This window comes from Lucilia sericata, unplaced genomic scaffold, assembly GCF_015586225.1.
Source record: "Lucilia sericata isolate MDLA Ls3-8-SP2 unplaced genomic scaffold, ASM1558622v1 Contig000727F_arrow, whole genome shotgun sequence".
NCBI lineage: Eukaryota > Metazoa > Arthropoda > Insecta > Diptera > Calliphoridae > Lucilia > Lucilia sericata.
The window spans coordinates 50139-122227 of NW_023994726.1; the positions used below are offsets into that span (position 1 = coordinate 50139).

The 72089-nt window shown below is 31.1% G+C and overlaps 1 protein-coding gene across 1 annotated transcript; it reads left to right on the forward strand.

The window, feature by feature from the left end:
• Window positions 1-25148: 25148 nt before the first annotated feature.
• LOC119607681 (J domain-containing protein DDB_G0295729) lies at window positions 25149-28646 on the forward strand. The gene is made up of 4 exons (XM_037961741.1): window positions 25149-25200; window positions 27572-27700; window positions 27811-28229; window positions 28290-28646. Exons 1-4 carry the CDS (start codon window positions 25149-25151, stop codon window positions 28644-28646), a joined length of 957 nt encoding a protein of 318 aa, XP_037817669.1.
• The last annotated feature ends 43443 nt before the right edge of the window (window positions 28647-72089 follow it).

The following is a 72089-nucleotide window of genomic DNA, read 5'->3' on the forward strand; positions in this document are numbered from 1 at the left end:
ATTTCCCCTAAATTGTTATAACGGTCTTAGAAAAAGGAATTTTATAGCACAACAGCCAGTAAAGTAGAGGGCATTATAATATTCTTTGTGTTTTTTCTTTCATATTTTAACTTTATTTTTGTATTAAGCCAAATATTAACACTTGAACATGTGTGCTCCATTTCCTGAGTGCAATTAGAGAAGGAGGTTGGTGGTTGCCTGTGTTTTGTTTTTGTTGTTGTCATTGTAATATTAAAAGATAAAGTAGTAAAAGACAAGGGGGACCTACTAAAATGCAGCTATATGTATTATGGGATATACATATATACATATGTACATATAGCTAGAAGTAAATGTTTGAGTGGGAGAGCTGCTGCTACCGTCTTAAACATGCTGTGTGCAATGCCAAAAGTTTAAGCCAAGCTAATGATATTCAGCTATCGGTATTATTATCATCCTTATTATAAGTATTTTGACTATTATTATTATTTTGATATTTTTTTTTTTTTTGTTGCTTGTTTAAGAAAGTGCTGCTTGCATCATGATGCAGTAGAAACTTGAAATGTTAGTTGCACATTAAGAAAATAGTATTCAAACAGAAAGAAAGTTCCCATCTTATTGGAAACAGAAGTGCAGGAAAAAGGTAGTTATTTTACTTCTTAAGATCTTTTACGAAAATTAAATGATATAGGGACAAACTCCAAAAATAGCAGTTGAAGAAGGAAAAAGTACTAGAGAGTTCCTTTTTATAGATATTCATTAAAAGGATGATGCAGTTTATTTTCAATCAGACATTTCACTAATACAGATTTTATACAATCTTAGTGACCAATATTATCGAAAACTGGAAAAGTACCAGTTAAAGAAGAAAAATTGCAAAAAGGTCCAACTTTTATAGGTTCTCAATTACTTCAGGAATTCTTAGCGCAAATATTATGAAATTCAAAAAGGTTTTTATAGGTAATTAGTTAGTTAATTAGTTAGTTAGTTAGTTAGTTTAGTCAGTTAGTTAGTAGTTAGTTAGTTAGTTAGTTAGTTAGTTAGTTAGTTAGTTAGTTAGTTAGTTAGTTAGTTAGTTAGTTAGTTAGTAGTAGTTAGTTCGTTAGTTAGTTAGTTAGTTTAGTTAGTTAGTTAGTTAGTTAGTTAGTTAGTAGTAGTTAGTTTAGTTAGTTGTTTAGTTAGTTAGTTAGTTAGGTCGTTAGTCGTTAGTTAGTTAGTTTAGTTAGTTAGTTAGTTCGTTTAGTTAGTTAGTAGTTTTAGTTCGTTTCGTTCGTTAGTTCGTTTCGTTCGTTCGTTTTCGTTCGTTAGTTCGTTCGTTCGTTCGTTCGTTTTCGTTCGTTCGTCGTTCGTATTCGTTCGTTCGTTGTTCGTTCCGTTCGTTAGTTAGTTCGTTTGTTCGTTTCGTTCTTCGTTCTTCGTTCTTTCGTTCGTTCGTTCGTTCGTTCGTTCGTTTAGTTCGTTCGTTCGTTCTTTCGTTCGTTCGTTTCGTTCGTTCGTTCGTTCGTTCGTTCGTTCTTCGTTCGTTCGTTCGTTCGTTCTTCGTTCGTTGTTCGTTCGTTCGTTCGTTCTCTTGTGTTCGTTCGTTCGTTTGTTCGTTGTTGTTGTTTTCGTTCGTTCGTCGTTCGTTTCGTTCGTTCGTTCGTTCGTTCGTTCGTTCGTTTTGTTCGTTCGTTAGTTCGTTCGTTCGTTCTTTCGTTCGTTCGTTCGTTCGTTAGTCGTTCGTTCGTTCGTTTCGTTCGTTCGTTCGTTGTTCGTTCGTTCGTTCGTTCGTTCGTTCGTTCGTTCGTTTCGTTCGTTCGTTCGTTCGTTCGTTCGTTCGTTCGTTCGTTCGTTTCGTTCGTTCGTTCGTTCGTTTCGTTCGTTTCGTTCGTTCGTTCGTTTTCGTTCGTTCGTTCGTTCGTTCGTTCGTTCGTTCTTTCGTTCGTTCGTTCGTTCGTTCGTTCGTTTTCGTTCGTTCGTTCGTTCGTTCGTTCGTTCGTTGTTCGTTCGTTCGTTCGTTCGTTCGTTTCGTTCGTTCGTTCGTTCGTTCGTTGTTCGTTCGTTCGTTCTGTTTTCGTTCGTTCGTTCGTTCGTTCGTTCGTTCGTTCGTTCGTTTTTTCGTTCGTTCGTTCGTTCGTTTCGTTCTTCGTTCGTTCGTTCGTTCGTTCGTTGTTCGTTCGTTTCGTTCGTTTCGTTCGTTCGTTCGTTCGTTCGTTCGTTCGTTCGTTCGTTCGTTCGTTCGTTCGTTCGTTCGTTCGTTTCGTTCGTTCGTTCGTTTCGTTTTCGTTCGTTCGTTCGTTCGTTCGTTTCGTTCGTTCGTTCGTTCGTTCGTTCGTTCGTTCGTTCGTTCGTTTCGTTCGTTCGTTCGTTCGTTCGTTCGTTCGTTCGTTCGTTCGTTCGTTCGTTCGTTTCGTTCGTTCGTTCGTTCGTTCGTTCGTTCGTTCGTTTTTCGTTCGTTCGTTCGTTCGTTCGTTCGTTCGTTTTCGTTCGTTCGTTCGTTTGTTCGTTCGTTCGTTCGTTCGTTCGTTCGTTCGTTCGTTCGTTCGTTCGTTCGTTTCGTTCGTTCGTTCGTTCGTTCGTTCGTTAGTTCGTTCGTTCGTTCGTTCGTTCGTTCGTTCGTTCGTTCGTTCGTTCGTTGTTCGTTCGTTCGTTCGTTCGTTCGTTCGTTCGTTCGTTCGTTCGTTCGTTCGTTCGTTCGTTCGTTCGTTCGTTCGTTCGTTCGTTCGTTCGTTCTTGTTGTTCGTTCGTTCGTTCGTTCGTTCGTTCGTTCGTTCGTTCGTTGAAGGAGAATTCCTGCTATTTTCTCAACACCATAAAATATTTGTTTTAAAATTGTTTGGCAACGACGGTATACATATTTATATTGGTTTAGTTGAATGTGTAAAATGTGTTCACACTAACCTACTCATTAAAATTGTTTAAACATATCATAGTTGTTGCTGTTGCTTGCTTTTGCCATCGTTGCTGATATCATTCATTGTTGTTGTTTTTATTGTATGTTGCATGATAATGCGTGTTAATGACAACATGTTGTATGAGTGTGTTGTGAGATGCCAAGAAAAACACTAAACACACGCATACACACACACACACATACAAATAAACACAAATGACGCAAAAACACACATAGTAGAGAAATAAAGCAAAAACAAAGCCAAACGTATTTGAGATCAAGTGGTGTTGCCACTCAACTTAACTATAAAGCGTCTGTGTTACACCACTTTGCAACATGAGTTTATTTCTGTGTGTGTGTGCAAGTGTATGTATGCATTTATAAATGTTGCATGTGCATATTTAGTTTTTTTTCCTTATCTGAACTCATATCTTAAGTGTTTTGAGGTTGTTGCAACAAAACTGCTAAAGTTAAGCAAAATGAAATGCATGTATGTATGTGGTTGGGTGTCTTTAAGAAACACAACGACAACATAAAATAGAGAAGAAAAAACACAAAACCCAAATCAAAAGTATCAGATTTTAAACACAGGCTTATGAGGACTTTACGGCACAAACCAAGAAAAAAATTACACAAAATGAGTGCAATTGTTGGTGACAAATATATAATAACAGCAGCAAAAATAGCAGTAGTAGCAACCATAATAACCAACAGTAAGTAAAATTATAACAAATGTTAGTTAAGGTTTTGTTGCTGCGAATTACAGTGATGTTGTTTTTGTAGCTGCTACTGTTGGTTTGCTTTTCCTTGCAAAGGGGCGCAAGAGTCATTCAAAAGTCAAGAAACTTTCTTATGATTCTATTTCGCTTTGTTGTTGTTTTTAAACACTTTTCACTCGCTCGATTCAAGTAAGAGGTAAGCATCACTTTTAGTATCCCAGCTGGTATTTTTTTAAATCTTTAATCACATTTGTGTCATTTATGACTCTTCTGTACGATTGAAATAACTTTTTGATTACAACTAATACTTCCGTCGGTAGAAAAAGGTAACCTAAAAGAGTTACAAACAAAATCAATTACATAAGAATCAAATTCTCGACCTTCTAACTGCTTGAAATATGATCACAAAATAAGTTTAAAAAGCAAGATGATCAATTAATGCTTGTTATAGATTTTGTTTTTGTTAGTTAAATAATCAGTTTTTAATCATATTTCGGAAACATTTTCGCAACTTTGTGGTAATAACAAGTAGTCAAAAGAGTCTCACTTTTCTGATTTATCAACCAACAATCTTCCAAATGGTAGCTGGGAAGAGTATTTTATGAGCTCCTTTTTTATCAGTTTCGACTAATTTTTGATTACTAGTTACGAATCATTTTAAGCCTTTTTAAGCATAATCGTTATTGCTCCGTTATAAACAAAAGCCATTACATAAGAATCGGTTTAAGATCTTCTTGAAATATAATGACAAAATAAGTTTATAAACTATCATATTTTTAACACCAGGATGATCAATTTATGATTGCCATAGATTTTTTTTATTGTTTTTCGAATAATAAGTTTTAATTATATTTCGGTTAAGCACGCAACTTATAATTCACTTTGATGTCATCAAAAAGAGTCAATAAATACTCCGTTTACTGATTAATCATCTAACCATCTACCAATTGTTAGCTGGGATGTTTCAGTAAATATGTGAAATTGTGCGTTACACCCTACACATCTATCGAGGGGCTAAGTCTGTCCATCCCGATTATTGAGATATAAATTTGAACCAAGGAAATTATTGACATTTTGCTAATGATCGAAGAACAAAACGTAGTTTTCGAAATATCGTTTTAACGATCATAATTATCTCTATAATAAAGCATCGTGTAACAACTTGGAACAATTTAAAGTTTTATAGCTATAAATTATGTAACAATTTTAAAGGTTCATTAGTTCTCCGCCAGCGATCGATAATTATGATCTCATTACGAATGTCTAAAAATAGTTTCTAACAAAATAGTTGTAAGGACATTTTCCGAAAATTATTTTTAGTTTACTCATATGTAGTTAGTGTTGGGTGTCCTGCAGTCGAACTTGTTTGAAAATTCTTATTTGTTTTTCTTTACTTCGATGGTTGGGGGGTTTTCTTTAATGCATTTGTTTTGTTGCATGCACGCGAATGACTTTTGTACAAAAACAAAAGGGAGTTTCTAAAGCGCCAGAGCGTATGAGTGTTATAAATACTTATAACTAAGAAATATTAAGGTACCAGCTGCAATATAGGCAAAGAAATTATGATTAAAGTGTTTGAAAAGTATAACTTAGGGAGATAATCACATTTGTGCTCTATGGCAATTAGAAATCTAATTTTAGAAAACTCTTTGCTAAATTTTTTATAATGTTTTCAAATTAAAAATGTTTTCGTGAGCGTTTTAAAAATTTTTCAAAACTTTGATTGTTTGCTCCCTAATGCCCCTTTAAAATGCAATATTTTTGTTTCACTATGTTGTCAGTATGTGGTGCATTAAATTTGTATGCCTGTTCCTGAGATACAAACAAACTTATATGTTTGACATTATCTGGGGACTCATAGAAATAAATTTTACCATGAAATTGTTTTCCAAAAAAAGAAAATTTGTAAGAATAGAACCAGCAAAATACACATTATAAAATATTATAAAACTCTATAACTTCGAAAATAGTCACTAAATGGCAGAGCCGTTAAAGAAATTTTTTTAATTGGGCTTTAAAATTATAGGGATTTAAATCCTCACTGCAAAGTGCTATTATAAAGAAGTCCTAATATTGGACTTTGTTACAAATGGGGTTCAAGTAATAGACTTTCAATGCTAATCCAGAGATCTTGACCTAGTATGCAATCTTCCATCCTTACCTCTAACACTAACATTCTCACACTCCCAAACATCTACAACTCTGCTCGAAAAACATTGCATTAACCATAAAGTAGGCACAAGAGTGGAATTATTTGTTTTAAAGTAACAACAACAACAAGGACAATAACAAAATAAATTCTGCATTCTCCAAAAGACTATAAAAAACAGAAAAACTTTTACATACAAAAAAATCATAGAAAAAAAGAGAGAGTGAAAGAAAAAAATTATTGTAAATTTTCCATAAAAAAGTTTCTTTGGCAAATAAACGAGACAAACAGGCAGCAATAACTCGAACCAAACGATTATCAGCCAGTGAACAAAGTGAAGAAGTGGAAGCAATGTATGAAAGATGAATGGTATGAAGGAAAGGAAATGGAAGGATATGTAAATAAATGTTACAAAGCAATTTTCCATTTGGCCAGACATAGAAAATATACAATATGCATACCATTTAAAAAAAAATCCAACAAATAAAAGAACAAGCAAACATACATAGATAAATATGCAGAAATGTAGTGGTAAATACCCAGCAAACACTAGAATAAAATTGTGTTATAACAAATATTGAACTGAAAACTTTTTTTTCGAAACTTTAAAACTATTTAAGAAAAAATATAAAAATATATTTGTTTTCTCAACATTTTGCCTGTTTGATAGGTATGTGTATGCCTAACACTCTCTCATTCCTATACACCAAAAACTAAATAAAAGACAAATAAACAACCAACTAGTCAGCCAGTGTTGCAGTCATGTGAAACGTTACAATGAACGAAATGAAGCAAAAGTGTCTGTAAAACTTAAAAGTGACAACTTTGACAGTTTACCGAAGTTTACAATTCGATTTTGAATCCTTTATGCACATACCCTCTCTATCTCTTTAGTATCTATTGAGATTTAGTTCTTCTTTTTTTGTGGCCTGACAATAACTGTTTGAAAACTTTGTATAGAGAAGCAACAGTTTGTTTCAAAATCAAATCATTCTTATTGGATTTAAAGTTTAGAAAAAAATAAATTCCAAAACAAAAGTAACAAAATTTACCTGTGACTTCATTTAGAAGAATTTATTTTTATTTCATCTTTTGCATATGGTATTTGTTTAAATTGTACTAAGTATTTGTTAGGTGTTTAATACAATAGGGGGGACCAGCAGGAAGGAAATATTTGGCAATACCCATCTAACATTTGGAAGATTGTTTTTAGATTAATCTTTAAACTAAGTCTTTTTTGACATCTTTGATGATCTAATAGAGAGTGTTTAAAAAATTATTCGAAAATGATCGCGATATATGATTAAAAACCTGATTATATGAAAAACAATATCAAATAGTGCAGCAATCATAAATGCATCATCTTGGTGTTTAAAACATGATAGACTTCAAACTTATTTTGTAGTAATATTTCAAGCAGTTGGAAGATCAATTCTTCTAAAACAGAACAATTACACTTAAAAAATAGCTCAAAAATAATTCGTAAATATTAATAAAAAATGTGACTAAACTGATTAGAAAGGGGCTCATAAAAGACTCTTTTAGAAGAGTAGCTAAACAATTTTGTATGGCCTAAATGAGTTTATATAATTCTCATTTTGTTTATAATATCTAACATTTGGAAGATTGTTAGATGATTAATCAGTAAAAGACTCAAAAATTTCTAAAATTTGATTCGAAAATGACTCTGAAACGACCAGTAATTCGACTCATTAATGACTTAAAAAAAATTTAAAAATGAGTCAGAACTGATCAATGGGGGAGCTCATAAAATACTCTTTGAAGAGAGTTGCGGACAGGATACCATTTTCTCCCGATGTTATTATCATTTATGATTTCAATCGCTCAAATGATTCATAAATGACGCGAATGTGGTGTGTGAAATATGATGATTTTCAAACTTATTTTGTGATCATATTTCAGGCAGTTCAAGAAGATCAAAATTGTTCAAAAGTTTCAAAAAATTCTAACTGGACATAAGACATATAATTATTTAACAATATAAAACTAGTTATACCCAGTGTGCTTCGCTATCCTCATCGTAATGTAATAGAATAAAAAACTAGAAAACTTTTTTTAAACATATTGTACTTTCTTAAATTCTAAAGTAATTTTATATTTGATTTTTGTTTATATATTGAATTCAAGGAAGTTTTAAAGAGTTGGATTATTTTTCTCCAATTTTCTTTCATATGTATGTTGGTGAAATTAATATGAACAGTAGGTGAGTATGCATTGTAAAACAGCAGATAAATCATTAGTTAATTAACTAGGAAAAAAATTTAAAAAATCTAACACACACACAAACAAACAAGATAGCAACGGCATAAACATACAAGTCTTTAGAAGAAAACACAAAAATTTTAGCTGTTTTTTTTTCTTTTGTACAACTTAAAGTAGTAAACTGTGTTAAAAAAATTAACATCCTTTAGAGAAAAAGGCGTTTTAAAAATGTTTTCCTTACTTTTTATAATTTTACCTTTAAAAAGATTTTGTTAAAAAAATAACATAAAAAATTAATCTATTTTAACTAAGAAAACTGGAGTAGGTAAAAGGAGGAGGACAACAAGACAAGTTGATTCGGTTTTGAGACTGACGTGTGCCATGTGAAGTCTCGTTTTTTATTTGTTTCTTCTTTAGTCTGCTATATATAGTAATATGTATATATGTATAGTTATATATTCACACAGTAAATAGAGAAAAAAAAAACTGTAACTAGTTTTTCTTCTTTTATTTAGTTTAGAAAAAGTTTTCCCTGGATATGTTGGAAAAAATCACTTTTACCTCTCATTGCATTTTTAACAAATTTCCCAAGGGTCGGTGTTTTTATACTTACGTGTATGTGAGTGTGTAAATTTGTATTGTGTCTAAAGTGCAAGAGCGTCGGCCATTTGAGTTCAACTTTGCAGGATATAGAAAATAAATGAGTTGAGCATGTTGCTATGTTTACAGTACTGGCGTAGATTGGGCACGCTATGCTTAGTAAAAAGAACAACTAGACTAGACTTTAGACTAGACTATGGACTAGACTATAGACTAGACTATAGTCTAGACTATAGACTAGACTATAGACTAGACTATAGACTAGACTATAGACTAGACTATAGACTAGACTATAGACTAGACTATAGACTAGACTATAGACTAGACTATAGACTAGACTATAGACTAGACTATAGACTAGACTATAGACTAGACTATAGACTAGACTATAGACTAGACTATAGACTAGACTATAGACTAGACTATAGACTAGACTATAGACTAGACTATAGACTAGACTATAGACTAGACTATAGACTAGACTATAGACTAGACTATAGACTAGACTATAGACTAGACTATAGACTAGACTATAGACTAGACTATAGACTAGACTATAGACTAGACTATAGACAAGACTATAGACTAGACTATAGACTAGACTATAGACTAGACTATAGACTCGACTATAGACCAGACTATAGACTCGACTATAGACTATACTATAGACTAGACTATAAACCAGACTATAGACTAGACTATAGACTAGACTATAGACTAGACTCTAGACTAGACTACAGACTAGACTATAGACTAGACTATAGACTAGACTATAGACTAGATTATAGACTAGACTATAGACTAGACTATAGACTCGACTATAGACCAGACTATAGACTCGACTATAGACTAGACTATAGACTAGACTATAAACCAGACTATAGTCTAGACTACAGACTAGACTATAGACTAGACTATAGACTAGACTATAGACCAGACTATAGACTCGACTATAAACCAGACTATAGACTGGACTATAGACTAGACTATAGACTAGACTATAGACTAGACTATAGACTAGACTAGACTATAGACTAGACTATAGACTAGACTACTAGACTAGACTATAGACTAGACTATAGACTAGACTATAGACTAGACTATAGACTAGACTATAGACTAGACTATAGACTAGACTATAGACTAGACTATAGACTAGACTATAGACTAGACTATAGACTAGACTATAGACTAGACTATAGACTAGACTATAGACTAGACTATAGACTAGACTATAGACTAGACTATAGACTAGACTATAGACTAGACTATAGACTAGACTATAGACTAGACTATAGACTAGACTATAGACTAGACTATAGACTAGACTATAGACTAGACTATAGACTAGACTATAGACTAGACTATAGACTAGACTATAGACTAGACTATAGACTAGACTATAGACTAGACTAGACTAGACTATGGACTAGACTATAGACTAGACTATAGACTAGACTATAGACTAGACTATAGACCAGACTATAGACTAGACTATAGACTAGACTATAGACTAGACTACAGACTAGACTATAGACTAGACTATAGACTAGACTATAGACTAGACTATAGACCAGACTATAGACTAGACTATAGACTAGACTATAGACTAGACTATAGACTAGTCTATAGTCTAGTCTATAGTCTGGTCTAGACTAGACTATAGACTAGACTATAGACCAGACTATAGACTAGACTAAAGACTAGACTACAGACTAGACTATAGACTAGACTATAGACTAGGACTATAGCTAGACTATAGACCAGACTATAGACTAGACTATAGACTAGACTATAGACTAGACTATAGACTAGACTATAGACTAGACTATAGACTAGACTATAGACTAGACTATAGACTAGACTATAGACCTAGACTATAGACTAGACTATAGACTAGACTATAGACTAGACTATAGACTAGACTATAGACTAGACTATAGACTAGACTATAGACTAGACTATAGACTAGACTATAGACTAGACTATAGACTAGACTATAGACTAGACTATAGACTAGACTATAGACTAGACTATAGACTAGACTATAGACTAGACTATAGACTAGGACTATAGACTAGACTATAGACTAGGACTATAGACTAGACTATAGACTAGACTATAGACTAGACTATAGACTAGACTATAGACTAGACTATAGACTAGACTATAGACTAGACTATAGACTAGACTATAGACTAGACTATAGACTAGACTATAGACTAGACTATAGACTAGACTATAGACTAGACTATAGACTAGACTATAGACTAGACTATAGACTAGACTATAGACTAGACTATAGACTAGACTATAGACTAGACTATAGACTAGACTATAGACTAGACTATAGACTAGACTATAGACGACTATAGACTAGACTATAGACTAGACTATAGACTAGACTATAGACTAGACTATAGACTAGACTATAGACTAGACTATAGACTAGACTATAGACTAGACTATAGACTAGACTAGACTAGACTATAGACTAGACTATAGACTAGACTATAGACTAGACTATAGACTAGACTATAGACTAGACTATAGACTAGACTATAGACTAGACTATAGACTAGACTATAGACTAGACTATAGACTAGACTATAGACTAGACTATAGACTAGACTATAGACTAGACTATAGACTAGGACTATAGACTAGACTATAGACTAGACTATAGACTAGACTATAGACTAGATATAGACTAGACTATAGACTAGACTATAGACTAGACTATAGACTAGACTATAGACTAGACTATAGACTAGACTATAGACTAGACTATAGACTAGACTATAGACTAGATTATAGACTAGACTATAGACTAGACTATAGACTAGACTATAGACTAGACTATAGACTAGACTATAGACTAGACTATAGACTAGACTACACTTTAAAACCGTCAGATTTGACAGGAAAACCGTTAAATAGGCAACAATGCATCTTTGTTTAATGTGTTAACTTAAGGTTTTTCCAATTTTAAACTACCAATGGCACAGCTCTTCCAATAGCAGACATTTGTTATTAAGAGAACTGCCCAAAAGCTTTTTCCCTTATGTTTTACTGAAAACAGGAAAAACTTTACAAAAAATTAAACATCAACATGTACAAGTATTTTCCTATTTATACTAGAAATGTTTACTATTAATGCCATGGCAAATTTTCAATTGTCGCTAAGAGTTTTTTTTCTCACATTTTCCTACAGTTTTTAATCTGTAGTTTTTCACCAACTAAACTGTACCAACAGCTTAATGGAATGCATTTATCTTGGCCACAAGAATGCAAACAGAACAGCTAACCATTGGATAGTTTAAATGCAGGCAATGCTCGCTCCTATGGTGTAAAACTTAAATCGCAATTTACTTACAGGCAATTCTGCCAGAATTGCAATTGAGTGATATCCTGCTGAGTTTCCAGTAAAAATGTTTTTTGCCCTTACTACTTACTTACAACTACATTTAAGTTTTGCGTGTAAAATTGGCAATTCTCAAACACACCCACAAAATGCAGTGCAGTGATTTTAGAAAAGAAATGAATTTTAACTAAATATTTTAAGAAAACAAAAAATGGAGCAGAGTTTAAACGGAACAAAATAACAACGAACTTAAACTCCCTCAAATAAATAAAACATTTAGAATTTGCACAATATGTTCTATGATATTATTACATTTAATTAATGTGTTTGTAAATAGAAATATACTAACACATTCTCATACATCAATAAAAACATATCGGAAACCAGACTCTAGATTACATAGTCTACAGTTTAAATGCATTTGCTACTTATAACAGAGATGTAAATCAAAAATGGTACCAAACAATAAAAAAAAGTACCAAAATATATAAAATAAGGACACTAAATAACCAAAGGAAAACAAAATTAGTATCTTCAGCAATAATAAATCTATATTTATACCTCCAACACCGATTGGAGTAGTTTTCTAGAATTACGAAAGGAGATCTTAACACTTTTTCTCTTGCTTACATGGCACATATGCACACGTTTTTAAAACCGCATCAGCAGCATCGACTGGCCACAGAAAATAATTCCCAATACTCACATTCAATCCAATTTTTTTGTTCAAAAACACAAACAGAACAACAAACGAACTTAGAAAAACTCAAAACTTTTAGTTGGATGATACTCGTGCAACGAAATCAGACAAGAAAAAAAAGGAAAACAAAAAAAAAAAAACTAAATAGAATATTGAAGGTACACCGAGTATGTGTTTGAATATGCCACTATCCATTTGTTTTTCGTCTATATATCCATATTTGACTGAATAACCCAACTGGAACATGAAACTCACTTAAAGGATAATTTTGAATTATTTACAATCCTACCAAATTACTAATTCTTGTTATTTTGGTAAAGAATTCTTGAATATTTTTTTCCAAAATTATTAATTAAATGAAAATTAATAGACATTTTTCACTACAGGCCCATTTAATGGTATTTTCCTTTTCCTTTCAATTTGTTTGTGTTTGTAATGTATTTTATAGACGAACAAAAAGATTCTTTCGATTCCCGTTAGTTCAGGGTAGCTAACCTTGAACGAGAAATAAGCCAATGCTGAAGATCATAATGGGTAATTGATTCTATAGATATCTTTCGAAAGAGAGAACTTTTATGATAAAATAATTAATTTCTTCCATGTTTTCAAGAAATAAAAAATTAAATAAAATAAATTAAATGGATACATGAAGACCTTGGAAGACTACAGATCACTGCTCAACACATACACAAAAACATATGTGGTGTTAGTATTCTTTTGCTGTCCAGTGTATACATATATGTAGGTATGTATGCACAAGTGTTCAGTGTTTGTTTTCTACTGTTGTTCTTATATTATGGTGTTGAAACTCTATGGTCCAAATAAAACTAACTTCACACGGTCACACATTAAATGCATGTTTGCTTTTGTTCATACAATAGTTTTCGTTTCATTTGTAAACGAAACTTGCAACTCACATAACGGTATATAAAATTAGATCAATATCTTGCTACATTAAAACTATAATGTAATATATAGTCTAGTCTAGTGTATAGTCTAATCTATAGTGAAGTCTATAGATTAGTTTAGTCTATAGTCAAGTTTATAGTCCAGTGTACAGCCTAGTCTATAGTCTAGTCTATAGTCTAGTCTATAGTCTAGTCTATAGTCTAGTCTATAGTCTAGTCTATAGTCTAGTCTATAGTCTAGTCTATAGTCTAGTCTATAGTCTAGTCTATAGTCTATAGTCTAGTCTATAGTCTAGTCTATAGTCTAGTCTATAGTCTAGTCTATAGTCTAGTCTATAGTCTAGTCTAGTCTAGTCTATAGTCTAGTCTATAGTCTAGTCTATAGTCTAGTCTATAGTCTAGTCTATAGTCTAGTCTATAGTCTAGTCTATAGTCTAGTCTATAGTCTAGTCTATAGTCTAGTCTATAGTCTAGTCTATAGTCTAGTCTATAGTCTAGTCTATAGTCTAGTCTATAGTCTAGTCTATAGTCTAGTCTAGTCTAGTCTATAGTCTAGTCTATAGTCTAGTCTATAGTCTAGTCTATAGTCTAGTCTATAGTCTAGTCTATAGTCTAGTCTAGTCTAGTCTATAGTCTAGTCTATAGTCTAGTCTATAGTCTAGTCTATAGTCTAGTCTATAGTCTAGTCTATAGTCTAGTCTATAGTCTAGTCTATAGTCTAGTCTATAGTCTAGTCTATAGTAGTCTATAGTCTAGTCTATAGTCTAGTCTATAGTCTAGTCTATAGTCTAGTCTATAGTCTAGTCTATAGTCTAGTCTATAGTCTAGTCTATAGTCTAGTCTATAGTCTAGTCTATAGTCTAGTCTATAGTCTAGTCTATAGTCTAGTCTATAGTCTAGTCTATAGTCTAGTCTATAGTCTAGTCTATAGTCTAGTCTATAGTCTAGTCTATAGTCTAGTCTATAGTCTAGTCTATAGTCTAGTCTATAGTCTAGTCTATAGTCTAGTCTATAGTCTAGTCTATAGTCTAGTCTATAGTCTAGTCTATAGTCTAGTCTATAGTCTAGTCTATAGTCTAGTCTATAGTCTAGTCTATAGTCTAGTCTATAGTCTAGTCTATAGTCTAGTCTATAGTCTAGTCTATAGTTAGTCTATAGTCTAGTCTATAGTCTAGTCTATAGTCTAGTCTATAGTCTAGTCTATAGTCTAGTCTATAGTCTAGTCTATAGTCTAGTCTATAGTCTAGTCTATAGTCTAGTCTATAGTCTAGTCTATAGTCTAGTCTATAGTCTAGTCTATAGTCTAGTCTATAGTCTAGTCTATAGTCTAGTCTATAGTCTAGTCTATAGTCTAGTCTATAGTCTAGTCTATAGTCTAGTCTATAGTCTAGTCTATAGTCTAGTCTATAGTCTAGTCTATAGTCTAGTCTATAGTCTAGTCTATAGTCTAGTCTATAGTCTAGTCTATAGTCTAGTCTATAGTCTAGTCTATAGTCTAGTCTATAGTCTAGTCTATAGTCTAGTCTATAGTCTAGTCTATAGTCTAGTCTATAGTCTAGTCTATAGTCTAGTCTATAGTCTAGTCTATAGTCTAGTCTATAGTCTAGTCTATAGTCTAGTCTATAGTCTAGTCTATAGTCTAGTCTATAGTCTAGTCTATAGTCTAGTCTATAGTCTAGTCTATAGTCTAGTCTATAGTCTAGTCTATAGTCTAGTCTATAGTCTAGTCTATAGTCTAGTCTATAGTCTAGTCTATAGTCTAGTCTATAGTCTAGTCTATAAGTCTAGTCTATAGTCTAGTCTATAGTCTAGTCTATAATCTAGTCTATAGTCTAGTCTATAGTCTAGTCTATAATCTAGTCTATAGTCTAGTCTATAGTCTAGTCTATAGTCTAGTCTATAGTCTAGTCTATAGTCTAGTCTATAGTCTAGTCTATAGTCTAGTCTATAGTCTAGTCTATAGTCTAGTCTATAGTCTAGTCTATAGTCTAGTCTATAGTCTAGTCTATAGTCTAGTCTATAGTCTAGTCTATAGTCTAGTCTATAGTCTAGTCTATAGTCTAGTCTATAGTCTAGTCTATAGACTAGTCAATAGTCTAGTCTATAGTCTAGTCTATAGTCTAGTCTATAGTCTAGTCTATAGTCTAGTCTATAGTCTAGTCTATAGTCTAGTCTATAGTCTAGTCTATAGTCTAGTCTATAGTCTAGTCTATAGTCTAGTCTATAGTCTAGTCTATAGTCTAGTCTATAGTCTAGTCTATAGTCTAGTCTATAGTCTACTCTATAGTCTAGTCTATAGTCTACTCTATAGTCTTGACTATAGTCTTGACAATAGTCTTGCGTATAATCTGTTCTATTGTCCTGTCTTTAATCTATTATATAGTCTAGTCTGTAGTCTAGTCTATAGTCTAGTCTTTGTAAGTAAACCATTTAGCATTGTTACGTATTCGTCCTGTTATGCTTCATTAATTTTCTGTTGTAGATTGCTTTGTATTCATGTCTATAGTCTAGTCTATAGTCTAGTCTATAGTCTAGTCTATAGTCTAGTCTATAGTCTAGTCTATAGTCTAGTCTATAGTCTAGTCTATAGTCTAGTCTATAGTCTAGTCTATAGTCTAGTCTATAGTCTAGTCTATAGTCTAGTCTATAGTCTAGTCTATAGTCTAGTCTATAGTCTAGTCTATAGTCTAGTCTATAGTCCTAGTCTATAGTCTAGTCTATAGTCTAGTCTATAGTCTAGTCTATAGTCTAGTCTATAGTCTAGTCTATAGTCTAGTCTATAGTCTAGTCTATAGTCTAGTCTAATAGTCTAGTCTATAGTCTAGTCTTAGTCAGTCTATAGTCTAGTCTATAGTCTAGTCTATAGTCTAGTTCTATAGGTCTAGTCTATAGTCTAGTCTATAGTCTACCTCTATAGTCTTGACTATAGTCCTTGACATTAGTCTTTGCGTATAAATCTGTTCGAATTTGTCCTGTCTGTAATCTATTATATAGTCCTAGTCCGTAGTCCGAGTCTATAGTCTAGTCCTTTGTAAGTAAAACCATTTAGCATTGTTACGTATTCGTACCGTGTTATGCTTCATTAATCTTCTGTTTGTGGGGTAGATTGCTTGTTCTGTTGTTTGGCACACATTCACGTTGAGGATTTTTTCGATTGCGTTTTATTTTAGCATATATTTTTGGGTTTTATTTAATTTTTTTCTTCCTCTACTTGTTTATGGGTCGTGACGATATCCTGCAATTGATTGGATCTGTATTCATTTATGTGTCTGCAGGAGTTTTATATCGCTGGTAAAACAAAACAGGAAAATTGTACCAAAAAAAAAAAAAAAAAAATATTGAACCAAAAGTACAGAATGAATAATAAAAAACAAATTAAAATATAAAATAAATGGTTTAAATTAAAAATTTAATTTAGAAATGAAAATTGTAAATTAAAGTCACAAAAATTCTAAAATGTTGTCTTTCTTTTCGATTATATTTCTTATAACTTAGAATGATGTAAATGCTATAGGTGTCTTTTCTCAGTATGTAATTATTTTTACCTCCCTTGTGTAAGAGGCGATATTTATATAAGATTTTTTACTGAATTTAAATATGTTTAACAAAATATTTATACACAAAATTTCTCCATTTGTGCAAAAAAAAAAGCAGTACAAACAAAAAAAAATCATTCATAATTTCCAGCTGTGCAAATGAATTACACCAGGCCAGAGACACAGAAAAAAACACAAACAGAAAAAAAGAACAGTGTAATTTTTATTAAATGTTGGCATTAACCACATACCAACATATCAAGTACGACTATTACTGGCGGTGGTTACAATCCAACAAATTGACCAATTAAAGGACTTGTTTGGGCAAAAACCAAAAAATTACAGCAAAAACACATATTTATTCATTCATTCATTCATTCACACAGACAAATAAATTATAATATGAAAACTGTGAGTGTAAATTAGTATTTAAATGGTAAATTAAACCGAAAAATATATATAATTAATTATGACTTTATAAATTGGCAAAAATATTTATATTAAAGTGCGACATTAAAAAATTATGATAAATTAGTTTAGATTAAATGAACAAAATAAAGAAATGTATTAAAACAGATGTTTATTTATTAAGTTTTATTGAAAATTTTGTTTGATAAAATAGTAATTTTTATAGCCTACACCACTATAGTGAGCGGGTAGGTATTATGCATTTGTCCTTATGTTTTGTAACACCCAAAAATATTGCCTACACTCACCTTAAAGTATATCAATCGGCTCAGAATCACTGAGCCGATTTAGCTGTGTGTCTGTCTGTCCGTCCATCCGTTCGAACTTCCGTGTGCCCATGTAATCCTTGTGCGCACGCTACAGGTCACAATTTTCAAGATAATTTTATGAAACTTGGCACATACTCTTCTTTTGATCCAAGGACAAAGCCTATGGAAAACGGCTAAAATTAATAAAGGAGCTCAACACTACTACTGGTCCCAGTAAGTACTTCCGAATGATGTTTTAATAGTCAAATATTTTGAGGCATTACTCTTGGTATTAAAATTGTGCAATTCACAATCATTGTCGTATCTTTGTAAAGTTGTATGTTAGACATATTTTTCAAAGTTAATCTTTAGAGAGAAAATCTAAATAGTTAAAAAAGTTTTCGTCGTACTTCGATACAACAACACAACACAAATTTTGAATTATAAATACATATATAATTCGTTAAAATGTTAACTATTGAATGAATGTGAAAATATTTTTTATACCCTACACCACTATAGTGGTGAGGGTATTATATGTACGTTTGTACTGATGTTTGTAACACACAAAAATATTGGTCCTACACCCACCTTAAAGTATACCGATCGATTCAGAATCATTTTTTGAGTCGATTAAGACATGTCCGTCCGTCTGTCCGGCTGGCTGTTTGTCTATGTAAAACTTGTGCGCAAGGTACAGGTCGCAATTTTCAATATAATTTGATGAAATTTGGACCAAGCAGGTTTTTTGGCACAAAGACGAAGCCTATTGAAAATGGTTGAAATCGGTTCATTATTTCACCTAGCCACCATACAACCGTACCTCCCGATTTGGGCTTTTTATGCCATAATTACATCAAATATACTATTATCTCTCAAAAAATTGGCACAAATAAGTTTTATATTAGTATAAATGACACTGCAGATTTTCGTAATGATCGGCCCTTATTTGACCCTAGCCCCCATACAAACCCCCCCTTCAAAAAATGTCTTAAACGTCAAAAATTGACTTGTAACCATTTGTATCGCAATGAAACTCAACAAAACTAACTGTTTAAAAATATATCCTTTTCCCAAATTTAATGAGGATCGGCCCATGACCTATACTCCTATATAAAGCCTCATTTAGAAAATTTTGTCTTTTTATCAATAAATTGCTTAAATACTTTGGAATGAAGGTAAAATTCAGCATAAAAGTTTCTTTATGAAAAATAAAAATTTTAAAAATATACTCATGGTGTAGGGTATTACATGGTCGGCCATGCCCGACTATACTTTCCTACTTGTTTTTTCTAATTCAAATTTTGCCTAAATTAAGAAACACCCTTTAGATTTGTTTAAGTAAAGTTAAACATGAAAATATCTCTAATCTAAACAATTTAACCCACATTTTCAAATCATTAATAAAATCTAGAAATTAAACCGAAGTCCCCAAAAATTTCACTATAATAGATTTAAAAACTGTAACAAACAGGTCAAAGAGCAGCAATCTTAAAGATCAAATTCAATTGATAAAAAATAAAACAAAGATTAATTGGAAACATAACAATTTAACACATTTAAGCTAAAAAAACAAATTCTTGTTATATTTTAAAAGATTTTTTTATAGAAATTCCATTTGATTATAAAAAGCTTGAACATTTTAAAGAAAGTAAACAGTTTAAATTTGTAAAATGAATAAGAAACTTATAATTTGTTACTTTCTTGTAATAGGGTCTTTGGGGGTAATGGCCAAAAAGAGAAAAAGTAAGTAAACTTGTTAAAACCGGTAATAAGTTATATACATTTTTAAACTTTTTCTGTTTTGAAGTTATAAAATTACACAAAACGCCTTTGTATCGTTCATTGGAGCCTGATCTGGCTACCACGGAGTCGGAGATGGAAGTACCCAAGACAAGTACTCAAAACAAATTAAACAAACTATTTGTTATAAAACCTCGCAATTATGAAGAGGCCGATGAGGGACGTTTTCTCAAGCATATACTTTTATACAAGAGTTTTATGCAGCCTCAAACTAATCGTCCAGGTTATATGATGCCCTATTTGATTATCAACAATCCCACGAATTTGACAAATATCAATAATAATACCTTGAACAATGTGCCACAAACGGGTACTACTACGGCAACTGCAACTGGAACGGGAACCGGCACCGGTGGTGGCGGAGGTGGTGGTACTGGCACTGGAGGTGCTGGTACTGGAGGTGCTGGTACTGGTGGTGCCGGAGGAGGAGGTGGTGTGCGTATTGCATATATACGTGATTCTCAAGCTTTGCCATATCCTATACCCATGCCTACACAAGTCTATCAACAACGTCAACAAGTTGTGCCTCAAGTGGTCTATGGTGTTCCGCTCAAAGCTGGTAATCAAAATAAACGTAGAAGAACTCGTTATGGAAATGGTAATGCGAATAAATATGCCAATAAGAATCCTAATAAGAGAAATACAAATCCCTTTTCGAACTTTGCCAATAGTTTGAGGAGAGTTCAATTTTTCTAAATGAACTTGAAATTTGCTAAATCAAAAAAAAGAATTTTATAAAAATAAAATAAAAATTCTGAATTAAACTGTCGGATTCTTTCTATTCTTAACGTTTTTTACATAGATTTTTTAATCGTAAGTTAAATTTTTAGAATAAGTGGTATGATAAAATCCGTACGGATATGGAAAGATAGAATATTACTTTTAACGAATTTTGTTTAAAATCGCGATCATTATGTTTTAAATATAAGTTTATCATTCCGTTTTTAGTATAAATTCTGAATCCTTGTGGATAGAGAAGTCGATATAGCGATGTCCGTCTGTATATCTATTAAAATGAACTTTTTGAAACACAATGAATACAATAACAACAATATACAGCATCATATGTTGTTGTATGAAGCTGTATGTTATTATTGTTTTGTTAGTGCCAAATTTAACGGCAAAATCAGGGATGGAAGATTGTGTAAAGTAAAATTTAATATTTTTTTGTTATTAACTTTTGGTGAAAGATAAATATTTTAATCACATTCCGGTTATCTTAACGAACACACTTTATTCAAAAATAATTCTAAAATTAAAAATGATTTTTAGTTAAAAGTTTAAACAAAAACAAAATCATCATTCATATAACAGCAATACAAAAAAATTTAAAAATTAATATCTAAATGTTTTACGATTTGTTACTCTTATACCATTTCGTTATTGTCCACAAAAAATCAAAATACATTTCTAATTGCCATTATTGGCCAGAGGCAAATCAAGCAAGAAATAAACTAAACTCCATCACAACCAACCCCTAGTGACATACACAAAAAAATGATGAATTCTAATTGAAATTTATTTTTTGCTTTACTCTTCTTGTCATAATGTTTTATATCCTGTCTCCAAAGCATGGACAACTACCAGTAGCATTATTTAGTAAACAGAACAAAAATATATTCCAAATATCTTAATCACATGTGAAAGATAATAATGGCTTTATCTGAAATCTCATTGAAACAACGTTCATTCAAAATTGAAGCATTTTCATTCAATATAAACTAACAAAAAACAAATGTAAATAAGAGATTAAAGTACAGTGAGTATTAAGCAGTAAGAGAGTCTTTAAGGACACATCTTAATGAATTTATTACAACCATATTTTTTATCGATTTTATCAAATAAAATCATTTCTTACTGCAATTTAGAAATTATTAAAAATTTTCCAATTGTACGTTTATATTTTCATCCACTGTATGAGAAGATCCTGTTTTCTATTTATAAGAATTTCTATGTAAATGTATAGATAATTTGCATGTACCAAATGTACGTGTGTGTATATGCATTAAATACATAAAATTAATGAAGATTGGCATATGATTTATAAAAAAAAACATTCCCTTGATAAAAACTAACAAATAATGAGTTAAGATAAATATATACACAAACATACAAATATATTTATATAATCAAATGCATTTAAATTTTAACATGAACTGTACCTTGCAGATTTAAAGTCCAGTCGATGACTTTCTTCTGTATTACATTTCAGCATGAAATTAATAAGAGCAGTCAATGTATATATTTCCATTACGGTAGTTATGTTCTTCTCCTTTTAAGCAACGTTTGTTACACTCGCCTACCAAAAGCCTAACAAGTAGTTTAAAGGGTAACTAGTATGTGACGTTTAATAAAACGTTTGTTAATGCCATGAACTGCAGGGTACTTTAAAACATAGTTTTATAAATCTATTTGCAAATATATACAAGAAAAATCAACAAACAAAATTAGTTGAAATAATATTTCAAGTCTTTTATTATCTAAGACCAACTTCAGGAAACAAGTTCATCAAAACAAATGAACGAATGTATGAAATGAGTAAAATTAATATTTACATTTGTATATTCATTAGACCGGTACATGAAAATGTGCTAATACAAATTAGACGTTCGATAAGGTTATCTAAATTTTTCGAGATAACGTGTCTAATCCAACGTGGTAATTGTCCGACAGACCGGAGGTTGTGGGTTCGATAATCACCCGATAGAGGGCTAGGTGGTTTTCTAACTAACTAACTAACTAACTAATTACTAACTAACTAACTAACTACTAACTAACTAACTAACTAACTAACTAACTAACTAACTAACTAACTAACTAACTAACTAACTAACTAACTAACTAACTAACTAACTAACTAACTAACTAACTAACTAACTACTAACTAACTAACTAACTAACTAACTACTAACTAACTAACTAACTAACTAACTAACTAACTAACTAACTACTAACTACTAACTAACTAACTAACTAACTAACTAACTAACTAACTAACTAACTAACTAACTACTAACTAACTAACTAACTAACTAACTACTAACTAACTAACTAACTAACTAACTAACTACTAACTAACTAACTAACTAACTAACTAACTAACTACTAACTAACTAACTAACTAACTAACTAACTAACTAACTAACTAACTAACTAACTAACTAACTAACTAACTAACTAACTAACTAACTAACTACTAACTAACTAACTAACTACTAACTAACTAACTAACTACTAACTAACTAACTACTAACTAACTAACTAACTAACTAACTAACTAACTAACTAACTAACTAACTAACTAACTACTAACTAACTAACTAACTAACTAACTAACTAACTAACTAACTAACTAACTAACTAACTAACTACTACTAACTAACTAACTAACTAACTAACTAACTACTAACTAACTAACTAACTAACTAACTAACTAACTAACTAACTAACTAACTAACTAACTAACTACTAACTAACTAACTAACTAACTAACTAACTACTAACTAACTAACTAACTAACTAACTAACTAACTAACTAACTAACTAACTAACTAACTAACTAACTAACTAACTAACTAACTAACTAACTAACTAACTAACTAACTAACTAACTAACTAACTACTAACTAACTAACTAACTAACTAACTAACTAACTAACTAACTAACTAACTAACTAACTAACTAACTAACTAACTAACTAACTAACTAACTAACTAACTAACTAACTAACTAACTAACTAACTAACTAACTAACTAACTAACTAACTAACTAACTAACTAACTAACTAACTAACTAACTAACTAACTAACTAACTAACTAACTAACTAACTAACTAACTAACTAACTAACTACTAACTAACTAACTAACTAACTAACTAACTAACTACTAACTAACTAACTAACGACTAACTACTAACTAACTAACTAACTAACTAACTAACTAACTAACTAACTAACTAACTAACTAACTAACTACTACTAACTAACTAACTACTAACTAACTAACTAACTACTAACTAACTAACTAACTAACTACTAAGTAAGTAACTAACTAACTACCTAAGTAACTAACTAACTATCTAACTAACTAACTAACTAACTCCAAATTAGCAAAATGTTTTGGTGGCAGATATAGAAGATTCGGCTCAATGGAAAATAAACTAAAATTTAAAGTTGTTGCAATTGGATGGATTACTTAATAGATATCCATTCATTAGTCACTGCACTAGTTTCTTACGCTATACTCTCAAATACCCTAAAACCTGTTTACTTCTGAATTCATACAATTGAGAGGACATCCTAATAAAAATACAGAACATTCGTATGTATAAATAATTAAATCTTAGATATTATTTATTTCTGTTTTTTTTTTTTGTCCTCTAACTCTCTTTTCTCTATTTAACATTTTTTCGGGTTTTGTATCTCTCTATTGACAAAACACTTAAGATGATTAGAAAATGTTGACACTAGTGCTTTAAGTTTTAAATGTTGTAGTTGTAGTGTGGCCTCCGGTAGGTTAGTGGTTAGTGTTCTAGACTGGTAGACCGGAGGTGGTGGGTTCGATTCCCACCTGAGGCACTGGTTAAGGAGCGCACAACAGGCCCGATAGAGGCCTAGGTGTATTTCTTCGGATTTGATGTATATACATCCTCCTTTCAAACTAACTAACTAACTAACTAACTAACTAACTAAATGTTGTAGTATATTTGTTATTATGATGATAATACTTAGTGTATGAAGTACTAGTAGTATCACATGGATACATTTTTTTTGTTTGCAGAGACATGTTTATAGTCTTAATAGTTTTAAAATTAAATATACAGACAGAAGGACCCAGAGCACATACCAAACTGCCAGAATTAAAGGATGTTTAACAGTGTAGCTAGAAAAAGTAAATTACTAGAACTTACAACAGGATATAAGATAACTTTAGCCAGACAGATAGGAGTTGAAAAAATGTGTGAAACTTGTCATAATTACATTATAGAGAATTTTACAATGAATTATTAAGACAATTGATACAAAACTTGCTATTAAAAAGATTTACATATATTTTAATTTAAGTTTACATAACTTTATTAACATTTATTTATTAGAAAAAAACTACTAACATATGATTAAAATCTCTTAATTAAATTTCTTTCTACCTTCACCATGCCCACTGTTGCTACAAACTGTGCGTACAGAATACTTTAGCAACAGCAAAAGAAAAAAATTAACAAAATTTTCTAAAAACATGCAACGTATGTGTATGTTGCACATACAAACGTGCAACCTTAGGGATTGTCTTTAGGAAAAAAATATAAATAACACAAATACACTTATGTGCAATACATACATACAAACTGAGAAAGTATTTAATTTATTTAAATAAAATATGAAAAAAATAACTACAAAAATACTTAAAATATAAAATACATAGAATAAAATGAACTTATCTTCAAACCGTAGTTGATTTAGATTAGAACTGAAATATTTTGTTAAATAAACTGTAAGAGATTGTGGCCTGGTATAAACAGAGATTTTGGCTAAAGAAAGAGATAGAGAAAAAAAAGGTTAAAAAATCAGATAAAACTAATGTTGACTGACTACGATGATGATGAAGTTGATAATGATGAATGGATTTTGTGTAAATGTATGCAATCCAATTCAAAACACTTAATTAAATTTCCATCAATTTTGTCGAAAGTATTTTTAAAATAAAGAGAACCACAAAGAAATTTATTTTGAAAGCAAAAATTGGGGCAAAAGAAATAGAAAAGTTTACATTTTTAATGCACTTAAAATTATAAAATAACACTGTGCTTCAAAATAACAAGTAGATGTATTCAGCTATAACGAATTTCAGAAACACTTCAGTGTAATGTCTATATCATCTTCTTTATGTTTCCATTTTAGGAACTTAACAACAACAGAAATTTATATTTTGAAACAGTTTTTTAAAACTAAAAGTCATTTGTTCTTTTTAGACTGGTCCAAGGTTTAGTATTTATATATAATGGTCCAATATTGACTAGCCTACTAACTTATCTATTGACAAGTCTATTTACTAAGCTATTAACTAGGCTGTAGACTATTCTACTAACTAGTCCATGCACTAGTCTACTGACTACAATGTACACAATGCATGCCTAATATACATATGTGAAAAATATCCTACATTATATGGAGTGCTTTGAGATTTCGCATCAAGAATTTGTTTCGTAATATTTACGAAATAATTTAGAGAAATGCAGAATAATTTAAAAATAACTTTATTATAGGAAATTTAAATAAAACAAAGTGTTCGTACTTTCGTAATACTAGAAAAAGGTTTGATTAAATAATATTTCATATTATAAATGAAATTTTCGTAAATATTACGAAAAAAAGTCATTAATTTTTTGGTAGAGTTAAGCATGGCTTATTTTCAGTGTAGTTTTGGGACCAATATATTATATTTTCTATGAACTATTCTAGGGAGTAGTTGATTGACTACCCAGCAAAAACTGGGTAATAGCTTTCAATTGTAACTACTTACCTAACAATATACTTTTCAATGACTACTACATATCGTCTGGATTACATAGAAGTAGTCTAATAAGGTCTTACTAATAATGTATTATATAAATACATTCTAAATCATTAGTCATCTTGCCAGTGAAGATATAGAAGCTCTATACGTTTTTTCAGGCGATTTTCAATGACTACTTTTTCAAATTACTTGTAATCGTTTGTGGTAAGTCCAATGACATCACCGTGTTAAAATAATGACTTAAAATGCTATTGTGTAAGTAAATTTTGGCATTTTAACCGCTTACATGGTAATGAAAGTTTTTACTGGGTAGTTTATGAACTAATTTAGTGACTAGTCTAAGGATTAGTATTTTTACTAGTCCATATCTTAGTTAATGGATATATTGACTAGTCTTTTAACTGATCCATTGAGATATATAACTCATCACTAAACTAGTCCGTGGACAAGTTTATGGACTTATTTTTCCAAAAATTTATTAGTATATTTATTAGTCTATTAATGGACCTATTGACTAGTTCATTGCTTGGTATACTAATTGTAGATTATGGACTTGTTTACGGACTAGTTTATGGTCTTATCTACGTATTAATATCTTAACTGAAACATGGATGATTATATTGATTAGCTTATTAGTGAATGGTGGATGGAAGTTACTACGCCCCCTATTGCTAATCCGCTCATTTTTAGTCCTAAATTTTAGTGTTGATACTAAAATGGCTCTGAAGAAATATGAGGACTCTAGCTGTTATATTATCTCAGACATACTAATTTAAGATGTTCCTTATATGGGAGGTAACACGCCCACTAGAGCTATTGCTCTTGTTTTGAGGACTCTAGCTCTTGGGGTTATTGAGATATGCTTCTTTTACTACTTATTTTGCATGTGTGACCTCCGGTAGATTAGTGATTACTGTTCTAGTCTGGTAGACCGGAGGTGGTGTGTTCGATTCTCACCTGAAACACTGGTAAAAGAGTGTACAACAGGCCCGATTGAGGACTAGGTGTATTTCTTTGCTTTTGATGTATATATCTTTTCAAACTAACTAATTAACTGTTTTGTATGTGGGCGAGGCATGTTGCCCACTTGAAAAAGTTGCCTATAGTTCCTTCCAGCAGTCTATAAATTCCAAACCAACAAACTAACAAGATTAATTGCAATACCAAGTTAAATAAGGATCGATCTATTGTCTGAGTCGAATTCGGGATGACAGATCATCTGTCCGCATTTTTTGTCCAACACTCATAAAATATTTGCCATACAGCTCTTCAGTGTCGACTTAAATGAAATTTTTTGCAAAAATTTTAAAATTCACTTTGATTAGCAAATGCCTTAAGGACATAAAACACTAATATTAAATTCATAATTTAAATGATAGAACTTTCCATTTTCATAAAAATTTCTTTTGAAAACAAACAGACACGCAACCAATCAATAGAAACTTTGTTTTGCATAAAAAGACAACTTCATTATAAAAACAAAAAGATTTGCGTCATGACCATCATCAGCTAAAGATGCAGTTCAATAAAGTTTTATTGGTTTTAGCATTTGTATTCATAGGGTGTTGCTGGGAAAGTGCATTAACAGCCAGATTGCATCAGCAAGGCAGGTCAGGTACATAAAAAATTGCAGTGAGCTAGTATTAAAGTTATTGCTCTACTGGAAATGACATATTAACATTTTTAATAAACTGAATATTAATTTAGTTCTTTTATTTTCTACAGCTTCTTTACGCATATTTCCTTTACGTCAAAGGAAATTGTCAGCTCATGGACGTTCCGCCACTTCGGGCTCCTTGTTTGAGGTGCCTGCGCCCGCCCAAGCGGAAGAGGGTAGAGGTTTAATGAAAAAGTTTATGCTGTTTAAATCTTTGTTTTTACAAGAAAAATCTGAACCCAATAATAATATTATTATAATAACACAACCTGCCACTACTGCAACAGCAACAAACACTCCTACTACACCCACCACCGCAGGAACTACCGGTACAACGGCAACCACAACAGCGGCCGCTACACCTACAGGCACTAACACCGGCAGAGACTCTAAAACTGAAGATGAAACCGATGATGATTTGCCGATTAAAACTCCCCAGCTAGAGGGTGCAATTAAAGAATTGGATAATTCCCAGGCGGAAGAAATTGTACAGGAACTAATAAAACAAACTAAATCAAAGAGAAAAAGATTAAATAAATTAACAAAGTTCAATAAAAGAAACAACTTGCAAAATCAAAAGCCACAAAAACGACGTATACGTCTGAGTAAACGTAATCAGCAGCGTAGACGCTTAACACCACAGCAGCAGCAACAAAAACAAAATACGATTAATAGAGAAAATCTGCTAACTAATATGAATTTAACTAAGAGGCCTAATCAGCATGCCAAAAACAATAGCAACAAAAACCACATGCAGGAGAATAATAATGATAACAATACCAACAACAGCAACAACAATAATGATAATAACACCTCTGGCATCTTAAATCTTAATACGAATATTCGTTTACAGAATATAATGAATGCCTTCCGGAAACAAACACCAATCATGTATAATTACTAAAGTTGAACATTCTTTCTTGCTCTCTCTCTACTTCTTCTTCATTTAAATACATACTTACACCATCTATTGGCACATAACTTTTACTACTCACTGTTCTTAGGCAGTAAAAGTGTGCGTGCGTATGTGTACGAGTGTGAATGTGCATTTTAATACAACGCTTATAGTAAAATTTACATCCAATTAGTTTGTTAATCAAATAAATCATCTACAATCAAAATGTTAATCTTGAAAATTAGCTGAGTGTGTATTTATTTCTTTTTTGAAGTTTTTGTTGTGTTAAGAATTATTATAATTAATTTCTGGTTGTTGTATTTTTTGTTTTGTCTCTTTAAAAGAAGATTTATTGATGTTATAGATTTCAAATGTTTAGTTTTTTTATGATAATTTGGAATGTATGTAGATGTTATGATAGTTAAGATTAAAGACCCTTATAGAATTTATATTTATATCACATCAACTAAATATGTATTATAATGTTTACATAAGACTAAGTGGTCCATCATAGGTATCATTATTTATATATTTTATAAAAATTTACCTTACAAAATATAGGTTTCTCTTCTACTGACTTGTATATCTACTGTCTATAGACTAACTGCACTGTGGACTGGTGTATGTACTGGTGAGTAGTCTACTGACTAGTCAACTTAGTCTATAGATAGTCCATTGACTAGTCCTTAGATACGTCAGTAGACTAGTCATAGACTTGTCAGTAGAATAGTCGGTAGACTAGTTAATAGCCTAATAGGCTATAGTCCAATCATTAGCCCAGACAATAATTCATAGACTATTAAATGTACTAATCCATAGCTAAGTTACTAGATTAGACACTAGACTAGTCATGAGCACTAAGCATATTCATAGACTAGATAATATACTAGAAACTAGATCAATCCATAGACAAGTCAATTGAATAAACATTTTCATAGTCTATTAAATGGACTGTTCCACCAACTTGTACATTCGAGTGTTCCTAGGAACAGCTTTTAAAAGAATCTCATCTCAGCCGATGCGTTTTAATGGAATTATACTTGTACATTAGAGAGTGCCTAGAAACAGCCTTTTTATACCCACCATCAAAAAAGATGGGGGTATATTGATTTTGACATATATATTCTGGGTCCTTATCAAATTCTAAGACGATCTAGCCATGTCTGTCCGTCCGTCCGTCTGTTAAAAGTACGATAGAGTCCGAACGGAACGAGATAGAGGATTGAAATTTTCCACAAATATATAAGGTTTGTTTGGTATTGAAAATGGGCAATATCGGTCCACGTTTTCGGATAGCCCCATACAAGTGGACCCCCGAAAACCAACTTTAATGGGCAAAATACGAGTATAGCGATGAAATTCGACACACACAAGTTTCAATATAGCCAAAATCTCTCTATCAAGTTTTATGTGGATCGGTTCATAGTTAACCCTACCCCCCATATAAGGTCCCCTTCAGAATATGACTTTGACGCTCATTACTGGCTTAAAAATACGAGTATAGTGATGATATTCGACACACATAAGTTTCAATGGAGCCAAAATCTCTCCATCAAACTTTATGTGGATCGGTCCATAATTGATCCTATTCCTCATATAAGGTGCCCTTCAAAAAATTACTTAAACGATCATTACTGGCTTAAAAATACCAGAAAAGCAATAAAATTTGACACACATATGTATGTCCATAAGAAAATAATTTAACGATCTTTGCTGACTTAAAAATACGTGAACAGTTATGAAATTTTATATAAGAAACATTTATAGGAATGTAAATCTTACTACCGAATTTCATGCGGAAAGTGTCGGGAAGTGATCAAAATTGGTCTAAAAAAATTTATGAAAAACGGTATTATTAACCCTACCTCTCATCCTTTTCAGTTAATTTGATGAGTAATATCACCCTGATGTTTATAAGGGAGGATTCCTTATAATGCATAAGAGTACCTCTCTGCCGATGCGAAGAATATATTTTTTTGAAATGGTTGAAACCATTCAATAGTCCTTAGACAAGTCCATAGAATAATCAATTGCTTAGTACATAAAGTTAATAGTATATTCCTTAAACTATAGTCTAGCCCTGGGGATAGTCTAGTGATAGAATAGTTCCAATGAATGTGTACCATATTAGGTCTTATTGAAACTGTTGCAAATAATTCATGCTTCAATTTGTGAAAAAAATTTTCGTAACGACTTTTTTCATAATATTTACGGAAATTTCGTGTATAATACGAAATATTATTAAACCCTTTTCTAATAATGAAGAAAATTTTTGCATAAGTATTTCGTAAATCTCACTTTATTTATTCTAAATTTACATTTTACAATTTATGTAACTTAATTTTTCTAGAATTATTTTACATTACACTAATATATTTCTTACAATTTCATATATATTACGAAACAAATTCGTGGAGGAAAATGACATAACATGCCTGTTAAAAAAGACAATATATTTAAATTAGTAGAGGATTTAATATTTACAAAAAAAAAGTCTTATATTTTGAATCATAAACATTATTGAACCTGAAATATACATAAATGGGGAATTCCATGTCAAGTGACCCAACTCAAAAAATCGATTTTGACGGAATTTGCACAAACGTTAGTACTATTAGATAGTAGGTCAGACACAAATTTTCAGCTCCATCGGTCAAGAACTGCAGGACTTAGAGGGGGTCAAAGTTGGACATTTTGGTAATACTGGATTTTATCCAAATGAATGGCTAAATCGGAAAATATCAATTTTTAAAGTTGGGTCACTTGACACGAAATTCCCCACATACATAACTAACCAACATAATATATTATTCTTTAATATTATTAAATATAAAACTATTAACAATTTCAAAATTAAATGAATGCATTTAACACATCTTTAAATTTAAACAACAGAAAACCCAATTAAATTCTGGCACAAGTAAATATTATTGAAATTTAAATTGTATTTATTAAAGAATTTCCATTTAAATGTTGCAACATGAAAATTATTAACAATATTAATACAGTAAACATTTGTATAAGGATTTGTGGTAATAATACACACAAATATAACAACATAATACACACACACACATGCAATTACATATGAAAATTTATTTTTATGTTCCTGCAGTTCGGGAAGTCCATTTTGCAACAGAAATATCTACTTATTAATCCTTTACTGTCGTCAAAACGATTTTAATTTAAAAAATTCTTAGACTATAAAATTAGTAATTATTGGTCCGCTAAATTACTCTTTTCTCCTACTCCGAACAGTGGCTACTTTCAATTCATTTAATTGAGGATTTCTTCCTCTGTCTGAAAAGGATACGCTGACTCTTTGCAAATCCACTGTAGTACATGTAATACATACACATATAAATATAAATAAGCTCTACATAAATATTATTGTTATTGTTAATTAATTAAAAAAAGAAACTTTAAGCAAAATCAAAATGCTGTAAAGTTGAACGAATTATGGTTTTCAAATTTTACCAATGAATAAGTTCGAAAATTAAACTGGCTCCTGGAAAAATGTAGCTTTGATTATTTCTTAACAACGTCGTTTAAGTTTTAAGTTATATTGATAATTTTTTAAGTAAAAACAAAATTATTTATCCGATTTATGTAACTATTCAACAAATTATCCCATAGTATATCGAGTATCATTTTGTCGAGGTTATCGTATGATAGGCAAGGCGGTTTATTATAAACATGCAGACAAAACATATCATAACAGTTGAAATGATAGATATTCAGACTCACTCTTAAACAGGGCATTGTGAAAGATTGACACCACTTACTATTTAAATTCAAACATAAAAGAAGAAAATACATGAATGTATGTCGAAATAGGTTATTTCAAAAATTTTCGAACAGGTTTTTTACCTAACCCTTTCCGCACACATTATTTGTATAATAACGAAGTTTAAAGTTCGTCAAAATTTACAAATTCATAAATTTTATCGAGGTTCAAGTTCTGTTCTAGTTTTGTTTTAGTTCTGTTCTAGTTCTGTTCTAATTCTGTTCTAGTTCTGTTCTAGTTCTGTTCTAGTTCTGTTCTAGTTCTGTTCTAGTTCTGTTCTAGTTCTGTTCTAGTTCTGTTCTAGTTCTGTTCTAGTTCTGTTTTCTAGTTCTGTTCTAGTTCTGTTCTAGTTCTGTTCTAGTTCTGTTCTAGTTCTGTTCTAGTTCTGTTCTAGTTCTGTTCTAGTTCTGTTCTAGTTCTGTTCTAGTTCTGTTCTAGTTATGTTCTAGTTCTGTTCTAGTTCTGTTCTAGTTTCTTGTTCTAGTTCTGTTCTAGTTCTGTTCTAGTTCTGTTCTAGTTCTTGTTCTAGTTCTGTTTCTAGTTCTGTTCTAGTTCTGTTCTAGTTCTGTCTAGTTCTGTTCTATTCTGTTCTAGTTCGTTTCTAGTTCTGTTCTAGTTCTGTTCTAGTTCTGTTCTAGTTCTGTTCTAGTTCTGTTCTAGTTCTGTTCTAGTTCTGTTCTAGTTCTGTTCTAGTTCTGTTCTAGTTTCTGTTCTAGTATGTTCTAGTTCTGTTCCAGTTCTGTTCTAGTTCTGTTCTAGTTCTGTTCTAGTTTCTGTTCTAGTTCTGTTCTAGTTTCTGTTCTGGTTCTGTCCTAGTTCTGTTCTAGTTCTGTTCTAGTTCTGTTCTAGTTCTAGTTCTGTTCTAGTTCTGTTCTAGTTCTGTTCTAGTTTCTGTTCTAGTTCTAGTTCTTCTAGTTCGTTCTAGTTCTTCTAGTTCTGTTCTAGTTCTGTTCTAGTTTGTTCTAGTTCTGTTCTAGTTCCTGTTCTAGTTCTGTTCTAGTTCTGTTCTAGTTCTGTTCTAGTTCCTGTTCTAGTTCTGTTCTAGTTCTGTTCTAGTTCTGTTCTAGTTCTGTTCTAGTTCTGTTCTAGTTCTGTTCTAGTTCTGTTCTAGTTCTGTTCTAGTTCTGTTCTAGTTCTGTTCTAGTTCTGTTCTAGTTCTGTTCTAGTTCTGTTCTAGTTCTGTTCTAGTTCTGTTCTAGTTCTGTTCTAGTTCTGTTCTGGTTCTGATTGTAGTACATATGAAACTTGCCCGAGATCTTTTATGGACCAACCTTTCTTAAATGAGACAATTTACTTTATCATAAATATAAAATTATTTTTTATAAAAAAATATAATATGTATATTAATTTACCACATTTTCATGTAACCCTACAAACAACTACTGTGTATCATATTTAATTATTCGATTGATTTTATGTTTCAGAAACATTATAACAAAAACATTTTATGTTTTTAATTAAACAATTTTTTTGTAATGCTTTTGTTACATTATTATAATTGTTTTGTGTAATTATTGGAAAATTATTGAAATTAATCATTTAAATGATATAATTTATAAACAATGTATTGAAAGGACATACATATGGGGCATTTCGTGTCAAGTGGCCTAACGCAAAAATCGATTTTGACGAAATTTGCACTAAGGTTAGTACTATTGGATAGTAGGTCAGACAAAAATAGCTATCTGAACTTCTTTGGACATTTTTTGCTAGGACCAATAGGTGAAAAGTTACACTAATTTCAATAAAACCCTGTATGACCAAAATTTCCAATTTTGACCCCGTCTGACTCCGGTAGTTCTTTAACGATAGGGATGAAAGCTCATAGTACTAACATTGGTGCAAATTTCATCCAAATCGGAAGACATCGATTTTAAAAGTTGGGTCACTTGACACGAAATTCCCCATATGTATACTTAATAGTTATATATTTGTAACATATTGAATGGAAAATTTGCAAAAAAAAATGTATTAAGCGGACAAATATTACAAGGACGACTTTATGGTAAGTACTAAAGATTAAGTACAATAGATATTTAATCAATCTACTGAGTTTTTTTTACATAAAAAATAGCAAAAAAAAATAATAATGTGCCTGAAATAATGTTTTTCAGATTTACAATATATTTCTAGAAAGTATCTTAGGTTTAAACAGTTTAGAGATAAAAAAGAAACTTGTATATGCAACTTAAATATGAGTAGTAGATAGGCTTATCGATGGTTGCAATATATAAAAGTTTTTACTTGCTATAGAGTTTTCCAAAACTGTGTATATCCCTAATATGTTGTCACTATATTTAAAAATTCTGTAACACAATTGTCTATATTAACTAATTTATCATATGTAAGTAAATAAATAAATAATAAATAGAATTGCAGATAACATTTGTATTTAGAATTAAAACATTAAATCAAATTTTTCATTAAGTAAAATTTAAAGAGATAATTTTAGTTAAAACATATTTGGGGAATTAGGTGCTTTTCCACTTAATTAGAAGTAGTTTTTTTTTTTAAATAATAATATTACAATACATTAAAGGCAAATTTATAAAAAAACAAGTAAGAAAGTATAGTCGGGCGTGGCCGACCATATGATACCCTACACCAGTTATGAATATTAAATGTGATTTATTTTTCATAATAAAGCATTTATCTTTAATATTCTCTTGTTCCGATACATTTAAGCAATTTATGGATGAAAAACTAATTTTCTGAAAGAGGCTTTATATGGGGGCTAGGGGCAAATATGGACCAAGCCCGATAAAATTTTGTGAATATATTTATATTTACATAATATTTTATTGTGCTGAATTTCATCGCGATATTTGTGTTTATAAGTTAATTTGGGACATTCAAGTAATTTTCTGAAGTGGACTTTGTATGGGAGCTAGGGTCAAATGTGGCCCGATCTTTATGAAATCTGGCAGGGTCATCAAGACTTCTATAAAACTTAGTTGTGCCGTATTTTATCAATATATCTGTATATTTAACATAATTATGAGCTCAGAAGCCCTTTTCGAGGGTTCTGTTCTATGGGGGCTATGTGAAAAAATGAACCGATTTTAACTATTTTCAATAGGCTTCGTCCTTGGATCAAATAAAACGTGCGTGCCAAATTTCATCCAATTATCTTGAAAATTGCCAGCCAAAAGGTCGGACGGACGGACATAGCTTAATCGACTCAGAAAACGATTCTAAGCCGATTGGTATACTTTAAGGTGGGACGAATATTTTTGTATGTTACAAACATCAGCACAAATCTAATATACCCTCACCACTAAAGTGGTGTGGGGTATAAAAATTATTTTATGAAGAGTTTATAAATCAAATTTTGCACAGAAATTTAGTTTTATAAACCTTTAATAAAATAAAATGTTGTTTATGAATGAATTTAGTTTAGAAACTTTAAATTTTTTATTTTTAATGTAAATACTTCTTTTAAACAAATAATATCCAACAGTCTACTACAAAATATTTTGATTTTATTAGACTGTTTCACTATCCTTTTTTTATTAAAAAATTTAATTTTATTTATCAAATTGTTCATTGAAATCAATTCGAAAATCAAAATACCCGCACACATGTCGTTTCCAGATATTTAAAAAAAATTCAGCAAAACTAAAAACAATAAATTTGTTTATTAATTGAACACAGTTAATTTTAATTAAGTTTTAAATTAAAAACAAAGTTTTTTCTGCTTTTCATCATTATCATATAATTAAGGCAACAAATTTCAAGTGCTGTAATTATTAAAAAAAAAAAATACAAAAATAAAAATTAAAAATGTCTGTTACACTTACCAGTATAAATTAATGTTGAAAACAATTTCTGAAAGTTAAAAAAGAAAAAGAGAGAGATAACAACAATTAGTTTATGCACATTAATTATTAACAGATGAAAGAACAAAGGTAATACTTAAATAAAGAAAAGGTCTTTTCGGAGTTGTTGGGAAGTTATACAAATAAAGAGGTAAAGTTTATTTTTTATCAGGAACATACAAATTTTGAAAAAAATAAGGTAAAATTACATAAATAGTAGGGTTCTATAAATCGACTTTCGAATAATCTAACAATCGACTTTTTGTCGAAAAAAGTCGAAGTCGACTATTTTGTTCCAAAAAAGTCGATAACTCGACTATTGTCTGTGAAAAAAGTCGAAAAGTCGACTTTGGTAATAAAAGTCGAAAAGTCTGAAAGTCGAAAAAAGTCGATAAGTCGAAAAAAGTCGAATAAAGTCGAAAAAAGTCGAAGAAAGTCGAAAAAAGTCGAAAAGTCGAAAAAAGTCGAAAAAGTTGAAAACTCGAAAATTGTAGAAACAAGTCAAAAATAGTCGAAAATCTTAAAAAAGTGGAAAAAAGTCAAAAACTCTAAAATAGTCGGAAAAACTCGAAAAAAAGTCAAAAAATAGTCGAAAAAAGTTGAAAATAGTCAAAAAGTCGAAAAACTCAAAAAGTCGGTAAAAATCGAAAAGTCGAAAAAAGTCGAAAAGTCGAAAAAAGTCCAAAAGTCGGAAAGAGTCGAAAAGTCGACTATTTATAAAATACTTATAGTCAAAAAGTCGAAAACAGTCAAAAAGTCAAAAAAATTCGAAAAGTCGGAAAAAGTCGAAAAGTCGACTATTTATAAAATACTTATAGTCAAAAAGTCGACTTTTAGTTAAATGAAAAAAGTCGAAAAATCGAAAAATCGACTTTTCATAAAATGCAAAAAGTCGAGAAGTCGAAAAGTCGACTTTTAACTAATTGAAAAAAGTCGAAAAGTCGACTTTTCGTTTCAACTATAGAACCCTAATAAATAGGTATGTCAATTTTATTAGAAGCGCAAATTGAGCGTATGATGAATAATTAAAGAATGTTAAAAAAAAAATATTGCTCATACGCATCAAGATGTGATCAAGAAAAGGCGGAGAGACAAAATTAATAGAATAATTTTTTGAAAAATGTTTTTATGAAGTTACAAAACTTTGCAATTATATGGATTCAAAAGAAAAATATCATTACAAATATTAGCACAAAACTGCTATACCCACCTCCCTAAGGAGGAATAGTATATCTCGAAAATTGTAACTTCCATCTAAATTTCATCAAATAGACATACCTAACATTCAGGGTGACTAAGTATATACTATATATCTAATTCAAATACCCTCTAAGAAAGAAATCTTCACCGTTGCATTAACGTTAAGTGTAAAATTTAATTTTAAATCGCATTATATAAGCTTTCTTATATATAGTTAATGCCTGAATATAATTATTGGTCTTAAGCCTAATCGATAGTAATGCATCCACTAAATCTATACCTAAAGGGTTTACAGGCGTTTATAGGCAACATACATAAATGTAAGCATAAACAAACACACTCATGCTTATGCAAATACACTTAAAATAATTTTAATAGTAGGGATGGGATGGGCATTTTGTTGCACTGTTTATTATTATTACAACAATGAGGATGATGATGACGACGCTATAGATGGTGATGCTGATAATGACGATGTTGTTAACGTCAATGATAGTGAATTTATGAATATATGCAGGAATATATTTAAGTGTGTGCATGGGTGTGTATGTGTGTGTTAAATAGTGAATGGTGACGATGAGTCTGATAACACCTAATTACAAATATGAATACACGCACACATACTACTTTATAATAGAAGAACAATATACACAAGCAAAAGTGTTTTATGCAACCATTCATACATGTATTTACATATAATTTGCACATTTATGTTGCCACATTATAAACACACACTTATACTAATGTATTACACAAATTGACATATACACACACACACACACACACAACTATGGAACACAACCATACACACTTTTTGGCACATACCCCAAAAAAACATACATAAATACATACGGACTTCCAAGTAGAGACACATATAATTGATGGCTGCTTTGACTGGTTGATGGTAGGCTGGATGCTTGGCTGGTTTGTTGTGACGTGTTAAGCCCATCAGCATTAAGGAACAAACGAATACACGTACAACGACAACACTTGAATAACATAAACACTCTTTCACAGATTTTTGTTTTGTATGACAAAACTAATCACAATCTGGGAACAGTGATTCAAATTATGTTTTTTCTGATTCCTGTTGAAGGAAATTAGAACAAATGTTTGTTGAAATATTGTTAGTGGGATTTAAAATTGAATTATAGTTTTCGAAAAACCCATACAGAGCGGAAGTTTAATTTAAGTTCAAGTGACTTTGGAATTGATTCGCAATTTTTAATGGAGCGTATGAGGAATAAGTGTAATAAATCATTAATAATTATGACTCATACGTAATGAGGGTCAATATAAAAGAATTTAAAAGTGTTTCGTAAAAGTGGAGAGAATGAGGAATAACTGGAAATAATAAACTAGAACTGAACTTGAACTGAACTAGAACTGAACTAGAACTGAACTAGAACTGAACTAGAACTGAACTAGAACTGAACTAGAACTGAACTAGAACTACTGAACTAGAACTAGAACTGAACTAGAACTGAACTAGAACTGAACTAGAACTGAACTAGAACTACTAGAACTGAACTAGAACTGAACTAGAACTGAACTAGAACTGAACTAGAAGAACTGAACTAGAACTGAACTAGAAACTGAACTAGAAACTGAACTAGAACTGAACTAGAACTGAACTAGAACTGAACTAGAACTGAACTAGAACTGAACTAGAACTGAACTAGAACTGAACTAGAACTGAACTAGAACTGAACTAGAACTGAACTAGAACTGAACTAGAACTGAACTAGAACTGAACTATAACTGAACTAGAACTGAACTAGAACTGAACTAGAACTGAACTAGAACTGAACTAGAACTGAAACTAGAACTGAACTAGAACTGAACTAGAACTGAACTAGAACTGAACTAGAACTGAACTAGAACGAACTAGAACTGAACTAGAACTGAACTAGAACTGAACTAGAAACTGAACTAGAACTGAACTAGAACTGAACTAGAACTGAACTAGAACTGAACTAGAACTGAACTAGAACTGAACTAGAACTGAACTGAACTGAACTAGAACTCGAACTAGAACTGAACTAGAACTGAACTAGAACTGAACTAGAAACTGAACTAGAACTGAACTAGAACTGAACTAGACTGAACTAGAACTGAAAACTGAACTAGAACTGAACTAGAACTGAACTAGAACTGAACTAGAACTGAACTAGAACTGAACTAGAACTGAACTAGAACTGAACTAGAACTGAACTAGAACTGAACTGGAACTGAACTAGAACTCAACTAGAACTGAACTAGAACTGAACTGAACTGAACTAGAACTGAACTAGAACTGAACTAGAACTGAACTAGAACTGAACTAGAACTGAACTAGAACTGAACTAGAACTGAACTAGAACTGAACTAGAACTGAACTAGAACTGAACTAGAACTGAACTAGAACTGAACTAGAACTGAACTAGAACTGAACTAGAACTGAACTAGAACTGAACTAGAACTGAACTAGACTGAACTAGAACTGAACTAGAACTGAACTAGAACTGAACTAGAACTGAACTAGAACTGAACTAGAACTGAACTAGAACTGAACTAGAACTGAACTAGAACTGAACTAGAACTGAACTAGAACTGAACTAGAACTGAACTAGAACTGAACTAGAACTGAACTAGAACTGAACTAGAACTGAACTAGAACTGAACTAGAACTGAACTAGAACTGAACTAGAACTGACTAGAACTGAACTAGAACTGAACTAGAACTGAACTAGAACTGAACTAGAACTGAACTAGAACTGAACTAGAACTGAACTAGAACTGAACTAGAACTGAACTAGAACTGAACTAGAACTGAACTAGAACTGAACTAGAACTGATCTAGAACTGAACTAGAACTGAACTAGAACTGAATTAGAACTGAACTAGACTGAACTAGAACTGAACTAGAACTGAACTAGAACTGAACTAGAACTGAACTATAACTGAACTAGAACTGAACTAGAACTGAACTAGAACTGAACTAGAACTAGAACTGAACTAGAACTGAACTAGAACTAGAACTGAACTAGAACTGAACTAGAACTGAACTAGAACTGAACTAGAACTGAAGTAGAACTAAACTAGAACTGAACTAGAACTGAACTAGAACTGAATTAGAACTGAACTAGAACTGAAGTGGAACTCTAGAATTCTAGCAATTATAACCAAAATTCCATCCTATATCCTCAAACGCAACACTGTGCAAAAGACAAGGAAATTATAATGAGAAGGCAATGATAATTTAGACAGTCATGTCATCTTGTAAACTTCTAAATTTCTACTTTTTTCATATTTCAAAAACAAGCACATGCCTCAAAAAATAAAACGCAAACGAAAAAAAGGAAAGATTAAAATTATGCATGTTTTATAAAAAACATGCATATGCATGCACAGTATGTGTGTTTGAGGGAGAGTTGTTTAAGAGATTTATATGTCTATGTATTGTGTTTATGATACGTGTAATGCGTCATGTTTATGCAAATATCTTCATTGTAAACATCTCGTACTCATACTCATAATGAGAATACAAGGGAAAACTTTGCTAATGAAATGCCGGCAGATCTCAGGACTAGTTTTAAGAAAATAGTGTTGAAGAAAGAATTTTCAACGGCTTACTTGCAAGAATATCTGTTTAATGTAGAATGTCTAAAGTTTAACTTTGCGTTCTTCACCTAAAAACTACCGGGTGAAAATAGCAACACACTTAACAATTTTCTCGTATACTATCTCACACTCTGGCTCATCATTTGCATTGTATCTGTTTGCCGCATAATCATGGTGTAGTCACTCGTGTGTATTTGAATTAATTTTGAAAAACTGTATCGCACCTAAAAAAAGCATTTCCGGTTTCTGTTTACTTTCTATGATTTTCTTGTTCTTCTTCTCAATGTACCCATTTTTTAATTTCCCTGCTTTGTATTCACATTTATTGTTGTCTTGTTTAATTCATTCATTAAATACCAAAACAGAAAAGGAACTAAATTTTCTGCTTCATATCGCTCAAATTTTAAGCCAAGTATTTTACTACTTTTTTTTAACAAAAAAAATAGCCGCGACATCACATTTTGCTGTAGAGTTCGTTGTTGAAATCTTTCTATTTTTTCCACTTGCAATTTTAAAACAAAAGAAAAGTTTTTTTCATCACCTTACGTTATCTCCGGCCGTTGAAATGCGTTCAGTGCAATACACGAATTAGTGTAGTTTTGGAAACAAAAGCATTTTGTTCATAGAGTTCTTTTTATTTACCAGAAATTGGAAAGGAACTGGGTAATATTTCGTTTAACTATACGGTTACTGGAAATGGTTAAGAATAAATGGAATTAGGAAGAGATTTTCACTTCTAAAAAAAATTTTCAATAGATTTTTTTAAGAGAACATTTTCAATTATAAGTTTTATTAAAAGTTATTGATAAATATAATGCTTATCCAACTGATCCATTTCCTAGACCTGATTGTCCTGATTTTAGCATAATTGAAAAAATGTACTACTTTTGAAATTTCAGCAACAAAACCAATTAGTTGTATTGTTGTTACACCACACACGATTTTATCGCTTGGTCGATTTTAGCTACTTTACAATTACTAATACAGCAACAGTAGCAGTAGAAATAATGATAGCAACATCGACAGCAAAAACATCAGTCTACACCAACAATTAACTATCAGCCATATTCAGTTGCTGCTACTTTCGGGTTTCCATAGAAAAATCTTTTAGTTATTGTACTCGTTATTTGAAGTGGTAGCAGCGGTAGAAGTTGTACTCATAACACAAGTACTATTGGTAATTGTGCTCTTTAGTTTTACAGCAAATGTTGTATACTTATAATACCACCAGCAACCACTCATTTCATTACCACAAACATTAAGCTGTAAACAAGAAATTCGTTTTTTTCCTTGCTACTCAAAATTACAATATATCATAGTATAAGAATATGAATACGAAGATACATACATACACATAAAAAAAGGAAAATATGAAAAGAGAAGAAAGTAGGATGGTTACTCTGTTGTACCAATACTAATTAGAGCGTATGTATGCGAGAATATTTTCAGAATCGTTGCATTTGTTATTATTTTGTTGCATTGCTTTGAGCAGCAATTGTTGTTCTTTTTCTGTAGTTGGTGGTAGATAATAATTAAATTTCCACATAATTCAGGATTCAATGTAACATTTATTGTGCAGAAAATATGCAGCTCATAACCCATTTCAAACTATGTGTCTATTTATAGTCTTTAATGGAAAAAAATTAAATAAAACCTTTAATATTTCTAAGAGAAGAAGAACAAAAATAAAATATTGATTTTCAAGGTTTTAAAATAGAATCATTTTATATTTAAATGCGAAAAAAATATTTATAAACTACTACTACATACCGTCTGCATAACTTTTAAGTACTCATATAATGACTAACACATAATCATATACCTAAGAAATAATTTTAAACTGGTTGATTTTTTTTAAACAGAACGCGTTTATATGTAATTTATAAGGCTGACAACAGTTTTATATGAGCAACCGCGCCCTCTATTTCTGTTTCGCCCACTTTAGTTTGAAAGTTAATTGTACAAAATATTGTAACTATAGATGATATAATTTCACTGATAAACGAATTTTATATGGGATATGCCACGCCCACTATATTTGATACTTCTAGATCGTCCATTTTGCCCTAAAAATTCATATTGATACGTAAGTTACTAGTACAATATTTGGTCATTCTAGTTTTTATAGTTTCCCAGATATACGAATTTTAGTATTTTATTACCAGGGAAGATGCCACGCCCAATGTTAAATGTTTATACGGATGTCAAAGTTGATAGGGCAAAATTTTAGGACTCTAACTGTTACAATTACCTAGCAATACAAATTTTAGTATTTGACTGATATAGGAGATGCCACGCCTGTTAATTCTAGTTTTTACCCTTCACCTTCATGAGAAGGGTATATATATGTTTCTCATTCTGTTTGTAATTTCTACAATACAATTATACGACACTATAAAGTATATACATATTATGTCCGTCTGTGTGACTGTTGAAATCAATTTTCTGAAGACCCCAGATATCTTCGGGATCCAAATCTTCAATAATTCTGTCAGACATACTTTCGAGAAGTTTCCTATTTAAAATCAGCAAAATCAGTCTATAAATAACGAAGCTATGAGCAATAAACCGAGACAACATCTGAATCATCTGATTAATCATCCAACAATATACTTAAAGCTAGCTTGGTTAACTGATTACTTTTCAATGTTGGTTTTTGTTGAGTTACCGAACATTTTTGAAGATAGAAAGATTAATAATTCAATAATTAATTAGTACGTAAGATCAAAGACCAGACAATATGGTACAAGATTGAGGTTATACATTGGGGGCTGAAATGGTTTTAAATCAAATTTTATCAGAAGAAGGACAAAAAACTATTATATTTAATATGAGTGACATAAGATTAGTGCTTGTAAAATATTTTTCTGTGTTACAAACACCAGCATAGTCTACAAATAACTCCCCACAACAGTAGTAGAGTAGGATACATGGAAGGAAATATAAAATTATACATGTAAAAAACAACAAAAATCTATAAACAACAATTTTCATGGGCAATTATTTATAAAGTACCGTTGTTAACAGTCTAATCTAATTCTTTGTTTTCTTTTGTGCGTAAAAGAAATGTTTTCCTTCTATCAACTGAGCAATTAATCAAACCAATGACTACTAACTACCCAGCACGAATTCATAAGAAAAAAATTCAAAAGGATGTAGGACGACACAAAAAAAACTAAATAAATGCTCTAGGGACCCACACAGTCGTATAACAACAACAATAACAATAATATGTATGACAAAGAATTTAACAATGAAGACAAAGAGAGGAAAAGCAATAAGTAGTCAATATCCAAAATCGACATATATTCAATGGTAATTTGGGAATTTTGAAGACGCAGGCAACATTCTTTGAGCACAAACACTTAAAAACTCTCAAACAAGCCAACAAATAGAGGGACATAAAAACTGAAATAAAAAAGGGTCATTTGATCTAAATGTCTGTATGTTCTCCAACTAGGAGCCAGCAACAACAAGGACCCACTCACACACTAACAATAAAACAAACGCATGACATGGGTTTGTAGCCCCGAAAACGAAGACAAAGTTGACTTACACTTACAGCTTGGCCATCATCAAAGTACAAAATAAAAAAAATAAAAAATCCAAACATTTATAGATCAATTTGAAAGTGAAGAAAAAAATCATACTCCTGCCTCAACATGAGAAAAAGTTAAAAGGACAACATGATATCCTTATAAGAGTAGCCCATTCTGTGTGTGCGAGTTTCCATTTTTTGTCCTTTAGCTTGTGTTGTGAATGAACAGGCTGCGTAGCACCCCAAAGGACTATCGAAATTATACTATAAGTGAAAAATTGTTATATTGGTATCGATAGTAAATGACACTTATGTGACATTTATGCGAAATATGTAAACAAACAAGTGTCAATATAAACTCTAGCATACACACACACGCACATACATTTGCTTCACTGACACACGCATTCATTTCCTCCCAAACATGAGTTTGTGTTTACATACAAAACTGTGCCTTTTGGGGATTTACTTCTTCTCGTGCTTTAGACGGTTTTCTCTGGCCTATTTTATATATTCCCACTTTCCTGTGAAATATTTTGTTCAAAAAATGGCAAACAAATTGAGTATGTACTCGTTTGAAATACAGGGAAAAGATGTTAAGGCACCTGGAATTCAAAAGAACTTATTTTTTTTTTTTTTTTGTATAAAAGACTAAAGGTATGAAAGAATATATGAAAGATTGTTAAGTATAACGCATGCATACAAACACACGTGAACAAATAATTGATAAAAGGATAATAAGTTTATGGTAAAATATTTTACAGATGAATTTACCGGATGATAATATTAAGTATTTTTGAATTGCGAAAGTTTTCTTCTATTGTACAGTTAATGGTTTTAATGAAGTTTTCACTACTTACATAAGAAATACACTAATCAATAGACAAGTCCATAGACTAGACATAAACTAAACTGATCCATAAACTATTCAATAGACTCTAGGCTAGTCCATAAAATACTCAAAAGACCAGCAAATTTACTACACAGAGAAAACAGATTCATTGTGATAACCGAATTTGTTTCCAATCGAATTCAGTCGGTTCTAACAACTATCCCAAAATTCGATTGTAATTATTGTATAATTCGGTTAGTATTACTGAATATATGGTGTACACAACTATTTTTATTTATTATTCGGTAATCTGGATTGAAATTATTGGTATTTGCAACTGAAATATTATTTTTTGAAAAACAATTTGTGGATTATGTGTATTTGAAAATATATTTATTTTGTGTAAAATATTTACAATAAAATATAAAAATGCATAAACTTACAAAATGTATAAATATAAAATAACTTCTCCCCTTTAGTTTTGAGATTTTCGTGGTAACAAACATAAACAGGGATTTTGCTCTTGATTCTGCTCAATATTTTCAAAGGAACAATATCTTTCCACGCCTTTCCGCTGCTGTAAAATTATTAAAAATTATAGAAAAATAACACAAAATAGATTATAAGATATAAAATATACCAAACATTACCTTTTTTATCCAAATTTCTGCATTAATTTATCCTCAAATGTAATTAGATTTTTTTTAATTATAAATTCGTTTTATTTTATTTATTTTTGTATACGTCAACTATAATTACCAATTAATCGGTTGTGAACATCGAATTTGGCTCCTTTAACCGTTATTAAATTTTAAATAATTTTTTCAATTGATTATTGGTTGCAGTGCTTAATATTTTTTACTTTCTACTGTTTTTCGGTTGTAGCGACTAATATTTGACGTTCTTACGTTTTAGTCCTAAATAAAAGTCGGCTGCATTTACTGAATTGACAAATGAATTTAATAACCGATACAATTCAGTTCAAATTATTGATTTATAAATTGTTAAATTCGATTAGTATTATTGTTTTTTAATACTGAATATAGAAAATCAGTTAATTATACAGTTTTTCAATAACAGCGATACAATTTTAATTAATTGAACTAAATATTTATCATGGTAACCGATTTCCAATCGATCTGTTTTCTATGTGTAGTCAATAATATAAACCATATAAACTAATAGATCCTCGATTAGATTACAAGTAAATATTTTTAGAGAGAGAGTGAGATAAATAAAAATAATTTTCAATAGATAAAGCATGGAAATTCCAGTCCTTCAGTACTTTTTTCCGTACTTTTTGATATCGTAAAAGTACATTTTCTAACTTATAAATAAACAATTTATAAATAGTCCAAATAGTAGTCAATAGACCAGTTTGAAGTCGATTCTGGTCTACATGGTCTAGTCTAAAGTCTAGTTAATTGCCCAGTCTATACTACAGTCTATAGTCGAATCTATAGTATAGACTATTATATAGTCTAGACGCTAGTCTACTCTCTAGTCTTGTATATAGTCTGGTCTATAGTTTAGTCTATAGTATAGTCTGTAGTCTAGTCCATAGTCTAGTATATAGTCTTGCATATAGTCTAGTCTGTAGTATAGTCTATAGTCTAGTATATACTCTAGCCTATAGTCTAGTCTATAGTTTAGTCCATAGTCTATTCTAAAGTCTAGTCTATAGTCTAGTCTATTCTAAATTCTAGTCTATAGTCTAGTTATATAGTCTAGTCTTAGTCTAGTGTATAGTCTGAGTCTATAGTCCTAGTCTATAGTCTAGTCTATAGTCTAGTCTATAGTCTAGTCTATAGTCTAGTCCTATAGTCTAGTCTATAGCTAGTCTATAGTCTAGGTCTATAGTCTAGTCTATAGTCTAGTCTATAGTCCTAGTCTATAGTCCTAGTCTATAGTCTAGTCTTATAGGTACTAGTCTATAGTTCAGGTCTATAGTCTAGTCCTATAGTCTAGTCTATAGTCTAGTCTATAGTCTAGTCCTAGTTCTAGTCTATAGTCCTAGTCTATAGTCTAGTCTATAGTCTAGTCTATAGTCTAGTCTATAGTCCTAGTCTATAGTCTAGTCTAGTCTAGGCTAGTCTAGTCTATGTCCTAGTCTATAGGTCTAGCTCTAGTCTAGTCTAGTCTATAGTCTAGTCTATAGTCTAGTCTATAGTCTAGTCTAGTCTATTCTAGGGTCTAGTCTATAGTCTAGTCTATAGTCTAGTCTATAGTCTAGTCTATAGTCTAGTCTATAGTCTAGTCTAGTAGTCTAGTCTATAGCCTAGTCTAAGTCCTAGTCTATAGTCTAGTCTATAGTCTAGTCTATAGTCTAGTCTATAGTCTAGTCTATAGTCTAGTCTATAGTCTAGTCTATAGTCTAGTCTATAGTCTAGTCTATAGTCTAGTCTATAGTCTAGTCTATAGTCCTAGTCTATAGTCTAGTCTATAGTCTATAGTCTAGTCTATAGTCTAGTCTATAGTCTAGTCTATAGTCTAGTCTATAGTCTAGTCTATAGTCTAGTCTATAGTCTAGTCTATAGTCTAGTCTATAGTCTAGTCTATAGTCTAGTCTATAGTCTAGTCTATAGTCTAGTCTATAGTCTAGTCTATAGTCTAGTCTATAGTCTAGTCTATAGTCTAGTCTATAGTCTAGTCTATAGTCTAGTCTATAGTCTAGTCTATAGTCTAGTCTATAGTCTAGTCTATAGTCTAGTCTATAGTCTAGTCTATAGTCTAGTCTATAGTCTAGTCTATAGTCTAGTCTATAGTCTAGTCTATAGTCTAGTCTATAGTCTAGTCTATAGTCTAGTCTATAGTCTAGTCTATAGTCTAGTCTATAGTCTAGTCTATAGTCTGTCTAGTAGTCTAGTCTAGTTCTAGTCTATAGTCTAGTCTATAGTCTAGTCTATAGTCTAGTCTATAGTCTAGTCTATAGTCTAGTCTATAGTCTGTCTATAGTCTAGTCTATAGTCTAGTCTTATAGTCTAGTCTATAGTCTAGTCTATTGTCTATAGTCTAGTCTATAGTCTAGTCTATAGTCTAGTCTAAGTCTGGTCTATAGTCTAGTCTATAGTCTAGTCTATAGTCTAGTCTATAGTCTAGTCTATATCTAGTCTATAGTCTAGTCTATAGTCTGTCTATAGTCTAGTCTATAGTCTAGTCTATAGTCTAGTCTATAGTCTAGTCTATAGTCTAGTCTATAGTCTAGTCTATAGTCTAGTCTATAGTCTAGTCTATAGTCTAGTCTATAGTCTAGTCTTATAGTCTAGTCTATAGGTCTAGTCATAGTCTAGTCTATTAGTCTAGTCTATAGTCTAGTCTATAGTCTAGTCTATAGTCCTAGTCTATAGTCTAGTCTATAGTCCTAGTCTATAGTCTAGTCTATAGTCTAGTCTATAGTCTAGTCTATAGTCTAGTCTATAGTCTATAGTCTAGTCTATAGTCTAGTCTATAGTCTAGCTTATAGTCTAGTCTATAGTCTAGTCTATAGTCTAGCTTATAGTCTAATCTATAGTCTAGTCTATAGTCTAGTCTATAGTCTAGTCTATAGTCTAGTCTATAGTCTAGTCTATAGTCTAGTCTATAGTCTAGTCTATAGTCTAGTCTATAGTCTAGTCTATAGTCTAGTCTATAGTCTAGTCTATAGTCTAGTCTATAGTCTAGTCTATAGTCTAGTCTATAGTCTAGTCTATAGTCTAGTCTATAGTCTAGTCTATAGTCTAGTCTATAGTCTAGTCTATAGTCTAGTCTATAGTCTAGTCTATAGTCTAGTCTATAGTCTAGTCTATAGTCTAGTCTATAGTCTAGTCTATAAACTAGACTATAAACTAGTCTTTAGTCTAGTCTAGTCTAGTATAGTCTATCTAGTTTGTAGTCTATAGTCTAGTCTATAGTCTAGTCTATAGTCTACACAACAACCTGCAATATACCAAAATCTATGAATTTAGTTAATTTTGCAGCAGATATAAGTCCATGCTACATTCCCGATAAAAAAAGATCACCTACAAAGTTATAGTTAGATTGACAATATAGAAATTTCATACAAAAACAAAATAATTTCACATCAACAAACTTTAAAACTTAACTAGAGATGACTTAAAAAAATATAAAAATTTAAAATTAGTTGCTACTACATAATTTGTGGTTTATGTGAATTTTCATTAATAACAATAAAATATATTATAATGTTTATATTTCTATTCCCCGACGACACTGAGCAATAATACAAAAACAGCTTTTATTTTTAATATTCCAATTTATGCCATAAAAACAAAAATAATTTGTATAATATTAATACGTTCCCTGTAGCATAAATAATGACATTATTTAATATTCTCCTGTTAATAAAATAAAAAGGATTTATTTTTTCTAGTTTAAATCTATCAAATTCAACATCATCATTATCATCAGTACAACCATTAATGGTCCTATGTATGTATATCAAGCACCCCAATGCTTTTATTTTTTTGCTCCCTAACAAACATATTGATGTTAAACAATATTGTTATATTTATAAAAACAAAAGTTCAACAATACAGCCACTTAATTATGTTTTATTGATGATTTATATTGGTTGACCTTCAGTCAAAATTATAGGTACAATTGTCCTGCTCCATCTCCTTAGCCCATTATATAGAATTTGAACTGTATAATTATATTTTAACGTTTGTTTTTTTATGATTTTTTTTTTTTTTTGTTTTATTTTGATAAATTATGTAATTGCCTTTCATTAAATTTAAGTATTGGAAAACAACAACATTAAAGAGGAGAGAGAAAAAGGTCCCCTTTTTTATGTAGTTGTTGTATTTACTAATTGTAACTGCCACTCTGTTCTCTAAATGTCATAGAAATTGTGACAACAAACAGCATTTTGTAACTTAATAAGAATGAAAACAAATTTGGCCTTAAACTAAATTTCTACATAGAACAACAACACAAACAACTAGCAAAAATATGATTGATCGACTGTCAACACTTTCAGGCTGTAATGTTGTCATTTCTCTTTCACTCTCTCTACAAATTATATGGTTTTACTCTTATTTTGTATGTGTTAATGTACGTGTGTTGCCTCCCAGTTGTTCCGTGTTGACAGGAATTAAGGTTTCTCATCTAATTATTAAGGACCGCTAAAACGACAATTGCCTTCCGGCTAGATTACCTGGAAACACTAAAGTGACGGTATATTTTGATTTCTGCATTACAAAACATACGATTCAAACCAGTTAAGTAGTTACACATTTTGCTTAAATTTAATTGTTCCTCTCCACAGTGGGGCAGAATGGAAATTTTTTGGAAATAAATCTGGCATTTCTAAACGGCTGATCCGATCGGGATAAAATTTGGCGTGAGCGTAGCCAAGGAGTATTCGAGTTTAAGTTTTGAAGACGAACCCTGCAGATGCCCCAGGGACGGCGCTGTGGCGGCTCAAAGTAGGGTACCTACGACATGTAAAATTTTTAAACTAGTGCCATTTCTTTGTTATTCACCCAAATACAAAGATTTTTATATTTTGTGAAAGCGCTCGACGAGATCTTGAAAAAACAAGCTTGGACATACTACTTATCTCTTATAATATCCGAGTTATAGGCATTTAAAAATTTAGTGATACAAAATTTACCATACCTTGGTCCGCCTTTTTTTGAATACCGGGCGTAATTTTGGACCAAATGGACTCAATTTTTTCTTGTTAGTTAGACAACAAAATTTCCAATAATATACAAAAAATTTCAGATCAATATTGTTTACAGATCCAAAAATATACGTTTTTTAATTTAAAAATTCAAAAAATTTTAGATTTTTGGCGTTTTTTTGCCAAAAATGTGTCTTAACTCTTTTATTAATAAAATAAAATTTTCTTTAAGAACATATAACAATTTTATAGTTTTCTAAAAGGTATCTTTACGCAGAAGGCTTTGGCGTAAAAAACTTGTCCTATTTTTTGAAAATGTTGCCACTGCGTCCTTTCGAATATGACCTATTTTTTATCAAAACTTCAACTTTGGGCGACATGTTCTAAAATCCCAAAGCTGGGATCAGAAAACTGAAAGCAGTTTTGGAAACCTCAATATGTTTTCTATTTACTCCAATAGTATTTTCCCAGCCCTGAAAGAAATGTGGACCCTATGGGCAAAAATGTAAAAAATCCCATTTTTGGGATTTTCATTCCTATTTTTGGGAATTGCGGGATGCCCTTTGACCTTTTCAATTTTTTTTTTTGCATATTCTTATTTGAAATGACAAATTTAACAAGCGTTGAAAATTTCATTGAGTTTTGTTCATAAATAAAGATTTTGTCATATATTACATATTTGTTTAATTTCTAAAACTATGATTTATATCAAAATTTTAATAGGATCGCAGATAGCTACAACAATTTAGTCCATATTTATCCCTTAATATCATTTTTTAGTTAGATATGGAAATTCTCGACCCTTTACAAAAATTTCAAGCCAATATCTCAATTACATTCAAAAATATGTTCATTTAAACCTGTGTCCTTTAATTTCATCTTTTTCATATTTTAGTATTAAGTATGACAGAACATACATTTGGTGTTGAATAAAATATTTGGACAATTTTTAAAAATTATTTAGTTAATTATTTTATTATAATATTGTATATAAAATAAAAAAAATTATAATTTTATTATGAGCCACGCACAACAACACCTAAATCACCCCACACAAATTACCTTTCCCGCCCACCGAAATATAAAACACAATTTAATACAATATCATCAGTTAGTATAATAGCTTTTTTATTTGAACTGTTTATCTTAAACATAATACAATTAATTCTTACAACCTACTTATATAGTTAATTCCTAACACTACTTATTTTCTATAAAATAATCTGTCATATCGGTATACATATACAGAAGGTAATATAAGTCCTTTAAATCTTCCTTGTTTTGAGATGATAAAGTTTCATAACAAATCCATCTTTTTCGCATAGTTGAAAGAACAGGATCAGAAGATAGAAGTAAGCTATTAAATATATCTTCATTCTGTGATTGCCTGGAGCATTTTCTTGAGCTGAATAGTTGAACATGCTTAAAATCTCGATTCCTCGCTTCCTGGGCTTCTTCTGTTAACTCTCCAAGTGGAAGAATATTCGATTCAATTATTATTTGACCATGACACAATACTTTGTGTACTGTTGGTGTTAGTTCCCTCCATGGATACAGAGATACAAGTAATTTAGAAATTTCAGATGTGTATTCCCCAAATCGATTTTCATTAATTTTATGTTTACTATTCAGTGCCATTAAAATAGTTTTAACTCTTCGAAGCAACTCCTTGTCGATTCCAGTTATTTTTGAAGTAATTTCAAAATCACGAAAAAACCTTCTCGACGTATTACCGTCATTTTGTACTACCGCAACTTGAAAGTGGTTTGTCGATGTTTAATCCAATCTGAATTTTAAATTTTTCTTGGATTCTGCTTTTTTCCGCAGCTCTCAGTTCTTTCAATTCTTCATTATTTTTTGTTGATTTAGTAGGATAGTTTGTTTTTTTTTCCTGGATCGCCTTGTATGATGGTAATATATTGTGTCCTTTTTCATGCAGAGCTCTCCTTAATATTTGGTACTTATTTCGACTGAGACCCAGTTCCAACATAAGAGCTATTGCTTCCTCTTCAGTAAAATTTGATTATGATGTTGGAGTTGGTATACTTTCCACAATTCGCTTAAGTCGTTTTGGTGATGCATTAGGAAGAATAGTTGCAATATGTACGACATCCATATGTTGGTTTTCCTTTTTCAGCATTTCGTTAAATGTATCAGCAATTTCCTCATTCGAGATTGAAAAAAGTTTTTGTGTGACCCTCTTTTTTTTTACCTTGAACATAAGTCTTCGTATGACTTGCAAGGCGCTCCTATTGATGTGTTGTAAGTTGAGATTTCCGTAGTAGTTTCCATCCAACTACAAAATTTTAATCGAAATTTCTTTTGATTTCCATCCACAGACTTACTTTTTACATCAAAAAGTTTTAAAAAGTTTTCAATTTTTGATATGCCTGTTTTGTCTACTTTTCTACTATATGTAGTTTTTATATAATTTGAAATGTCTTCAATTCTTTCTGGCCCTTTTGAAGATATACTCCATAAAACGGAAAACAACTCTTCGTACTTTAATGTAATCTTCATTGTAGATTTATTAAATATGGTACTTAAAATCTGAGAAGTTTACTTATATACCAATTCTTGTCATTACCGATACAGGTATTCCAAAGTAAAAAATTACGAATTGTCTACCTATTAACATTTAGGACTATATTACTATAACCTGTAATTCAGTCATTGATATTTCTTATCAGTGAATGAATCGAAATTATCATTACCTGTATATTTTTACCTACATGATCATAAACGAAACAGAACGAAATGATCTGTCGAAAAAATTTAGGTAAAAAATAGTTATAAATTTTTGAAAATTTAAGCATAATAGGACCTTTCAATTATAAGGATAAGCAAACAAATAGAAAATAGGTAAATATAAGATTTAAATATGTGCTGTCATACTTAATACTAAAATATGAAAAAGATGAAATTAAAGGACACAGGATTAAATGAACATATTTTTGAATGTAATTGAGATATTGGCTTGAAATTTTTTGTAAAGGGTCGAGAATTTCCATATCTAACTAAAAAATGATATTAAGGGATAAATATGAACTAAATTGTTGTAGCTATCTGCGATCCTATTAAAATTTTGATATAAATCATAGTTTTAGAAATTAAACAAATATGTAATATATGACAAAATCTTTATTTATGAACAAAACTCAATGAAATTTTCAACGCTTGTTAAATTTGTCATTTCAAATAAGAAAATGCAAAAAAAAAAATTGAAAAGGTCAAAGGGCATCCCGCAATTCCCAAAAATAGGAATGAAAATCCCAAAAATGGTATTTTTTACTTTTTTGCCCATAGGGTCCACATTTCTTTCAGGGCTGGGAAAATACTTTTGGAGTAAATAGAAAAACATATTGAGGTTTCCAAAACTGCTTTCAGTTTTCTGATCCCAGCTTTGGGATTTTAGAACATGTCGCCCAAAGTTGAAGTTTTGATAAAAAATAGGTCATATTCGGAAGGACGCAGTGGCAACATTTTCAAAAAATAGGACAAGTTTTTTACGCCAAAGCCTTCTGCGTAAAGATACCTTTTAGAAAACTATAAAATTGTTATATGTTCTTAAAGAAAATTTTATTTTATTAATAAAAGAGTTAAGACACATTTTTGGCAAAAAAAAACGCCAAAAATCTAAAATTTTTTGAATTTTTAAATTAAAAAACGTATATTTTTGGATCTGTAAACAATATTGATCTGAAATTTTTTGTATATTATTGGAAATTTTGTTGTCTAACTAACAAGAAAAATTGAGTCCATTTGGTCCAAAATTACGCCCGGTATTCAAAAAAAGGCGGACCAAGGTATGGTAAATTTTGTATCACTAAATTTTTAAATGCCTATAACTCGGATATTATAAGAGATAAGTAGTATGCCCAAGCTTGTTTTTTCAAGATCTCGTCGAGCGCTTTCACAAAATATAAAAATCTTTGTATTTGGGTGAAAAACAAAAAAATGGCACGAGTTTAAAAATTTTACATGTCGTAGGTACCCTACTTTGAGCCGCCACAGCGCCGTCCCTGGGGCATCTGCAGGGTTCATCTTCAAAACTTAAACTCGAAAACTCCTTGGCTACGCTCACGCCAAATTTTATCCCGATCGGATTTGCCGTTTAGAAATGCCAGATTTATTTCCAAAAAATTTCCATTCTGCCCCACTGTGCTCTCTAAAAGTGATACATTGTCTCCCTATTTAACTAAGGGGATGTGTTAGTGTGTAAGTATAATTGTGGATACAAGTGTCGTCAAAGTGGCATTGGAAGTGCTTGTGTATGTGAGTTGGTTGTTAAGTTTTGTGGGTTACGGTATGTACGAGTTCGAAATGAAGTGTTAGTATATTTGTAAAATCCTTTACAAAATATACAAAATCGACCTAACTGAGACAACTAAGCAGCCAGCCAACTATTCAACCCATAAACAAAAACTGCCATTTAAAATAATATACAAAATATACATAGTAATACTGCTGCTACAGCTGGTATTAAGTGAATAAACAGAAACTGAACTAGAACTGAAGCTAGACGAAATAGGAAACTGAACTAGAACTAACTAGAACTGAACTAGAACTGAACTAGATCTGAATAGAACTGAACTAGAAATGAACTAGAACTGAACTAGAACTGAATTATAATCTGAATAGAACTGAACTAGAACTGAACTAGGAACTGAAATAGAACTGAACTAGAACTGAACTAGAAACTGAACTAGAACTGAAATAGAAATGAACTAGAACTGAACTAGAACTGAACTAGAAACTGAACTAGAACTGAACCTAGAACTGAACTAGAACTGAACTAGAACTGAACTAGAACTGAACTAGAACTGAACTAGAACTGAACTAGAACTGAACTAGAACTGAACTAGAACTGAACTAGAACTGAACTAGAACTGAACTAGAACTGAACTAGAACTGAACTAGAACTGAACTAGAACTGAACTAAACTGAACTAGAACTTGAACTAGAACTGAACTAGAACTGAACTAGAACTGAACTAGAACTGAACAAGAACTGAACTAGAACTGAACTAGAACTGAACTAGAACTGAACTAGAACTGAACTAGAACTGAACTAGAACTGAACTAGAACTGAACTAGAACGCTGACACTGAACTAGAACTGAAGAGAACTGAATTAGAACTGAACTAGAACTGAACTAGAAACTGAACTAGAACTGAACTAGAACTGAACTAGAATGAACTAGAACTGAACTAGAACTGAACTAGAACTGAACTAGAACTGAACTAGAACTGAACTAGAACTGAACTAGAACTGAACTAGAACTGAACTAGAACTGAACTAGAACTGAACTAGAACTGAACTAGAACTGAACTAGAACTGAACTAGAACTGAACTAGAACTGAACTAGAACTGAACTAGAACTGAACTAGAACTGAACTAGAACTGAACTAGAACTGAACTAGAACTGAACTAGAACTGAACTAGAACTGAACTAGAACTGAACTAGAACTGAACTAGAACTGAACTAGAACTGAACTAGAACTGAACTAGAACTGAACTAGAACTGAACTAGAACTGAACTAGAACTGAACTAGAACTGAACTAACGAACTAGAACTGAACTAGAACTGAACTAGAACTGAACTAGAACTGAACTAGAACTGAACTAGAATTGAACTAGAACTGAACTAGAACTGAACTAGAACTGAACTAGAACTGAACTAGAACTGAACTAGAACTGAACTAGAACTGAACTAGAACTGAACTAGAACTGAACTAGAACTGAACTAGAACTGAACTAGACTGAGACTGAACTAGAACTGAACTAGAACTGAACTAGAACTGAACTAGAAACTGAACTAGAACTGAACTAGAACTGAACTAGAACTGAACTAGAAACCTGAACTAGAACTGAACTAGAAATGAACTAGAACTGAAACTAGAATGAACTAGAACTGAACTAGACTGAACTAGAACTGAACTAGAACTGAACTAGAACTGAACTAGAACTGAACTAGAACTGAAACTAGAACTGAACTAGAACTGAACTAGAATTGAACTAGAACTGAACTAGAACTGAACTAGAACTGAACTAGAACTTGAACTAGAACTGACCATGAACCTAGAACTGAACTAGAACTGAACTAGAACTGAACTAGAACTGAACTAGAACTGAACTAGAACTGAACTAGAACTGAACTAGAACTGAACTAGAACTGAACTAGAACTGAACTAGAACTGAACTAGAACTGAACTAGAACTGAACTAGAATGAACTAGAACTAGAACTGAACTAGAACTGAACTAGAACTGAACTAGAACTGAACTAGAACTGAACTAGAACTGAACTAGAACTGAACTAGAACTGAACTAGAACTGAACTAGAACTGAACTAGAACTGAACTAGAACTGAACTAGCAACTGAACTAGAACTGAACTAGAACTGAACTGAACTGAACTAGAACTGAACTAGAACTGAACTAGAACTGAACTAGAACTGAACTAGAAACTGAACTAGAACTGAACTAGAACTGAACTAGAACTGAACTAGAACTGAAACTAGAACTAGAACGAACTAGAACTAAACTGAACTAGAACTAGAACTGAACTAGAACTGAACTAGAACTGAACTAGAACTGAACTGAACTGAACTAGAACTGAACTAGAACTGAACTAGAACTGAACTAGAACTGAACTAGAACTGAACTAGAACTGAACTAGAACTGAACTAGAACTGAACTAGAACTGAACTAGAATGAACTAGAACTGAACTAGAACTGAACTAGAAAAACTGAACTAGAACTGAACTAGAAACTGAACTAGAACTGAACTAGAAACTGAACTAGAACTGAACTAGAACTGAACTAGAACTGAACTAGAACTGAACTAGAACTGAACTAGAACTGAACTAGAACTGAACTAGAACTGAACTAGAACTGAACTAGAACTGACTAGAACTGAACTAGAACTGAACTAGAACTGAACTAGAACTGAACTAGAACTGAACTAGAACTGAACTAGAACTGAACTAGAACTGAACTAGAACTGAACTAGAACTGAACTAGAACTGAACTAGAACTGAACTAGAACTGAACTAGAAACTGAATTAGAACTGAACTAGAACTGAACTAGAACTGAACTAGAACTGAACTAGAACTGAACTAGAACTGAACTAGAACTGAACTAGAAACTGAACGAGAACTGAACTAGAACTGAACTAGAACTGAATTAGAACTTAACTAGAACTGAACTAGAACTGAACTAGAACTGATTTTGGGCTACCACGTACATAATTTTCTTTAAAGAAAACTTTATCAACACTGTATGTATATCACGAACAGTACCCAGTGGAATGAATTAAGACAAGAGTTGCTCCTACCATTACCACAACCACCACATCATACACTGCCACAAATATGTTTAGCCAAAAGGTCTTGACTTTTCAGCTAATGTGGTTGAGGGCAATACTAATACACACACACTTAAGTTAAACTAGTACCAACAGCAGCTACGACAACAGCAAAGGCATTGGCAATAGAAACACTCAGCAATGACGATTGAGTTTGTTTAAATACACCCCTACAAATGTGAACAATATTGTTGCTGATTTTGATGTTGTTGGCAAGAAACCTTCTTGTTTTAAAATGTATGTAGAAGTAGTCGGCATGGGAGTGAGTCCCTTTTACTCCAAAACATTTCTTTCACGACGCAATTAGTGTTAATAATGTACATACATTTGGGACACATTATTAAATTGCCACAGGGACGTATAAGCAATTTAAAATACGAAATGAGAATTGAAGACAGCCAACACTACCAACGCAGCAAAAACAAATGGAAGAGAGAAGAAAAGAAATAAAATTTTTAAAAAATATGTTAATATATTCATTTCATAACAAATGAAAAGCAATAACGAAAACTACAAATGAAAATATTTATTTGTGATAAAAATACGAGAGTAAAACCAATTCTAAATCATGACAAATGAATCAAAGTTTTATGCAATTTTCTGTAAAAATGCATTTAAATTAAAATGAAAAATATTTTTGTTTTTCTTTTATTTGTTTATTTTTTCGATTTTATTTCTATCAGTGGAATAGATGTTGAAAAAAACGAACACTCGACGGAACAAAAATATTTAATTTTTATTTAAACAAACGCAAACACCGGCTGACAACAAAAATGCAATATTTGTGTACGAAAATATATTTATGTAGATATCCATAAATAAAAATGTAGTTTATAATTAATCTTAAAAAATATTTTCATTTTAGAAATTTTTACATTTTTGTGAAATAGTTTTTTATTATTATTGGAAAGCAGCTGTAACATACATATGCATTAGGGTCTAACTTTTTATACATTTTTGCATAAATCCAAATGGCATATCTGAACAGACCACTAAAATTAACGAAGAAAAAATATTTCATTTTTTCGCTAAGTTTCAAATCTAGATTTCTTATCTTTTTACATATCTTTCGTTACAGATTTGTACCATAACTTACATAATTCGAACTAAGCCAAATTTTAAATCATAGATAAAACTGAAGGATTTCGCGATTTGATCCAGTTCCAGTTCAGTTCTAGTTCAGTTCTAGTTCAGTTCTAGTTCAGTTCTAGTTCAGTTCTAGTTCAGTTCTAGTTCAGTTCTAGTTCAGTTCTAGTTCAGTTCTAGTTCAGTTCTAGTTCAGTTCTAGTTCAGTTCTAGTTCAGTTCTAGTTCAGTTCTAGTTCAGTTCTAGTTCAGTTCTAGTTCAGTTCTAGTTCAGTTCTAGTTCAGTTCTAGTTCAGTTCTAGTTCAGTTCTAGTTCAGTTCTAGTTTCAGTTCTAGTTCAGTTCTAGTTCAGTTCTAGTTCAGTTCTAGTTCAGTTCTAGTTCAGTTCTAGTTCAGTTCTAGTTCAGTTCTAGTTCAGTTCTAGTTCAGTTCTAGTTCAGTTCTAGTTCAGTTCTAGTTCAGTTCTAGTTCAGTTCTAGTTCAGTTCTAGTTCAGTTCTAGTTCAGTTCTAGTTCAGTTCTAGTTCAGTTCTAGTTCGTTCTAGTTCAGTTCTAGTTCAGTTCTAGTTCAGTTCTAGTTCAGTTCTAGTTCAGTTCTAGTTCAGTTCTAGTTCAGTTCTAGTTCAGTTCTAGTTCAGTTCTAGTTCAGTTCTAGTTCAGTTCTAGTTCAGTTCTAGTTCAGTTTTAGTTCAGTTCTAGTTCAGTTCTAGTTCAGTTCTAGTTCAGTCTAGTTCAGTTCTAGTTCAGTTCTAGTTCAGTTCTAGTTCAGTTCTAGTTCAGTTCTAGTTCAGTTCTAGTTCAGTTCTAGTTCAGTTCTAGTTCAGTTCTAGTTCAGTTCTAGTTCAGTTCTAGTTCAGTTCTAGTTCAGTTCTAGTTCAGTTCTAGTTCAGTTCTAGTTCAGTTCTAGTTCAGTTCTAGTTCAGTTCTAGTTTAGTTCTAGTTCAGTTTTAGTTCAGTTCTAGTTCAGTTCTAGTTCAGTTCTAGTTCAGTTCTAGTTCAGTTCTAGTTCAGTTCTAGTTCAGTTCTAGTTCAGTTCTAGTTCGTTCTAGTTCAGTTCTAGTTCAGTTCTAGTTCAGTTCTAGTTCAGTTCTAGTTCAGTTCTAGTTCAGTTCTAGTTCAGTTCTAGTTCAGTTCTAGTTCAGTTCTAGTTCAGTTCTAGTTCAGTTCTAGTTCAGTTCTAGTTCAGTTCTAGTCAGTTCAGTCTAGTTCAGTTCTAGTTCAGTTCAGTTCTAGTTCAGTTCTAGTTCAGTTCTAGTTCAGTTCTAGTTCAGTTCTAGTTCAGTTCTAGTTCAGTTCTAGTTCAGTTCTAGTTCAGTTCTAGTTCAGTTCTAGTTCAGTTCTAGTTCAGTTCTAGTTCAGTTCTAGTTCAGTTCTAGTTCAGTTCTAGTTCAGTTCTCAGTTCTAGTTCAGTTCTAGTTCAGTTCTAGTTCAGTTCTAGTTAGTTTAGTTCAGTTTTAGTTCAGTTCTAGTTCAGTTCTAGTTCAGTTCTAGTTCAGTTCTAGTTCAGTTCTAGTTCAGTTCTAGTTCAGTTCTAGTTCAGTTCTAGTTCAGTTCTAGTTCAGTTCTAGTTCAGTTCTAGTTCAGTTCTAGTTCAGTTCTAGTTCAGTTCTAGTTCAGTTCTAGTTCAGTTCTAGTTCAGTTCTAGTCAGTTCTAGTTCAGTTCTAGTTCAGTTCTAGTTCAGTTCTAGTTCAGTTCTAGTTCAGTTCTAGTTCAGTTCTAGTTCAGTTCTAGTTCAGTTCTAGTTCAGTTCTAGTTCAGTTCTAGTTCAGTTCTAGTTCAGTTCTAGTTCAGTTCTAGTTCAGTTCTAGTTCAGTTCTAGTTCAGTTCTAGTTCAGTTCTAGTTCAGTTCTAGTTCAGTTCTAGTTCAGTTCTAGTTCAGTTCTAGTTCAGTTCTAGTTCAGTTCTAGTTCAGTTCTAGTTCAGTTCTAGTTCAGTTCTAGTCAGTCTAGTTCAGTTCTAGTTCAGTTCTAGTTCAGTTTCTAGTTCAGTTCTAGTTCAGTTCTAGTTCAGTTCTAGTTCAGTTCTAGTTCAGTTCTAGTTCAGTTCTAGTTCAGTTCTAGTTTAGTTTAGTTCAGTTTAGTTCAGTTCTAGTTCAGTTCTAGTTCAGTTCTAGTTCAGTTCTAGTTCAGTTCTAGTTCAGTTCTAGTTCAGTTCTAGTTCAGTTCTAGTTCAGTTCTAGTTCAGTTCTAGTTCAGTTCTAGTTCAGTTCTAGTTCAGTTCTAGTTCAGTTCTAGTTCAGTTCTAGTTCAGTTCTAGTTCAGTTCTAGTTCAGTTCTAGTTCAGTTCTAGTTCAGTTCTAGTTCAGTTCTAGTTCAGTTCTAGTTCAGTTCTAGTTCAGTTCTAGTTCAGTTCTAGTTCAGTTCTAGTTCAGTTCTAGTTCAGTTCTAGTTCAGTTCTAGTTCAGTTCTAGTTCAGTTCTAGTTCAGTTCTAGTTCAGTTCTAGTTCAGTTCTAGTTCATTCTAGTTCAGTTCTAGTTCAGTTCTAGTTCAGTTCTAGTTCAGTTCTAGTTCAGTTCTAGTTCAGTTCTAGTTCAGTTCTAGTTCAGTTCTAGTTCAGTTCTAGTTCAGTTCTAGTTCAGTTCTAGTTCAGTTCTAGTTCAGTTCTAGTTCAGTTCTAGTTCAGTTCTAGTTCAGTTCTAGTTCAGTTCTAGTTCAGTTCTAGTTCAGTTCTAGTTCAGTTCTAGTTCAGTTCTAGTTCAGTTCTAGTTCAGTTCTAGTTCAGTTCTAGTTCAGTTCTAGTTCAGTTCTAGTTCAGTTCTAGTTCAGTTCTAGTTCAGTTCTAGTTCAGTTTCTAGTTCAGTTCTAGTTCAGTTCTAGTTCAGTTCTAGTTCAGTTCTAGTTCAGTTCTAGTTCAGTTCTAGTTCAGTTCTAGTTCAGTTCTAGTCAGTTCTAGTTCAGTTCTAGTTCAGTCTAGTTCAGTTCTAGTTCAGTTCTAGTTCAGTTCTAGTTCAGTTCTAGTTCAGTTCTAGTTCAGTTCTAGTTCAGTTCTAGTTCAGTTCTAGTTCAGTTCTAGTTCAGTTCTAGTTCAGTTCTAGTTCAGTTCTAGTTCAGTTCTAGTTCAGTTCTAGTTCAGTTCTAGTTCAGTTCTAGTTTCAGTTCTAGTTCAGTTCTAGTTCAGTTCTAGTTCAGTTCTAGTTCAGTTCTAGTTCAGTTCTAGTTCAGTTCTAGTTCAGTTCTAGTTCAGTTCTAGTTCAGTTCTAGTTCAGTTCTAGTTCAGTTCTAGTTCAGTTCTAGTTCAGTTCTAGTTCAGTTCGTTCAGTTTAGTCAGTTCTAGTTCAGTTCTAGTTCAGTTCTAGTTCAGTTCTAGTTCAGTTCTATTCAGTTCTAGTTCAGTTCTAGTTCAGTTCTAGTTCAGTCAGTTCAGTTCTAGTTCAGTTCTAGTTCAGTTCTAGTTCAGTTCTAGTTCAGTTCTAGTTCAGTTCTAGTTCAGTGCTAGTTCAGATCTAGTTCAGTTTTACATCAGTTGTCTGAATTTCTGAAGTATTGGTTCTCAAAGTCACCAACATTCGATTTTTATTTTATCAAAAATATTGACAGCCTTTCGCCATAAAAATGATTCTATCGTTTAAATTTGTGCTTTAATCTGAAATAACTCTTGCTTTTTTATGCAAAATATACAACAACAAAGTTTATTGTAATTGTAGATAAATATAAATTTAAATTATTACGAACACTGCACGCACACAAGCACATGTTTGTGAATTTTTTAATGTTAACAATACCCTACAGTTTAAGGTAACTCTCCCGAACTGATAATTTTACTTATCTATATGTGAGCTTGTTAATTCTTCCTTTACAGACAACAGTTGGTTATATTTCATTTTTTTTTTTGTAGATAGGCAATTTGTTCTCCAAATCATAAGATTCTTTTTATTAAAATCTCTCTCAATTACTGAAGGACTTTTAGGTCAAAATTTACTTTCCGCTTGATGACTTAGAGTTAATGTATTTCCCGTTTGTACTATATTTTTTCGAACAATGATACATTGACTTCTTACAAAACTGCTAGGTACATACTTGTGTATATTTACATTATTGGCAATTCTGTCACATTGCCTTATGTTTGCACACATTTATAGTTGCTATACATTGTAATGCAACTCTGCTGGTTTAAACTTAGGACTGACTGGGACCGAATTAACGCATTAGTATGTAATCGAACAAGCTTGTGTATCGATAACAGATTTTTATATTGAAATTAAGCTAAAATGTACAAGATTTCTTAAATGCTGGTATCGAAATTACGATCAATTTTACTCGATCAAATAGTATACAAGAAACTTATTGGGTAACTAATGACAAATCTAGTGCCATGCTCTACAGGAATATTACAAGTTATACGTATGTGCAAATCTGTATGTATGTGTAAATTGTTTTTGTATTGATACTTTTGCACACTTTACCAAACACATTCAGTTCAATGTCGCTGTTCATATAATATTTTTATATCATATACATATTTATTTTATTTTTTTTTTCTTGTATTCTTTTTACGGATGCCATAAATTGATTCAACCAGCAATCGACAACATATTCCATGTGGAAAATTGAAATATATATATAAATATTATTTTATTTTTGGTTATGATGATATTCTTACTCATTCTCTGGCTCATCTATGTATCTGTCTCTATCTATTGAATTTTGCCTTTTGGCTGTGTGTGATTTTCTGTTCCTTGTGATTATTATTGACCTTATTTCGTTGTGCATAAATGTGACACCCTTTAATTTAAAAAGTTGGATAATATTGATTTTTTTTTTTTTTTTGATATTTCCCGTATTTGGTTTCCACACATATGATTAATAATGGAATTAATTGATTAACACTCGGCTTAATTGTTAATGCAAACAAGTTTCCAAGGATTTTCTCTTGCAAAATATTACAAAAACCTTCAAAATCTTAAAAACCTGTTCTTTAGACACTGAACGAATTACCTTAGTTATTCGCGATCGAATGATCTATGGGTTTTCTTTTACTCTATCGTGAATGAGCTGATTACTTACCAGATCTATTATCTTCAAAATCCTAGGGTTTTTGCCAGTCGTTCTTTACTTTGAATCTACTAATATTTTTATGATTTTTTAACACCATTTTGCATTAATCATTGTATTGTGTGGTTCAAGAGATCAAAAAATATAAAGTCGTAAAATAAGTTGTCTACAATAAAAGAAATTTCCAATTGTTGTGTGAACATAAAAAAATATGCAATTGTGAAAAGAGGATAAAATGTCAAATGTGTAAATATGTATATAAATAACGTAATATTTATGTTTCTTTGTAAAAAAATTCTTAATATTTATTTCTTTAGTAAAAATTTGTTTTGTGGATTATGTAAATTTGTATATGAAAAGATGCTGAATGTAAAAAATTTCATTGCCTACATAGTCACCTGGAACCCCCTGAGATAAATGTGGGCGAAAAATATTCGTACCAAATCTTGAATGTGACTTGCAATACCAAACATTGCTGGCAAGTATTAGTTCTACAACTACACTTAACTTTAACTTTACGAAAAAAAATTCGTAAATACTTTTTATCGTAATATCTACGAAAATTTCGTGCATAATATGAAATGTTATTTAAAGAAAACATTTTTTTTATGAAAGTACGAAAATCTTCGTACAATTTCTTGGTGCGAAACAACGAAGTATTCTTACAATGTCCAACATTATCGTTCTATTTTGGTGTTGAGATCAATGATTTTCGTTCGGATGTGGTTCAGTGGAAACGTTTCGGAGTTTTATGGGAACGAATTTGTCAGCCTCGGAACTAGTTCTAGTAAGAACAGTTCTGAACAAGTTATATTATCACCGTTTTAGGTTCAAAATGTTTATAATGGTAATCAATTATTAGGAACAGAAATACACATAACGGTACGCTCTTTGGAGGTAATTGTACCTCTTCACCTATCGGAGGCATCAGTTCTATGTCCTATAGAAATGTTAGAATACTTACAAAATTACAGAAATTATATAAAAATATATTTTTATGTAAAACAAAGCCTACTTTTCATATATCACGGACTTTATAGATTCAACTAGCTCACCATTGCAATTATCTTAATATCCACACGTTGGAATTTTATAGATTAAACATGTACCATTTTTTTACTTTGCATTATTCTCTCGACTACTCCCCTGAATTGTGACATTACTTTAATGTATAATGTAGTTTTTTTTCTGTTGATATCATGTCTTTTCCTTGAATTTATCTTAAGAATTTCTAAGACATACAAAATGTTTACTTAAACTTAGACCTGCCAGCAATATGCAAACGTATGCCAAAAAAAGGAAAAACGAAGCTACAAATTAAAAAAAAGCAAGTAAGAAAGAATATTAGATCAAGCTCGACTCTATATTTCCCTACAGTGATATACAAATTTAACAGTAATTTAACTATGTAGTGTCCGTCCATGAAAATCTTAGCATGGACAGACGGACATAGCAAAATCGGAGGTTAAATTTAAGTAAAATTTTGAGATGATTGCATCACTAATCTAATTCAATACAAACATCAATACTGTAATAATGTAGGGTATAAATATTGTTCCAAAATTCAAGACATATCTATATGTAGGTATATGGGTTTGTATGTGAAAATATGATATCGTAAGGTAAGTAGTTAGTAGATTGTTACATATCCTTTGCCGTATCCTTTTCAATTACTACATACTTATACATACACAGATAGACACATGCAAACATTTACCTCGTTTTTTTCTCTTTTTGGGAAAAATTCTTATTATTTTTGTCAGTTTTTTCGGGCTTTTTTTTTTTGTTATTGCAGCTACAGCCATATTATTTTACGTATAAACACACATAAACTCACTCTCACATATTTTATTAAATTTATATACATTTTTGCTGCTGCTGTTGTTGTTGTTCCTATCGTTGTCGCTTTTTTTCTCTCATATTTGAAAATTGCTCATTTCTTGAAAATGTGTCATGAACCATTTAAGCTCATTTTAGATGTAATTTAAAACGCTAAATTATGCTCATAGCCGGAAGTTGTCATATACTACCTAAGTGTTTCCTTTTTCCTGATTGCTTGACTGGCTTAACAAACGAAACGAAGAAAACAACAACAACAACAACAACAAGAAATAAATAAATGTATATGTATACTTACTAACATACTTTAACGAAAAATGAAACGACTAGAAAGAAAGGAAACGTACAAAAAATATAACGAAATCCCATTAAAAGTTGGCAACCGTTTTCCTACACTAACAACAACTACTAAAGGAACGGCAAGAAAATCACATAAAAAATTATTAAATCCTGAAAAAATATGAAGAGTTACAAAAATGTGCTTACAAATGCAAGAAAATAATATTAAGCTGATGGGAGAAAAAAAACAACAAACTAATAAAAATTGTAATAAATTTGTTAATTTTAAGCTGATTTTCCCTTAAAATTTCGCTAAAGTTGCAGTGGGAAAATTTGAAACAGTAGCCATTACAGCTGAACATCTAAGTATTTAAATATGTATTTAAGCATACATATTTAATGTCAGCACAAAATGAAACTAATGTAAATATACATACAGACAAATACATATTAATATATTTTAACCATTGAAGCTTCACAGATTTTTTAATAGTTTTAAAATACGATCTAAATTTGGTACAACGAACTTAAGAGAAAAGCAAATACACGAACTTAAGAGAAAGCAAAATAACTAACTAACTAACTAACTAACTAACTAACTAACTAACTAACTAACTAACTAACTAACTACTAACTAACTAACTAACTAACTAACTAACTAACTAACTAACTAACAACTAACTAACTAACTAACTAACTAACTAACTACTAACTAACTAACTAACTAACTAACTACTAACTAACTAACTAACTAACTAACTAACTAACTAACTACTAACTAACTAACTAACTAACTAACTAACTAACTAACTAACTAACTAACTAACTAACTAACTAACTAACTACTAACTAACTAACTAACTAACTAACTAACTAACTAACTAACTAACTACTACTAACTAACTAACTAACTAACTACTAACGAACTAACTAACTAACTAACTAACTAACACTAACTAACTACTACTAACTACTAACTAACTAACTAACTAACTAACTAACTAACTAACTAACTAACTAACTAACTAACTAACTAACTACTACTAACTAACTAACTAACTAACTAACTAACTAACTACTAACTAACTAACTAACTAACTAACTAACTAACTAACTAACTACTAACTACTAACTAACTAACTAACTAACTAACTAACTAACTAACTAACTACTAACTAACTAACTAACTAACTAACTACTAACTAACTAACTAAACTAACTAACTAACTAACTAACTAACTACTAACTAACTAACTAACTAACTAACTACTACACTAACTAACTAACTACTAACTAACTAACTAACTAACTAACTAACTAACTAACTAACTTAACTAACACTAACTAACTAACTAACTAACCTAACTAACTACTAACTACTAACTAACTAACTAACTAACTAACTAACTAACTAACTAACTACTAACTAACTAACTAACTAACTAACTAACTAACTAACTAACTAACTAACTACTAACTAACTACTAACTAAGTAACTAACTAAATCGGCGAGGACAGCAAGGCTTATATAAACTTAGTTGTGTCGGTCTATTGAATCATTTTAAATAGTTTTCGTCCTTGGGCCAAAAAAAACTTATGTTTTTTAGCGTTGGACGGACAGACGCACGGACATAGATTAATCGTGAAAGTGATTCTGTGCCGATTGGTACACTTTGAGATGAGTTTAGGACCAATAGTTTTGGGTGTTACAAAAATCAGCACAAATACATAATGAATGCTTAGCGTTTTTAGAAATTTTCAATTAGACCTTAATTTCTTTTGCAAAATTATGAAACAGATTTTTTACACTCTAAAGGGCTATCCTTTCCTTCTGGAACATATAAAATGTATGTACATACATATATAAATATGTAGTTTCTAAGACATTGTTTCTATGAAAGAACTAATTATTGTTCTATAAATCGACTTTCGAATAATCGAACAATCGAATTTTTGTCGAAAAAAGTCTATGAAAAAAGTCGAAAAGTCGACTTTGTAAATAAAAGCCGAAGGGCGGATAGTCGAAAAAAATGGAAAAGTCAAAAAAAGTCGATAAGTGGAAAAAAGTCCAAAAGTCGGAAAAAGTCGAAAAAAGTCGGAAAAAGTCGAAATAGTAGAAAAAAGTGGAAAAAAAGTCAAAAACTTTATAAAAGTCGTAAAAACTCGAAAAAAGCCAAAAAATCGTCGTAAAAAGTCGAAAATAGTCAAAAAGTCGAAAAAGTCGAAAAAAGTCGACTATTTATAAAATACTAAAAGTCGACTTTTAATTAAATGAAAAAGTCGAAGAATCGACTTTTCATAAAATGCAAAAAGTCGAAAAGTCGAGTATTAACTAAATGCAAAAAAAGTCGAAAAGTCGACTTTTCGTTTCAACTATAGAACCCTAGAACTAATATAAACTTTTATCAAAAACATTTAAAATTTGGTCCACAAATAGGGCAAAATGTTGTGATCTGGTTTAATAGACAAGATTTGTCTATCAGTTTATAAAAAAGATATAACGGACTAATGGCTATTATATCATTATTTTATATACGTCTTCCTACTGTGCCCACATTGATTTTTAAATTAGTTTTTTCTTTATTAGCCATTTTTTTTCTCCACCAATGCTGACTTATACTTTAAATAAAAATTTACTATTTTAGCAGTGATTTTTTATGAAGCTATTTAAAAACCACACTCAAATCCACACATTCTCATACTTTTCCTTTTAGTAAATATGAAACCACCAACATTCTTAAGGTAAATTTTGCAGTGTTGGCTTTGAGAAAATTGAAAAAAAAAAATCCCTCCTCATAAAAATCTTGGTAATTTTTGTTGTCATATAAAAAAAAAAAATCCAATTAAAGCCACAAAAATACTACAACTACAACATAAAAATGTAACTTAAGTGCTTATTATTACCTTAATATATTGTATAGTAAAGAGTAAATGTGGATCGTAGATGTGTAATAGTATGTGAGGGTGAAAGAAATACCGTTAATATAAAACATAAATTAACAAATTCGTTTAAATATTGGATGTAAATATTTAATTGAATTTGGGGAATAAATTTAAATCAGTTCAAAACATACATATGTAACTGATATCTGTTAGAATCATTATATGTTTCCAGCAAACATTTGTATGATAATTTTAATACCGCGACAACTAAACCAACTTCCACGATGTAATTTAATACTATTTATTGTAATCATTACAAAACCATAAGCTTTTTAATTTTATATTTTCATTACAAAGTCCAATAATTTCCTTTATATCCCTCAATATATATACATATACATATAAGAAATACAACATGTGCCTGTGTATAGCTGAGAAAAATGCTTTCTTTTACCATAAACAAGTGTTAAAGAATCATGTCAAAGGAAACAACAACAACCTCTAAAATAACATTCTTTGATGGGAAAAGAGTCAAGTTCTTTTAGGTTGTAGTTTATACTAATTTCAATATTAAACATGCTTATGTTCAAATTATGTTTTTCCTTTAACTACATACGAACATACAACCAGATGTACATACATGTACTGTTTAGTCAATGTTGTCGTATAAATAGCGGTAAATCCTTGAACATGTTAAAAATTTGTGCAAATTTCATATTATTTCCCCTGCTTTAATGGTATTAGTAGACACATGTAAAGGACATATGTAAAAGTAGTTAGTAGATATTGTTTTACTCCAGCAGTTATTTAGACCTCAAACATTTAGGGGACAGCTTACTTAAGAAGTGGGAAAAAAAATATTATATTCATACAAATACAAACACACTTTGAATTTTTACAAGTTAACGAAATAAATGTAAAGAAATAGTCAGATAGTTACTCGGTTAGTGAGCCCAGCAGTTAGTCTGTCGGAAAATTATATTCTAGTGATTTTCTTTGTTTTTGGTTTCTAGTTAAATATTTGGGGTGTCTGTAAGACCACATACGAGTTTAAACACAACTTATACCTATTTACATATATATGTATGTACATGTATCTCCTCTATTCATACTTACAAAGAGTAAAAGACATTAACATATACATGTATAGAAATTCAGTTAAAAGGAGGGTATAAAAACAACAACGACCTGATAACTGTTTTTTGCGGTCGAATTTTGTAATTCATATTCCAACAAAATGTATAAAAAAAGTAATAGTAGGTTTGTACTATCACATAATACCCTTCAGCAGTGATTTTCGAAGACTGATTCTGCTACATATTTGTTTTCCACATTTTCTCGATATTTTCTAGGTTTCTAGAATTAGCGAGCTTAACAATTGTCTCATTAATGGGGACATAATCAAGTCCAAAATTTGGTCAAAAAGAAATTTAAATTTCATTAAAAAGTTCTGAGAACTAATCGCTAAAGAATTTATAGGTTGTAGAACTTTATGTTTCTAAAACATACACTGAAAATAATCCATGCCTAATATATACGAAAAATGTCGTACATTGTATGAATGCTTCGTTGTTTCGCACCATGAAATTGTTTCGTAATATAAACGAAATATTAAATTTACAAAAAAGACAAATTTAAAAAAAAAAAACCTTAAGAGGAAGTTAGACTTCTCTAAAGGATTGAGCCGCTAAATCCAAATCTGAGAGATGAGATTTTCTCCATCATATTTGGGATTTAAGATATCGTGTCCCGAAATTTGTAAAAACGCCATTTTTGTACTTTTTAGAGACGTTATAATATTGCCAAGACAAATTTATTTATAAAATATTGTATACCATCTATCCATTCTTTAAAATAAAGGCTTAACATCTGACATATCTTCTTTCTTCTTCGAGATATTTTTACCTAAATCTCGAAAACATATGATATTCGGTGTATTCATGGTATTTATATCGTACACTACTATAGTTCTAAGGGTATTGTGCTTTATAAATATCGTTTATAACGAGAATAAATCCGAGGATGTTCCAATCGAACCAAAATCACTTTCTGATTCGACGTAACGAAGTCTGTCCGTCTGTCAACTTCAACTGGTAAAAAATACCGTTTTTGTCATTTTATTGTTATATCAAGCTTTAGGCGAAGATATCTCAAAGAAGATAGAATATATATCAGATGTTAAGCCTTTATTTTAAAACTGACACAATGAACTTTCAGATGCCATCCACACATTTTATAAATAAAGTTGTCTTGGCGCAGTTATATCAAAAAGAGCTAAAAATGGCGTTTCTCAAATGTCAGGACATGATAACTCGAATCCCAGAAAATCCGAGATCAAATTCGGATTCAACGCAGCTCAAACCTTTAGAATAGTAAAAGTAAATTTTGGAGTGAGATCGATGAAACAAGGGTTAATGCAACAATTTTAATATTTTAAAAACTCAACGTGATAGAAAGAAATGAAAAGCTGATATAGCTTTTGTATATAATTTTTATTAGGAAATGTCATTGCAGACCAATGTAACTATCCAACTGAAAAATTAATAACGGAAAAACTCTTAGGCTTTGAACTCTTTAAAGGATAATTTTTTGTAAATTCCTAGT

Coding starts and splice junctions, on each gene's coding strand:
- LOC119607681 (XM_037961741.1), top strand. CDS start 25,149: ATGTTGACTGACTACGATGATGATGAAGTTGATAATGATGAATGGATT. Junction 27,701..27,810: donor GCATCAGCAAGGCAGGTCAG/GTACATAAAAAA, acceptor TATTTTCTACAG/CTTCTTTACGCATATTTCCT. Junction 28,230..28,289: donor ATTCCCAGGCGGAAGAAATT/GTACAGGAACTA, acceptor AAATTAACAAAG/TTCAATAAAAGAAACAACTT.